The sequence below is a fragment of the Dendrobates tinctorius genome, unplaced genomic scaffold (genome assembly GCF_039654945.1).
Source record: "Dendrobates tinctorius isolate UK_male_01 unplaced genomic scaffold, ASM3965494v1 ptg000086l, whole genome shotgun sequence".
Classification (NCBI taxonomy): Eukaryota; Metazoa; Chordata; class Amphibia; order Anura; family Dendrobatidae; genus Dendrobates; species Dendrobates tinctorius.
The window spans coordinates 72,641,744-72,713,832 of NW_027361754.1; positions in this window are offsets into that span (position 1 = coordinate 72,641,744).

Consider the following 72,089-nt stretch of genomic DNA (forward strand, 5'->3'; position numbering starts at 1 on the left):
GAAGAAGCAAAAGCAGAAGAACAGAAAGCAGAAGAACATTATGCATAAGACAAAAAATCAGCATAGAAGAAATCAAAATTATAAGCAGAAGAAGACTAAGCAGTAAATGGGGGTGAGTCCGTTCCTCCTCGTGGTGCCCCTGGAAAATGCCTGCTGCTGCAGGCCAAACTGAACGCGGACAAATCCTGTTGTAAATCTTTAGTGACAGGCAGAACGTAAGGTGTAATGTTATAACTTTTATAGATAAGTACTACAGGAATGCCTGTTACCATAAGAAAATGAAGAAAAAGAAGAATAGGAAGAAGATGAAGAAATAGCATATGAAAATTAATAATAGCTGAATAAGAAGAATATGAAGAATGGAAAAAAAAATTAATGGGAAGAAGGTGAAGAAGAAGAAGATGAATAAGGTGAAGAAAAAGTTGATGAAAAAAATGCTACTGCTGCGGATCATGAAGGAGAAAGTGTGGGAGAAGTACAAAAGAAGGTGAAGAGCATGGAAGTTGTGAAACATACATATCTGACTAAATATAAAAAAGTTAACATAGTCAATATCTTTTTAACTCCGAACGTCTTGAAAAAAAAAATTGGAATTAATGCTATGCCATGTGATTTGAATAAACCACTATGCTTTTAATGTCTCCTCCACCTCCCACAATACATTCTACATGATTCTTATTTGTTTTCAATTATGTAGAATTAGCCAACAAGGAAATAAAGGCCTTTTTTTAATGCCGATACCGGAAGTCCCATTGACTTGAATGGGACTTCCGGTATCGGAATCGGCGATACCCGATATTTTTTTCGTATCGGGCGATACCATCCGATACGATATTTTTGGGTATCGAACGGTATCGCTCAACACTAGTCAATTGTCATTGTCGGTGCAGTTTTTTTTCCTTTTATTCAAATTGCTAACTTTGATGCATGTTAATCGGTACTTTCCAATGATAGAACAGAGCAGATCAATTGGTCAGTTGTTACACGATAATGGACAATTTTTTAACAAATTCTGACCTTTTTATGCTTATTTAAACTAGTTGCAACATAAGTATATTTGTTCTATACTTTTGTAAGAGAGCTATGACCGGTCTAGAATATGCGCCTATTAGTGACTTTATGTAGAAATACAATCACAAACATGTCATGCTTCATGCCAAAAGTGAATTTCAGGCAATATTTAGTACAAATGCAAAGATAAATGTCCCCCCCAAAGCTCATTGCAAAGTCGGAGACCTTTCCGTTATGTGGTAATTAAACTTTATTATGCACCGGTAAACCTCTTTATTATGGGTAGCTCCGTCCACACTTGCTAGGAGCTCTGTTCTGGGCGACTTACATGGTACCAGCTTAGCAATAATGGTATAATAATAATAATGGATTTTGCACATTCCTATCCTTGACTGAGCTAGCAGTAATTCATCTTTTTCATTTTCCTTGTATTGTGTAAATAGTGAGTCATTCCCGAGTAAGTGCACAGCATGGAAGAAGAGCCGCACGGCACAGTTTGGATTGAGGATGTAGGAGCTTCGTTACTTATTCAAGCTCTAACTGCAGCTGTCCCTCTCACCTACAGGGACACAAGGAATGAATCTTCCTGGTCTATTTTTCTCTGCCTATAGAATGTGTTTTTGGGCCATGGTGGTATATATCATTTCTGCAACCACAAGTTCAGAGTTGGCTATGTCTCAAAATCTAATTTTTGGCACTTTGTCCAATGACTGATGCAATCCATTTCTTAATATATGACTTCATGGCATCAGTAGGACAGGTGCCTCATGTTTGTGTTCTATGATAATCTAAAGGGCTTTATCTAGAATCCAGAGGCATAGCTGGAGGGAAAATGTGCCTCAGGTGCTACGTACCAGGTAGGGTATTAACAAGCCCCACTACTTTAGTATTTAGATACACAACTTTGTTTACCAACACAAAGAAGAAGAATGCTACTGGAACTGTTGAGTTTTCTTTCCACTGCTGGGATCCTTATCAGCCGCTATTGCTGCTCTCTTTATGGTTATGCCCATGAGGATCCTGCTTTTTGCATACTCTTCCGATCTGTGAGTCTTTAGTCCCTCTTTATAGTATACCAGTATATGGAATAATACATTTTCCTTTAAAGTAGCAATAGTAAATTATCAAGTGCAGAACAAAGATCTGATCTCATTAATAAATTAGATATTTTAAATTGTCCAAAGAAAACTACTACCGACTACTAACTAGAACAGCTCCCTTAATACTTAGAGGGAACCTATCATGAGGATTTTATGCCTAAAGTTAATGCCATGTATGTACATGTTCTTTCACGCTGATTAAATCAAAAGCTTAATTGTAAAAATTCGCTGAGCATTAAAAGTATGCAAATTGGATGCAAGTGCTTCGAGGTGGAGCAATGCACTTGCAGCATTCCTACTGTCCCTCCATATTCCCTACTTTCATGCAGGCTCAGACTGGCCCATAGGGTAACAGGGGAATCCCCCGGTGGGCCCCTGTGCAGATCTGGACCCCCAACCCCACCGTGTGGGCAGTACTTGGTATAATTCACTTGATTCACTGTGTTCAAAAAAGCAGCATCTCATCATTCATTAACCAAACTACCCAGTTTATTATTTTATAGAAATATAGGAAAATTTGTGAACGAGAGTAGAGCAATATTTGTATACAGATGAAAAGTGGGCCACCCAAAGTCAATCTTACTGGTGGGCCCTTGTCAGCCCAGTCTGACACTGCTTTCTTGACTGAGATATCTTGCAAGCCCCATTGGATCTTGTAATGTCATGTGTACATTGCCTCGCATGCAGGCACTGACTACGCTTGCAATAGATCACAGTAGGGACAAGAGTGGCCTGCCACACAGACAGTAAGCACACACTGGGCAGAGAATAGAGGAGGACAGGAGCACTGCAAGTGTGGAGCGCCCGCCAGGGGCTAGCAGGGTACTCGGCAGCTGGCCCGTTGATCTCAATGGGAGTTGTCACGGAAGCTGTGACCCGGTCCGTGGCGCTGGGGCTCCATGGCAAAAGGGGGGTGAAAGAACAATGAAATAGAATTGATGAATAGTTCGTGACGCCACCTGTGGTGTTCGGCAAGGGAGATGTTAAGCCGATGCTGCATGCAGATCCTCTGGGACTGGTGGTGTGTTGCAGCCAAGATGGTGAAGCTCCTCACAGGTGGAGCTGTAGTCCCAGGGCAGTGTAGATGTAGCGGTAGCTGAGAGGCGCAGGCAGTGTAGAAGCTGGTACCCAGATGTAGCGGTACCCGGTGTGTTGGCGCAGGAATGAATGGAGGACACCAGGGCTTGTAGTTTCAAATCTTTGCTCACAGTCTGTAGTACACACAGATGCCTGCCTCCGTGCTGTGTCCTCCAGGTCAGGGACTCAGTCGACCTCCAGGCAAGATAGGACGCTCCCTTCCAACATTCCGCCAACATGTGCCTTTCTGAACGTCTCCTCTATAGCGCCTTTAAGTGTGAAGATCTCCTAGTACACTGGAGTTCCTCCTGACAGATGTTCCCAAGAACTCTACTTGTACGGCAGACAGCTGTAGCCTGCTTTGGGGTCTCCTTACTCCTGAGTCCCGGCTCACTATCAATGTTGCTGTTGTGCCCCCAAGTCTTAGATGGGAGTAGTGCATTTACAGCCCACTACTCCACCGGTGTCTGCTGCAGAACCATTAGTGTCCATACAACCTCGGGGACCGGGCCCCGGCCTTGCGCTTAGAACTTCTAGGCAGGGTTCTTCCTCTAACCCACATCCTCTGTTCATTTTACTCATACGTTCCGTACTATTCTTTCCTTCTTATGGAAGATCAGGTTTCTGTTCAATGTCTTTCTCTTTCTTTCCTTTCCCGTGCCAGCAGACCCAGGTCACTGAGATCTGCTGCAGCACCTCCTTCCTCCATCCCTCTCCCAGGGATCTTCTTTCCTCACTCCTCTCTGAGTGACTCTCTCTGACTGACTGACTGACTGACTGAAATTCTAAACCTTCCCACTCTTTTATGTATTCTAAACTCCACCCGCCTCCCAGCACGTTTCGTGTTGCAAGCAGGGAGCCACCAAAGGTGCTCTGCTACACTCTAAGCAGGGAGCCGCAATGTGGCTTTGCTGAACTACTGTGTTGTGTGGGATGCGAGTGTTGGAGCGTGGTCAGGAGTTCCCACTCACCTGGATGGTGGGGTACCACACCTCAGGAGGAGGTGCAGTACCTCTGTGGCAACTGAACCCTCAGGAGCGCCACAAGTGCATTGTCCCATCCTGAATAGCTTGCAGCTTATTTGCATATGGATTTCTCAGAAAGTGAAGAACAAATTTTTACATTCAAGAAAAGGATCTAAAAGTTTCATCCGTTCTGAATTGATACATCAGCAGCTACTCTGTGTGACTGCAGACTTATGAATCCTCCAGCACGCACTTGTATTGAACGACGTTGCGCCCCGTCTAGCGATGCGGCCATCCAGTGGGCATGGTCATCCACTGGGAGTGGCCTTGTTCATGTGCATATGGATCGGAGCCACTCCTACTAGACAAACTCTACCCGGGAGTATGCATAACACATACGTACACACTGGTCCAAGCTCAGAAGCCGGCGAGTCCTTGCAGCGCACAGTGGTTGCCTGGGGGTATTCATAACTCAGCAGTCAAACACAATGAGACTTATCAATTTAGTCTGGACAACCCCTTTAGGCTAAGTTCTCACTGGGCATTATTGCTTCACTTTTTTTTCTGCAACAAAACCTGAGCACTTGGCAGGTAAAAAGCTGTGGCAAAAACTCAGGTTTTGCAGCATTTTTTGCCGCATTTTTGGTGCATTTTTTTTCATTCAATTCAATGGGTGAAAAACGCTGAAAAAATGCTGAAAGAAGCGACATACTCTATGCCCAAAAAAACAAAATACTGATGACCAAAAAAATGCGTGTGCTTGAGATTTCTGAAATCTCAGAGACATAGCTGTTACTGTCAAATGCAGCTGAAAATTAGCATACAAAATACATTAAAAAGCAGCAAAAATGCCCAGTGTGAACTTAGCCTTAATCAACATGCAGGGTCAGCGTTAGTGCTTGTGCACACGCTGCGGATTGCTCTGCGGTTTTGTCCTGCAGTTTTTCATCTCCACAATGGAGGAGATGGCAAACCGCAGCGGAATCTGCAGAACGAAGTGACATGTCAATTCTTTCTGCGGTTTAGGAACCGCAGGAAAACCGTGCGGAAAAATCTGCACCGTCTGCACTGCGGTTTTTAATATCCATAGGATATTATATACTGTACACCGCAGCAGAATCCACAGCAGAATCCGCAGCGTGTGCACACAGCCTTAGGGGCAGGCAGACCAGGCACCTGGCTAAGGCCCACACTCCTCCAGAGACCCCAGCCAGTGGCCACTATGAGCCTCTGAGAAAGAGGGGCCTGGCACCACCACCTGCCAACATTGCTCATTCAACTTATCGGCATCACAGATGAAAGCAGTGATGGAGGAGAGAGCGTCATGTGACGCTCCCTTTCCCATCACTCCATCTCTGCTTGTGACTCAGCGTTTTCCAGCAGTGGAGCTGATGAGATGCTGAGACGCTCTGCAGAGACCAGAACAGTGAGGGAAATTGGACGAGAGGTAAGTATTGTGTGTGTGTCTCTGCACTATACTGTGTGTGGAGGGGACTGCACTACACTGTGTTGTGTCTGTCTGTGTGTGTGTCTCCACTATACTGTGTGTGGAGGGACTTCACTATACTGTGTTGTGTCTGTCTGTGTGTGTGTCTCCACTATACTGTGTGTGGAGGGACTGCACTATACCGTGTTGTGTCTGTGTGTGTCTGCTGAACTATACTGTGTGTGGAGAGACTGTACTTGACAATTGGGTATTCATGATACCTTTGGGATTCCCTCCTCACCACCAGGGCTAACCAACCAATTTACCCACCGGTTACCAATCCCCGGCGCAGATTAACAAGCTGACTCCTTTTTGGATAAATTGGCCACAGCAGCCTTTTATTAATAATTAACATAACAAATTAAACATTTTTAACGTTTATCAAGGAAGGGACGGTCCTCGAAGCCCCACAATTATAACAACCTCATGTTAAGACCCAAATCTGGTCCAATACCGAGTCTTGCCTCCAGCTGTTAAGCTCCAGCTCGAAGACATGAAACTAGACTCGATTGGCCAGTATCCGCCACAAACCCACTGGTTCCAATTTAACAACTCGACTTGTGACCAACACGTTTCCTTCCACTTGATCCACCTGAGGTGTAGTCCAGGACCTACTGAGATCCCTCTCCGAGCCGCCATTTACTGATATCACCAACTTCGAGGACCTCCCTCCCACGCCAAGCTGATGCGACAAAATGACAAAAATACAGAAATGTAAACACGCCCTCGCTTATAAACTAAAAGGTAAACCTCATACTCTCCTCAACTGTATTGCCTGCTCACTATAAAAACCTCCTCATCATTAATAACGGGGACGGGGGTGTGGGAGCTTTTGTACTGAAGTAGGGGCGCCTAAAATGGTTGCCCCTTGTAAGATGATCCCCTTATTTATAGTACCCTGCTCCGGCTCCACCTATCCCCCCCACCTATACCACTCGGCTCTGACCCCCACCCCACCCAGTCCTTCACATCCATTAACCCCATCCATGCCACCCTATTCCCATACAGTTCCCTATAGGTCCCCTCAACCCTGTCATGCTGGCCTCCTTTTTAGAGGCCTGCGGCCCAGTCCGGCCTTACTATACTGTGTTGTGTCTGTGTGTGTGCCTGTTGCACTATACTGTGTGTGGAGTGACTGGACTATACTGTGTTGTGTCTGTGTGTTTGTCTGCTGCACTATGCTTTGTGTGTGGAGGCTGCATTATACTGTATGTGGGGACTGCACTATACTGTGTGTGTGGGACTGCACTATATTGTGTGTGTGGGGATTGCATCATACTGTGTTTGGGGGGACTGCACTTTACTGTGTGGGGGGACTGCACTATACTGTGTATATGTGGGTCTGCACTATACTGTGTGTTTGTGGGGGAGCTGAATTATACTGTGTGAGGGGGTGCTGCATTATACTCTGAGGGTGCTGCATTATACTCTGAGTGGGCTGTATTATACTCAATAGGGGGCTGCATTATACTCTGAAGGGGCTACATTATACTCTGAGGGGTCTGCATTATACTTTGAAGGGGCTTCATTATACTGTGTGTGTGTGAGCTGCATTATACTCTGAGGGGGCTGTATTATATTCTGAGGCGGGCTGTATTATGTTCTATGAGGGGACTACAGGAGAGGGGGGCTGCAGTATACTCTATGAGGGAGGCTGCAGTATACTCTGAGGGGGGGCTGCATTATACTCTGAGGGTGCTGCATTATACTCTGAGGGGGCTGTATTATACTCAGAAAGGGAGCTGCAATATACTCTGAGAGGGGCTTCAGTATACTCTATGAGGGGGGCTGCATTATACTCCGAGGGGATCTGCAGAATATACTGAAGCCCCTCTCAGAGTATAATGCAGCCCCCCACAGTATAATGCAGCCCCCTCTGCATTATGTTCTATGTAGGAACTATGTTATACTCTATGAGGGGACTATATTATACTCTATGAGGGGGGCTGCAGTATACTCTATGTGGGAACTACATGAAACTCTATGAGGGGGGCTGCAGTATACTCTGAGAGGGGCTGCAGTATACTATATGAGGGTGGCTACATTATACTCTGAGGGGGCTGCATTATGTTCTATGAGGGGACTACATTATACTCTATGAGGGGACTACATTATACACTATGGGGGGGCTGCAGTTTACCCTGAGGGGGCTACAGTATACTCTGATGGGGCTGCATTATACTGCATCGAGGACTACCTGCACCAATCATTCTTCCTCAGCCGGAGTAAGGGTAGGTGCACATGGCGGTCAGTAAACGATGTGTGTTGGACGCTGTGTAAATGTGCAGCATAGTGGATGGGATTTTAAGTAATCCCATGCCCACTATACGAGCACAGACACCCAGATGGACATGCGGTGCGTCTCTGCAGACCGCAGCATGTGTATTTATCTTGCGGAGAAACGAGTCTCCACAAGATAAATGTCACTTGTACAATGTATTGGCGTGGTGATACTGTACGGTTCAATGAACACATGTGAATCCCCTGCAGTGGCGTAACTACAAAGTTATGGGCCCCGGTGCAAACTTTCAAATGGGGCCCCCCCATGCCAAAATACACGCACATCTTTGCTCCGTACACCTCGTACCCACGCGGCTCCGCTCCGTACACCTCGTACCCACGCTGCTCCACTCTGTACATCTCGTTCTCACGCGGCTCCGCTCTGTACACTTCGTACTCACGCAGCTCCACTCTGTACACCTAGTACTCACGCGGCTCCGCTCCGCACACCTCGTACACACACAGCTCCGCTCTGCACACCCCATACACACACGGCTCCGCTCCGTACACACACAGCTCCGCTCTGCACATCCCATACACACACATCTTCGCTCCGTACACCTCGTACACACACGGCTCTGCTCTGTACACCTCGTACCCACACAGCTCTGCTCTGTTCACCTCGTACCCACACATGGCTCTGCTCCGTACACCTCGTACCCACATGGCTCTGCTCTGTACACCTCGTACCCACACGGCTCTGCTCTGTTCACCTCGTACCCACACATGGCTCGGCTCCGTACAACTCGTACCCACGCGGCTCCGCTCCGTACACCTCGTACCCACGCTGCTCCACTCTGTACATCTCGTTCTCACGCGGCTCCGCTCTGTACACTTCGTACTCACGCAGCTCCACTCTGTACACCTAGTACTCACGCGGCTCCGCTCCGCACACCTCGTACACACACAGCTCCGCTCTGCACACCCCATACACACACGGCTCCGCTCCGTACACACACAGCTCCGCTCTGCACATCCCATACACACACATCTTCGCTCCGTACACCTCGTACACACACGGCTCTGCTCTGTACACCTCGTACCCACACAGCTCTGCTCTGTTCACCTCGTACCCACACATGGCTCTGCTCCGTACACCTCGTACCCACATGGCTCTGCTCTGTACACCTCGTACCCACACGGCTCTGCTCTGTTCACCTCGTACCCACACATGGCTCGGCTCCGTACAACTCGTACCCACGCGGCTCCGCTCCGTACACCTCGTACCCACGCTGCTCCACTCTGTACATCTCGTTCTCACGCGGCTCCGCTCTGTACACTTCGTACTCACGCAGCTCCACTCTGTACACCTAGTACTCACGCGGCTCCGCTCCGCACACCTCGTACACACACAGCTCCGCTCTGCACACCCCATACACACACGGCTCCGCTTCGTACACACACAGCTCCGCTCTGCACATCCCATACACACACATCTTCGCTCCGTACACCTCATACACACATGGCTCTGCTCTGTACACCTCGTACCCACACGGCTCTGCTCTGTTCACCTCGTACCCACACATGGCTCTGCTCCATACACCTCGTACCCACATGGCTCTGCTCTGTACACCTCGTACCCACATAGCTCCACACACCTCGTACACACACAGCTCTGTTCCGTACACCTCGTACACACACGGCTCTGCTCTGTACACCTCCTACCCACACGGCTCCAAAAACCTCGTACACACACGGCTCCGCTCCGTACACCTCGTACCCGCACGGCTCTGCCCTGTATACCTCCTACCCACACGGCTCCACACTAGTGTTGAGCGATACCATCCGATATCGTGAAATATCGGATAGGATTGGATCGGACCGATACCACAAAAGTATCCGGTATCGCCGATTCCGATACCGGAAACCAATGCAAGTCAATGGGACAGAAATATCGGAATTAAAATAAACCCTTTCTTTCCTTGTATGTTAATTCTATATGAAGAAAAACAACTAAGAATAATGTAGAATGTATTGGGGGAGGTGGAGGAGACATTAAAGGCATAGAGGTTTAGCCCAATCAAATGGAATAGCAGGAATAAATTTTTTTTTTTAAAGACGTTCGTAGTTACAAAGATATTGACTATGTTAACCTTTTTTATATTTTGTCAGATATGTATGTTTCACTACTTCCATGCTCTTCACCTTCTTTTTTACTTCTCCCACACTTTCTCCTTCATGATCCTCAGCAGCAGCATCTTTTTCATCAACTTCTTCTTCACCTTATTCATCTTCTTCTTCTTCACCTTCTTCCTATTATTCTTTTTTTTTTTACATTCTTCATCTTCTTCCTATTATTCTTTTTTTGTACATTCTTCATATTCTACTTCTTCATCTTCTTCCTATTCTTCTTCTTCATCATATTCTTATTTGTGACAGGCATTCCTTTAGTTGTTATCTATAAAAGTTTGAAGATTACACCTTCCGTTCTGCCTGTCACAAAAGATTTACAACAGGATTTGTCCGCGTTCAGTTTGGCCTGCAGCAGCAGGCATTTTCCAGGGGCACCACGAGGAGGAGCGGACTCACCCCCATACACTGCTTAGTCTTCTTCTGCTTATAATTATGGGAACTTCCGATTCCGGTATTCGATATGCAAAAAGTATCGGAACTCAGTATCGGAATTCCGATACCGCGAATATCGGCCGATACCCGATATTTGCGGTATCGTAATGCTCAACACTACTCCACACACCTCGTACACACACACCTCCGCTCCATACACCTCGTACCCACACGGCTCTGCTCTGTACACCTCCTCACCTCCTACCCACATGGCTCCACACACCTCGCACACCCCATACATGCACAGCTAAGATCTGCACACCCCATACACACACATCTTCGCTCCGTAAAACTTGTGCACACACAGCTCTGCTATATCCACCCTGTAAACCCCCCCTGACCCCACACAGAAACTTTACCACATCCAGCATCATGACAACCAGCACAGCAGAGTCCTGCAGACAACGAGGCTCCTGATCATGTGACCCCCTGACTGCTCCACTCCTGTGACTTCATCACAGGTCCTGTGCGCATAGAAAAGGACTTCATTGCAGGCAGGAGGGCGAGGATGGGGTGCATGGGGGGGTGGCGGCTCAGTGTGGGACGCGGGGGGGGTCAAAAACGGGACTATCCCGCGAGAATCGGCACGGTTGGGAGATATCACGGTCTGACCTGCCGGGCCCCTTACTCCCCCCCCGGGCCCAGTCGCAGTGATGGCCACTGCGACCCTGGTAGTTACGCCCCTGATCCCCTGCTTTTAATGTACGGTAATTGGCAGTGGACATGTGGTGCGTTCAAAGCGCTGCTAATTACTGAACGTCTTCACATATCCTAAAGAGGCTCGTTTAGCGGCCTGAACTCAGCGCATGTTAATACAGCCAAAATGTTTCTGTATGATGGTGCAATATGTGAGCATTTCGGACCCCACTTTAAACTTTTGCCCAGGGCCTCACTTTGTCTAAAAATGGCCCTGTCAACATTAAAGTCTCTGTACATACTTGCCGTTAGATTGCGATATTAAATCCTCATAACAGGTTTCTTTTAAGTAAAACTAAGTGTCAGGATCGTCCGTATTGATTAATTGCTGCATGAGATTTGTATTTCTTCCCATACAGATAAAGAAGAACTCTCGTAAGTTCTTTCACACGACAATGAAAATTATACAGGACACTGTAGCAACAGCGAAAATACAAAGAAAAAAAAATGTTTGCCGCAATTATCCAAGGTCTCCATGTTATGTATGATAAGGCGGGTGCGGAATACAAGGTCGGGGTCCTGTTTGTTCATCTTGTTGCCGTGAGTTCGGTCGTGGTCCAGGTCATTGTATATGAAGGCGCACGTCACATCTCCATAGTGTGTAGTTGTGGAGTGATTCACTTTCACAAGGAAGCAGAAAACATCAGCGGAGGCTGATTCATAAGATCGTTTGGCTGCAGATACATTTCTGGGTGATGAATGATAATCCGGGCAGTGAGTCCTGGTGAATGCCTCCTACTTCTGGGAACAGTTTATTGTAGTGAGGTATCAGCCAACTTGGCAAGTATAGAAAATCCATGTTTTGTGTAGAAAATATGTTCAGAGACGGCTTTACTGTGCTGTTTACTTTACACATACAAAACAGGATATGGAGGAGACTTCTACACAGAAGGCTTTGTGCAGACTTAGAAAAAGCTTGACTGATTTATTCTTTCCCAAAACAGCACCACACCTGTGAATAGATATCTGTGCTAATACAGCTCATGCCCATTTATTTCTAGCTGGGTTACAATACCGGACACAACCCAGTACTGTTACCATATTTCTGCAGAACTTATCTTGAACAACCCATCTAATCCATGATTCAGCCCTGTTCTCTTCTGGACAACTTCTGTAACATCTTCCCAACATCCACTGCAGGTGTGCTTGTATGTAGCAGGCTCAATAACTGAGCCTGCACCACACACGGTGGGTGATGGCTATGTTACATAGCCGGAACATGCCTCTAACAGCAGCTATCAGAGCTAGCTCTGCTTGCTACGGTTTAACCACTTAAATGTCACTGTCAATATCTATATTGCAAAGTGGGACAGGTGTCTCTTCTGATGCCCACTTTACATTACTTACTACGGCATGATTGTCAGGTGCAGAAAGGTTGCTAGGTCAGCATTCCAGAGACTTCCATCATGAACATCTTTGTAATCATATGAAGCATTTCACAGGAGATTAATACCCATGTAAAACAATTAAAAACACAACTAGTAGTTATACAGAGGGGAGAATAAGTATTTGAAACACTGACGATGTTGCAAGTTTTCCCACCTACAAAGAATGAAGAGGTCTGTAATTTTTTCATAGGTAAGCTTCAACTGTGAGACACAATCTAAAAATAAAAAAACAGAAAATAACATTGTATCATTTTTACATAATAAATTTGCATTTTATTGCATGAAATAGGTACCATATTTTTCGGATTATGACGTACTTTTTTGGGAGGAAAATGGGGGTGCGTCTTATAGTGCGGATATACCTTATCTGTGCGTCACTGTGGGTGTCCGGTGCTGCCACTGCTGCACTGTGTCCGGTGCTGCCGCTGCTGCGCTGTGTCTGGAGCTGCCGTGCTGTGTCTGGCGGTGCTGCGGGGGGCTCTGCCGACATTTTGTTAAAAGCCAGAGCCCCCTGCAGATCCGTGGTTTCAACGCTGTGATCTCATCTCCCAAGATCTTGGTGCCGAGATCTCCATCTGCGCATGTGTCGACCCCCGGCAGCCATTTTCCCGGAGTCCACCGCACAGGAAACCACGGAACTACGGGGAGCTCTGGCCTTTCACAAAATGTCGGCAGAGCCCCCACAGCACCGCCAGACACAGCGCGGGAGCACTGGACACATACAGATCTTCTCCAGATCTTTCAGGTTTCAGGGCTGTCGTTGGGCATCATTGAGTTTCATCTCCCTCCAAAGATTTTCTATTGGATTCAGGTCTGGAGACTGGCTAGGCCACTCCAGGACCTTGAAATGCTTCTTACGGAGCCACTTCTTAGTTGCCATGGTTGTGTGTTTCGGCTCACTATCATGTAGGAAGACCCAGCCATGACCCATCTTCAATACCCTTACTGAGGGAAGTAGGTTGTTGGCCAAAATCTTTTGAAATATGACCCCATCCATCCTTCCTTCAATACGGTGCAGTCATCCTGTCCCCTTTGCAGAAAAGCCCCCTCAAAGTATGATGTTTCCTCCACCATGCTTCATAGTTGGGATGGTGTTCTTGGAGTTGTACTCATCCTTCTTCTTCCTCCAAACACAGCGAGTGAAGTTGATACCAAAAAGTACAAGAATATAACTACTATAATACTGCTCCTATGTACAAGAATATAACTTCTATAATTCTGGCCCTATGTACAAGAATATAACTGCGATAATTCTACCCCCTATGTTCAAGAATATAACTAATATAATACTACGCCTATGTACAAAAATATAGCTACTAAATTACTGCCCCTATGTACAAGAATATAAATGTTATAATACTGCCTCCTATATATAAGAATATAACTTTTATAATACAGCCAACAATTTACAATAATATAACTACTATAATACTGCCCACTATATACAAGAATATACCTACTATAATACTGTCCCTATGTACAAAAATATAACTACTATAATACTGCTCCCTATATACAATAATATAACTACTATAATACTGCCCCTATGTACAAGAATATAACTACTATAATACTGCTCCTTATATACCATAATATAACTGCTATAATACTGCCCCTATGTACAAGATTATAACTACTATAATACTGTCCCTATGTTCAAAAATATAACTACTGTAATACTGCTTGTATGTACAAGAATATAACTACTATAATATTATCCCTATGTACAAAAATATAACTACTGTAATACTGCTCCCTATATACAATAATGTAACTACTATAATACTGCACCCTATATACAAGATTATAGCTACTATAATACTGATCCTATGTACAAGAATATAACTACTATAATACTGCTCTTATGTACAATAATATAACTACTATAATACTCTCCCTATGTACAAAAATATAACTACTATAATACTGCTCCCTATATACAATAATATAACTACTATAATACTGCCCCTATGTACTAGAATATAACTACTATAATACTGTCCCAATGTTCAAAAATATAACTACTATAATACTGCTCCCTATATACAATAATATAACTACTATAATACTGCTCCAATGTACAAGAATATAACTAATATAATACTGCTCCTATGTACAAGAATATAACTACTATAATACTGCTCCCTATATACAATAATGTAACAACTATAATACTGCCACTTATGTGCAAGAATATAACTACTATAATATTGCCCCTATGTACAAGTATATATTTACTATAATACTGCTCCTATGTACAAGAATATAACTACTATAATACTGCTCCTATGTACAAGAATATAACTACTATAATACTGTCCCTATGTACAAAAATATAACTACTATAATACTGCTCCCTATATACGATAATATAACTACTATAATACTGCTCCTATGTACAAGAATATAACTACTATAATACTGTCCCTATGTACAAAAATATAACTACTATAATAATGCTCCTATATGCAAAAATATAACTACTATAATACTGCTCCCTATATGCAATAATATAACTACTATAATACTGCTCCTATGTACAAGAATAAAACTACTATAATACTGCCCCTATGTACAGGAATATAACTACTATAATACTGCTCCTATGTACAAGAATATAACTACTATAATACTGCCACCTATGTGCAAGAATATAACTACTATAATACTGCCACCTATGTGCAAGAATATAACTACTATAATACTGTCTCCTATGTACAAGAATATAACTACTATAATACTGCCCCTATGTACAAGAATATAACTACAATAATACTGTCCCTATGTACAAAAATATAACTACTATAATACTGCTCCTTATATACAATAATATAGCTACTATAATACTGCTCCTATATACAAGAATATAACTACTATAATACTGCCACCTATGTACAAGAATATAACTACTATAATACTGCTCCTATGTACAAGAATATAACTACTATAATACTGTCCCTATGTACAAAAATATAACTACTATAATACTGCTCCTTATATACGATAATATAACTAGTATAATACTGCTCCTATGTACAAGAATATAACTACTATAATACTGCTCCTATGTACAAGAATATAACTACTATAATACTGCTCCCTATATACAATAATGTAACTACTATAATACTGCCACTTATGTGCAAGAATATAACTACTATAATACTGCCCCTATGTACTAGTATATATTTACTATAATACTGCTCCTATGTACAAGAATATAACTACTATAATACTGCTCCTATATACAATAATATAACTACTATAATACTGCACCTATGTACAAGAATATAACTACTATAATACTGCCCCTATGTACAAGAATATAGCTACTATAATACTGCTCCTATGTACAAGAATATAACTACTATAATACTGCCCCTATGTACAAGAATATAACTACTATAATACTGCTCCTATATGCAAAAATATAACTACTATAATACTGCTACCTATAAACAATAATATAACTACTATAATACTGCTCCTATGTACAAGAATATAACTACTATAATACTGCCCCTATGTACAGGAATATAACTACTATAATACTGCTATGTACAAGAATATAACTACTATAATACTGCCACCTATGTGCAAGAATATAACTACTATAATACTGTCTCCTATGTACAAGAATATAACTACTATAATACTGCCCCTATGTACAAGAATATAACTACAATAATACTGTCCCTATGTACAAAAATATAACTACTATAATACTGCTCCCTATATACAATAACATAACTACTATAATACTGTCCCTATGTACAGGAATATAACTATTATAATACTGCCCCTATGTACAAGAATATAACTAATATAATACTGCCACCTATGTGCAAGAATATAACTACTATAATACTGCTCCTATGTACAAGAATATAACTACTATAATACTGCCACCTATGTGCAAGAATATAACTACTATAATAGTGGTTCCTATGTATAAGAATATAACTACTATAATACTGCTCCCTATATACAATAATATAGCGACTATAATGCTGCCCCTATGTACAAGAATATAACTACTATAATACTGTCCCTATGTACAAAAATATAACTACTATAATACTGCTCCCTATATACAATAATATAACTACTATAATACTGCTCCTATGTACAAGAATATAACTACTATAATACTGTCCCTATGTACAGGAATATAACTACTATAATACTGCCCCTATGTACAAGAATATAACTACTATAATACTGCCCCTATGTACAAGAATATAACTACTATAATACTGTCCCTATGTACAAAAATATAGCTACTATAATACTGCTCCCTATATACAATAATATAACTACTATAATACTGCTCCTATATGCAAAAATATAACTACTATAATACTGCTCCCTATATGCAATAATATAACTACTATAATACTGCTCCAATGTACAAGAATATAACTACTATAATACTGCCCCTATGTACAGGAATATAACTACTATAAAACTGCTCCTATGTACAAGAATATAACTACTATAATACTGCCACCTATGTGCAAGAATATAACTACTATAATACTGCTCCTATGTACAAGAATATAACTACTATAATACTGTCCCTATGTACAGGAATATAACTACTATAATACTGCCCCTATGTACAAGAATATAACTACTATAATACTGCCCCTATGTACAAGAATATAACTACTATAATACTGTCCCTATGTACAAAAATATAGCTACTATAATACTGCTCCCTATAAACAATAATATAACTACTATAATACTGCTCCTATATGCAAAAATATAACTACTATAATACTGCTCCCTATATACAATAATATAACTACTATAATACTGCTCCTATGTACAAGAATATAGCTACTATAATACTGCCACCTATATGCAAGAATATAACTACTATAATACTGTCTCCTATGTACAAGAATATAACTACTATAATACTGCCCCTATGTACAAGAATATAACTACAATAATACTGTCCCTATGTACAAAAATATAACTACTTTAATACTGCTCCCTATATACAATAATATAACTACTATAATACTGCTCCTATGTACAAGAATATAACTACTATAATACTGCTCCTATGTACAAGAATATAACTACTATAATACTGCTCCTATGTACAAGAATATAACTACTATAATACTGCCACCTATGTGCAAGAATATAACTACTATAATACTGTCCCTATGTACAAAAATATAACTACTATAATACTGCTCCCTATATACAATAATATAGCTACTATAATACTGCTCCTATGTACAAGAATATAACTACTATAATACTGCTCCTATGTACAAGAATATAACTACTATAATACTGTCCCTATGTACAAAAATATAACTACTATAATACTGCTCCTATGTACAAGAATATAACTACTATAATACTGCTCCTATGTACAAGAATATAACTACTATAATACTGCCACTTATGTGCAAGAATATAACTACTATGATACTGCCCCTATGTACAAGTATATATTTACTATAATACTGCTCCTATGTACAAGAATATAACTACTATAATACTGCTCCTATGTGCAAGAATATAACTACTATAATACTGCTCCTATGTACAAGAATATAACTACTATAATACTGCCACCTATGTGCAAGAATATAACTACTATAATAGTGGTTCCTATGTATAAGAATATAACTACTATAATACTGCTCCCTATATACAATAATATAGCTACTATAATGCTGCCCCTATGTACAAGAATATAACTACTATAATACTGTCCCTATGAACAAAAATATAACTACTATAATACTGCTCCCTATATACAATAATATAACTACTATAATACTGCTCCTATGTACAAGAATATAACTACTATAATACTGCCCCTATGTACAGGAATATAACTACTATAATACTGCTCCTATGTACAAGAATATAACTACTATAATACTGCCACCTATGTGCAAGAATATAACTACTATAATACTGCCCCTATGTTCAAGAATATAACTACTATAATATTGCCCCTATGTACAAAAATATAACTACTATAATACTGCCTCCTAGCTGTGAGGTTGTGTGTTTGTAGCTCTCCTGATGTCTGGAGCAAGCCCAGGGGGAGGCCACCCTGGGCGGGGTAACTCCCCAAGCAAGGCCCAGGCTTCCAGGCCTACACTCGGAAGTAACGCTCAAGTTGTGTCTAAGGCGGATGCAAGTCCCAAAGTTGTTTCTGAGGGAAAGAAAGCTCAGAATGGAAGTAGCAGCAGCAAGAAAGATGAAGCTGTGAAAGTAAGTAAAGTAACGGAACAAGGAAAAGCCATGGCTGTGGGTAAGAAAGTTCCAGTTAAGCAGACGGCCAGCCAAGGCAAGCAGAGTGAAGGACAACTAGGAGAAATCCAAAGGAAATCTACTGGTGAGAAGCTGAATGGAGGAAAGCAGCCTGCAGCTCTGGAGGTGCCATCACCAACTTCAGGTGTGCAGCTGACTCCCAGCAGACAGAGGAGAACCTCACTGGAGAGACAGACGCTCCAGGAGAACCTGCAGCAGCAGCATGTGGTGGCCAGCATGGCGAGCTCTGGGCGCACATGGTCGCTGTCAGGTGGCAGCAGTAAAAGTGCTGTGGAGCCTGGAGCCACGAAACCAGCGGTGGTGAAAGTTAAGGAGACGTCTGGTTTCAAGCATCCAGGGACATTGCTGAAAGCAGGATCCCAGGAGGAGACGCCATGTGCACCTGAGCTTCATGTCGCAGAGGAGATCCCAGGACTGGTCAAGAGGCTCGGTGAGTTACAGCAGCACAAGGACTTGCTGCAGAAACAGATAGACATGGGCTATAATGTAAAGGCTGCTAATCCTGGTGGGGATCACACCTTTTGTGATCAGACTCTGAATATGCTTGGCATACAGCTGGCAAAAGTGGTGACGGACATGGACTGTATCCTAGAGAAGATGGGGCCCCTGGCAGAGACTTATAGGAACCAGGAACTGTTTATGGCACACAAGCAGGACTCTGCAGGTTCCAGCTCAGACATTGTCCCAGGTGAGCCCCAGAAGCCGGTGCGGCCAGTGCTGCAGCCTGCAAGTTTTTGCTTCCAAAAGGGTCAGATACTGCAGCCGCAGCAGCCTGCGGCAGATCCCAAGCAGCAGCATGTTATGCAGATTCCAGCAGGTGTACCACAAGTCTCAGAATGCCCAGCACAGCAGCCTGCAGCAGATTCCAAGCAGCAGCATGGACTGCACTTTCCAGCAGAGGGACTACAAGTCTCAGAATGCCAAGCACAACAGTTGGGCGGTGGACATGTGCCGGTCATTACTGATGGTGCCCAGCAGGGCTCTGATGCTGGGGATAACCGCACTGTATCTGGGGGGTCGGGGGCTTGGGGGAGCACAGTATCTTTGGTGGACGCTGCACAGTCTGATAATGACATTGATGCTGATGATAACAATGTGCATGATAATGTCTGTGATTTTCCCCCTTTAATTTCGAGCACACAAGGTGTGGCTGCCCCTCCTGCTGCAGACCTTCACCCCGTCAGTCAACCCAATGTGACCCCACACGGTCCCCCCAGTAATGCCTGGAGTCGTGGTGCTCCGTCTTTTACCTCTGGTACCAATTATACAGGCCAGGCGTTTAAACGGAGAAACGTTGTGCGTTTCCGGCACAGAGGTGCCAAGGAGGACCTGCCAGACAGGAGGTTTGTCATCAGGGAGCTCTTGTGCCACCAGATGGGGTTTGTGCCAGTCAGCATCCGAGCAATGATTAATCTTCCAGACAGGCAGGGCTATGATGTCAGCTTTAAGCTCATGTCTGACCTGGACAGATTCTGGTCTAGTTTCCCCAAGTTTAGAGACACGGAGGGCTGGTGTAAGTTCAGCTTTATTCCTATCTCTAAGCCAGATACCGTTACTGTCAGTGTCATCTTCTGGAATGAGTCTGTTCCCCCGCAGGACATTGTGGTGTGGCTCCGGAGGCATTGTGACCTGGTCTCTGACCTCACCAAAAGCAGAGACAGTGATGGGATCTGGACGGGAGGGTGGCGGGTTTTGGTGAAACTGCGCCAATGCAATAACATCACTGCCCATTTACCCAACTCCTTCTTTATTGGGAGGGAGAGGGGTGTGTGTTTCTATCCTGGGCAGCCTCGTAAGTGCTTTAAATGTGGCAAGGCAGGTCACCTGGCAAATACCTGTACTGTGGTGAAGTGCAGCCTGTGTGGGGAGGTCGGCCATCTAGCTGCAGACTGCCAGAACATCAGGTGCAACCTCTGTGGGAAGATCGGTCACCCTCACAGGGACTGTCCAGACGCCTGGCACAATATCTGTAAGGACTTTCCTGACGAGGACTTGGTGGCAGGGGCAGAGATTCTGGAGGAGGCAGCTTTACTGTCAGGGGAAATACTGACCAGACCAGAGGTCCACCAGGGGTCTACACAGCTAACACCAGAGCAGCAGGGTTCAGAGAGAGAACAGGGGAGTATGGAGGTTGTACCTCAGGGGCAGCGTTCACAGGAAGGCATTACTTCAGTGCTATCATCCGTGTCTGACGAGTATAGCAATAATCAGAAAAGGAAGAAAAAGGACAAGGCCTCCCGTAAACCTGAGGGGTATGACACTGGCCAAGGAGCCGGGAAGAAATTCCACAGTTCTGCAGGTGTAAAGGTCGTATCTAACAGGTTTGATGTTCTGTCTGAGTCTGACGGCGATTTTGAAAATGACCTTAAAAGAATTGACGCAGAGTGTGATAGGGACGTAGAGGACTGTCCTCCGCCAAAGTGGAAGCCCTTACCTGAGGGCACTCGGGTAGAGTCTGAGATGGAGACCGGTGGTGAACAGAATAACTCTGACTCAGATCTGTGACGCTGTCAACCAGATAATGTCTGAACTCAGATAGGGAAAATCATTAGGAGAAATTAGGAAATGTTAAGATATGGAAAGATGAGTCACTGGGTAGGAATATGATGAGCTCTGTTTGCAAAGTGTGTTTTTTTTTTTTTTTCCCTCCTCAAACTAGGAGTATGGACTCTAAGTTAATTTGATATGTATAACCTGGATATGTAATGAATGTATGTACAATCCTAGTGAATTCGGGTTTGCATTATTGGAGGAATGTTATTTGTATTTGTTTGGTTTTTACAATAAAAATTGCCCCTATGTACAAGAATATAACTAATATAATACTGCCCCTATGTACAAGAATATAACTACTATAATACTGTCCCTATGTACAAAAATATAGCTACTATAATACTGCTCCCTATATACAAAAATATAACTACTATAATACTGCTCCTATGTACAGGAATATAACTACTATAAAACTGCTCCTATGTACAAGAATATAACTACTATAATACTGCCACCTATGTACAAGAATATAACTACTATAATACTGCTCCTATGTACAAGAATATAACTACTATAATACTGTCCCTATGTACAGGAATATAACTACTATAATACTGCCCCTATGTACAAGAATATAACTACTATAATACTGCCCCTATGTGCAAGAATATAACTACTATAATACTGTCCCTATGTACAAAAATATAGCTACTATAATACTGCTCCCTATATACAATAATATAACTACTATAATACTGCTCCTATATGCAAAAATATAACTACTATAATACTGCTCCCTATATACAATAATATAACTACTATAATACTGCTCCTATGTACAAGAATATAACTACTATAATACTGCCCCTATGTACAGGAATATAACTACTATAAAGCTGCTCTTATGTACAAGAATATAACTACTATAATACTGCCACCTATGTGCAAGAATATAACTACTATAATACTGTCTCCTATGTACAAGAATATAACTACTATAATACTGCCCCTATGTACAAGAATATAACTACAATAATACTGTCCCTATGTACAAAAATATAACTACTATAATACTGCTCCCTATATACAATAATATAACTACTATAATACTGCTCCTATGTACAAGAATATAACTACTATAATACTGCTCCTATGTACAAGAATATAACTACTATAATACTGCTCCTATGTACAAGAATATAACTACTATAATACTGCCACCTAAGTGCAAGAATATAACTACTATAATAGTGGTTCCTATGTATAAGAATATAACTACTATAATACTGCTCCCTATATAAAATAATATAGCTACTATAATGCTGCCCCTATGTACAAGAATATAACTACTATAATACTGTCCCTATGTACAAAAATATAACTACTATAATACTGCTACCTATATACAATAATATAACTACTATAATACTGCTCCTATGTACAAGAATATAACTACTATAATACTGTCCCTATGTACAGGAATATAACTACTATAATACTGCTCCTATGTACAAGAATATAACTACTATAATACTGCCACCTATGTGCAAGAATATAACTACTATAATACTGCCCCTATGTACAAGAATATAACTACTATAATACTGCCCCTATGTACAAGAATATAACTACTATAATACTGTCCCTATGTACAAAAATATAACTACTATAATACTGCTCCCTATATACAATAATATAACTACTATAATACTGCTCCTATATGCAAAAATATAACTACTATAATACTGCTCCCTATATACAATAATATAACTACTATAATACTGCTCCTATGTACAAGAATATAACTACTATAATACTGCCCCTATGTACAGGAATATAACTACTATAATACTGCTCCTATGTACAAAAATATAACTACTATAATACTGCCACCTATGTGCATGAATATAACTACTATAATACTGTCTCCTATGTACAAGAATATAACTACTATAATACTGCCCCTATGTACAAGAATATAACTACAATAATACTGTCCCTATGTACAAAAATATAACTACTATAATACTGCTCCCTATATACAATAATATAGCTACTATAATACTGCTCCTATGTACAAGAATATAACTACTATAATACTGCTCCTATGTACAAGAATATAACTACTATAATACTGTCCCTATGTACAAAAATATAACTACTATAATACTGCTCCTATGTACAAGAATATAACTACTATAATACTGCTCCTATGTACAAGAATATAACTACTATAATACTGCCACTTATGTGCAAGAATATAACTACTATGATACTGCCCCTATGTACAAGTATATATTTACTATAATACTGCTCCTATGTACAAGAATATAACTACTATAATACTGCTCCTATGTGCAAGAATATAACTACTATAATACTGCTCCTATGTACAAGAATATAACTACTATAATACTGCCACCTATGTGCAAGAATATAACTACTATAATAGTGGTTCCTATGTATAAGAATATAACTACTATAATACTGCTCCCTATATACAATAATATAGCTACTATAATGATGCCCCTATGTACAAGAATATAACTACTATAATACTGTCCCTATGAACAAAAATATAACTACTATAATACTGCTCCCTATATACAATAATATAACTACTATAATACTGCTCCTATGTACAAGAATATAACTACTATAATACTGCCCCTATGTACAGGAATATAACTACTATAAAACTGCTCCTATGTACAAGAATATAACTACTATAATACTGCCACCTATGTGCAAGAATATAACTACTATAATACTGCTCCTATGTACAAGAATATAACTACTATAATACTGTCCCTATGTACAGGAATATAACTACTATAATACTGCCCCTATGTACAAGAATATAACTACTATAATACTGCCCCTATGTACAAGAATATAACTACAATAATACTGTCCCTATGTACAAAAATATAACTACTATAATACTGCTCCCTATATACAATAATATAACTACTATAATACTGCTCCTATGTACAAGAATATAACTACTATAATACTGCTCCTATGTACAAGAATATAACTACTATAATACTGCTCCTATGTACAAGAATATAACTACTATAATACTGCCACCTATGTGCAAGAATATAACTACTATAATAGTGGTTCCTATGTATAAGAATATAACTACTATAATACTGCTCCCTATATACAATAATATAGCTACTATAATGCTGCCCCTATGTACAAGAATATAACTACTATAATACTGTCCCTATGTACAAAAATATAACTACTATAATACTGCTCCCTATATACAATAATATAACTACTATAATACTGCTCCTATGTACAAGAATATAACTACTATAATACTGTCCCTATGTACAGGAATATAACTACTATAATACTGCTCCTATGTACAAGAATATAACTACTATAATACTGCCACCTATGTGCAAGAATATAACTACTATAATACTGCCCCTATGTACAAGAATATAACTACTATAATACTGCCCCTATGTACAAGAATATAACTACTATAATACTGTCCCTATGTACAAAAATATAACTACTATAATACTGCTCCCTATATACAATAATATAACTACTATAATACTGCTCCTATATGCAAAAATATAACTACTATAATACTGCTCCCTATATACAATAATATAGCTACTATAATACTGCTCCTATGTACAAGAATATAACTACTATAATACTGCCCCTATGTACAGGAATATAACTACTATAATACTGCTCCTATGTACAAGAATATAACTACTATAATACTGCCACCTATGTGCATGAATATAACTACTATAATACTGTCTCCTATGTACAAGAATATAACTACTATAATACTGCCCCTATGTACAAGAATATAACTACAATAATACTGTCCCTATGTACAAAAATATAACTACTATAATACTGCTCCCTATATACAATAATATAGCTACTATAATACTGCTCCTATGTACAAGAATATAACTACTATAATACTGCTCCTATGTACAAGAATATAACTACTATAATACTGTCCCTATGTACAAAAATATAACTACTATAATACTGCTCCTATGTACAAGAATATAACTACTATAATACTGCTCCTATGTACAAGAATATAACTACTATAATACTGCCACTTATGTGCAAGAATATAACTACTATGATACTGCCCCTATGTACAAGTATATATTTACTATAATACTGCTCCTATGTACAAGAATATAACTACTATAATACTGCTCCTATGTGCAAGAATATAACTACTATAATACTGCTCCTATGTACAAGAATATAACTACTATAATACTGCCACCTATGTGCAAGAATATAACTACTATAATAGTGGTTCCTATGTATAAGAATATAACTACTATAATACTGCTCCCTATATACAATAATATAGCTACTATAATGATGCCCCTATGTACAAGAATATAACTACTATAATACTGTCCCTATGAACAAAAATATAACTACTATAATACTGCTCCCTATATACAATAATATAACTACTATAATACTGCTCCTATGTACAAGAATATAACTACTATAATACTGTCCCTATGTACAGGAATATAACTACTATAAAACTGCTCCTATGTACAAGAATATAACTACTATAATACTGCCACCTATGTGCAAGAATATAACTACTATAATACTGCTCCTATGTACAAGAATATAACTACTATAATACTGTCCCTATGTACAGGAATATAACTACTATAATACTGCCCCTATGTACAAGAATATAACTACTATAATACTGCCCCTATGTACAAGAATATAACTACTATAATACTGTCCCTATGTACAAAAATATAGCTACTATAATACTGCTCCCTATATACAATAATATAACTACTATAATACTGCTCCTATATGCAAAAATATAACTACTATAATACTGCTCCCTATATACAATAATATAACTACTATAATACTGCTCCTATTTACAAGAATATAACTACTATAATACTGCCCCTATGTACAGGAATATAACTACTATAAAACTGCTCCTATGTACAAGAATATAACTACTATAATACTGCCACCTATGTGCAAGAATATAACTACTATAATACTGTCTCCTATGTACAAGAATATAACTACTATAATACTGCCCCTATGTACAAGAATATAACTACAATAATACTGTCCCTATGTACAAAAATATAACTACTATAATACTGCTCCTATATGCAAAAATATAACTACTATAATACTGCTCCCTATATACAATAATATAACTACTATAATACTGCTCCTATGTACAAGAATATAACTACTATAATACTGCCCCTATGTACAGGAATATAACTACTATAATACTGCTCCTATGTACAAGAATATAACTACTATAATACTGCCACCTATGTGCATGAATATAACTACTATAATACTGTCTCCTATGTACAAGAATATAACTACTATAATACTGCCCCTATGTACAAGAATATAACTACAATAATACTGTCCCTATGTACAAAAATATAACTACTATAATACTGCTCCCTATATACAATAATATAGCTACTATAATACTGCTCCTATGTACAAGAATATAACTACTATAATACTGCTCCTATGTACAAGAATATAACTACTATAATACTGTCCCTATGTACAAAAATATAACTACTATAATACTGCTCCTATGTACAAGAATATAACTACTATAATACTGCTCCTATGTACAAGAATATAACTACTATAATACTGCCACTTATGTGCAAGAATATAACTACTATGATACTGCCCCTATGTACAAGTATATATTTACTATAATACTGCTCCTATGTACAAGAATATAACTACTATAATACTGCTCCTATGTGCAAGAATATAACTACTATAATACTGCTCCTATGTACAAGAATATAACTACTATAATACTGCCACCTATGTGCAAGAATATAACTACTATAATAGTGGTTCCTATGTATAAGAATATAACTACTATAATACTGCTCCCTATATACAATAATATAGCTACTATAATGATGCCCCTATGTACAAGAATATAACTACTATAATACTGTCCCTATGAACAAAAATATAACTACTATAATACTGCTCCCTATATACAATAATATAACTACTATAATACTGCTCCTATGTACAAGAATATAACTACTATAATACTGTCCCTATGTACAGGAATATAACTACTATAAAACTGCTCCTATGTACAAGAATATAACTACTATAATACTGCCACCTATGTGCAAGAATATAACTACTATAATACTGCTCCTATGTACAAGAATATAACTACTATAATACTGTCCCTATGTACAGGAATATAACTACTATAATACTGCCCCTATGTACAAGAATATAACTACTATAATACTGCCCCTATGTACAAGAATATAACTACTATAATACTGTCCCTATGTACAAAAATATAGCTACTATAATACTGCTCCCTATATACAATAATATAACTACTATAATACTGCTCCTATATGCAAAAATATAACTACTATAATACTGCTCCCTATATACAATAATATAACTACTATAATACTGCTCCTATTTACAAGAATATAACTACTATAATACTGCCCCTATGTACAGGAATATAACTACTATAAAACTGCTCCTATGTACAAGAATATAACTACTATAATACTGCCACCTATGTGCAAGAATATAACTACTATAATACTGTCTCCTATGTACAAGAATATAACTACTATAATACTGCCCCTATGTACAAGAATATAACTACAATAATACTGTCCCTATGTACAAAAATATAACTACTATAATACTGCTCCCTATATACAATAATATAACTACTATAATACTTCTCCTATGTACAAGAATAAAACTACTATAATACTGCTCCTATGTACAAGAATATAACTACTATAATACTGCTCCTATGTACAAGAATATAACTACTATAATAGTGGTTCCTATGTGCAAGAATATAACTACTATAATAGTGGTTCCTATGTATAAGAATATAACTACTATAATACTACTCCCTATATACAATAATATAGCTACTATAATGCTGCCCCTATGTACAAGAATATAACTACTATAATACTGTCCCTATGTACAAAAATATAACTACTATAATACTGCTCCCTATATACAATAATATAACTACTATAATACTTCTCCTATGTACAAGAATATAACTACTATAATACTGCCACCTATGTGCAAGAATATAACTACTATAATACTGCCCCTATGTACAAGAATATAACTACTATAATACTGTCCCTATGTACAGGAATATAACTACTATAATACTGCTCCTATGTACAAGAATATAACTACTATAATACTGCCACCTATGTGCAAGAATATAACTACTATAATACTGCCCCTATGTACAAGAATATAACTACTATAATACTGCCCCTATGTACAAGAATATAACTACTATAATACTGTCCCTATGTACAAAAATATAACTACTATAATACTGCTCCCTATATACAATAATATAACTACTATAATACTGCTCCTATATGCAAAAATATAACTACTATAATACTGCTCCCTATATACAATAATATAACTACTATAATACTGCTCCTATGTGCAAGAATATAACTACTATAATACTGCTCCTATGTACAAGAATATAACTACTATAATACTGCCACTTATGTCCAAGAATATAACTACTATGATACTGCCCCTATGTACAAGTATATATTTACTATAATTCTGCTCCTATGTACAAGAATATAACTACTATAATACTGCTCCTATGTGCAAGAATATAACTACTATAATACTGCTCCTATGTACAAGAATATAACTACTATAATACTGACACCTATGTGCAAGAATATAACTACTATAATAGTGGTTCCTATGTATAAGAATATAACTACTATAATACTGCCACCTATGTGCAAGAATATAACTACTATAATAGTGGTTCCTATGTATAAGAATATAACTACTATAATACTGCTCCCTATATACAATAATATAGCTACTATAATGCTGCCCCTATGTACAAGAATATAACTACTATAATACTGTCCCTATGTGCAAAAATATAACTACTATAATACTGCTCCTATGTACAAGAATATAACTACTATAATACTGCTCCTATGTACAAGAATATAACTACTATAATACTGCCACATATGTGCAAGAATATAACTACTATGATACTGCCCCTATGTACAAGTATATATTTACTATAATTCTGCTCCTATGTACAAGAATATAACTACTATAATACTGTTCCTATGTGCAAGAATATAACTACTATAATACTGCCCCTATGTACAGGAATATAACTACTATAATACTGCTCCTATGTACAAGAATATAACTACTATAATACTGCCACCTATGTGCAAGAATATAACTACTATAATGCTGTCTCCTATGTACAAGAATATAACTACTATAATACTGCCCCTATGTACAAGAATATAACTACAATAATACTGTCCCTATGTACAAAAATATAACTACTATAATACTGCTCCCTATATACAATAATGTAGCTACTATAATACTGCTCCTATGTACAAGAGTATAACTTCTATAATACTGCTCCTATGTACAAGAATATAACTACTATAATACTGTCCCTATGTACAAAAATATAACTACTATAATACTCCTCCTATGTACAAGAATATAACTACTATAATACTGCTCCTATGTACAAGAATATAACTACTATAATACTGCCACTTATGTGCAAGAATATAACTACTATGATACTGCCCCTATGTACAAGTATATATTTACTATAATACTGCTCCTATGTACAAGAATATAACTACTATAATACTGCTCCTATGTGCAAGAATATAACTACTATAATACTGCTCCTATGTACAAGAATATAACTACTATAATACTGCCACCTATGTGCAAGAATATAACTACTATAATAGTGGTTCCTATGTATAAGAATATAACTACTATAATACTGCACCCTATATACAATAATATAGCTACTATAATGCTGCCCCTATGTACAAGAATATAACTACTATAATACTGTCCCTATGAACAAAAATATAACTACTATAATACTGCTCCCTATATACAATAATATAACTACTATAATACTGCTCCTATGTACAAGAATATAACTACTATAATACTGCCCCTATGTACAGGAATATAACTACTATAAAACTGCTCCTATGTACAAGAATATAACTACTATAATACTGCCACCTATGTGCAAGAATATAACTTCTATAATACTGCTCCTATGTACAAGAATATAACTACTATAATACTGTCCCTATGTACAGGAATATAACTACTATAATACTGCCCCTATGTACAAGAATATAACTACTATAATACTGCCCCTATTTACAAGAATATAACTACTATAATACTGTCCCTATGTACAAAAATATAGCTACTATAATACTGCTCCCTATATACAATAATATAACTACTATAATACTGCTCCTATATGCAAACATATAACTACTATAATACTGCTCCCTATATACAATAATATAACTACTATAATACTGCTCCTATGTACAAGAATATAACTACTATAATACTGCCCCTATGTACAGGAATATAACTACTATAAAACTGCTCCTATGTACAAGAATATAACTACTATAATACTGCCACCTATGTGCAAGAATATAACTACTATAATACTGTCTCCTATGTACAAGAATATAACTACTATAATACTGCCCCTATGTGCAAGAATATAACTACAATAATACTGTCCCTATGTACAAAAATATAACTACTATAATACTGCTCCCTATATACAATAATATAACTACTATAATACTGCTCCTATGTACAAGAATATAACTACTATAATACTGCTCCTATGTACAAGAATATAACTACTATAATACTGCCACCTATGTGCAAGAATATAATTACTATAATAGTGGTTCCTATGTATAAGAATATAACTACTATAATACTGCTCCCTATATACAATAATATAGCTACTATAATGCTGCCCCTATGTACAAAAATATAACTACTATAATACTGTCCCTATGTACAAAAATATAACTACTATAATACTGCTCCCTATATACAATAATATAACTACTATAATACTGCTCCTATGTACAAGAATATAACTACTATAATACTGTCCCTATGTACAGGAATATAACTACTATAATACTGCTCCTATGTACAAGAATATAACTACTATAATACTGCCACCTATGTGCAAGAATATAACTACTATAATACTGCCCCTATGTACAAGAATATAACTACTATAATACTGCCCCTATGTACAAGAATATAACTACTATAATACTGTCCCTATGTACAAAAATATAACTACTATAATACTGCTCCCTATATACAATAATATAACTACTATAATACTGCTCCTATATGCAAAAATATAACTACTATAATACTGCTCCCTATATACAATAATATAACTACTATAATACTGCTCCTATGTACAAGAATATAACTACTATAATACTGCCCCTATGTACAGGAATATAACTACTATAATACTGCTCCTATGTACAAGAATATAACTACTATAATACTGCCACCTATGTGCAAGAATATAACTACTATAATACTGTCTCCTATGTACAAGAATATAACTACTATAATACTGCCCCTATGTACAAGAATATAACTACAATAATACTGTCCCTATGTACAAAAATATAACTACTATAATACTGCTCCCTATATACAATAATATAGCTACTATAATACTGCTCCTATGTACAAGAATATAACTACTATAATACTGCTCCTATGTACAAGAATATAACTACTATAATACTGCCACCTATGTGCAAGAATATAATTACTATAATAGTGGTTCCTATGTATAAGAATATAACTACTATAATACTGCTCCCTATATACAATAATATAGCTACTATAATGCTGCCCCTATGTACAAAAATATAACTACTATAATACTGTCCCTATGTACAAAAATATAACTACTATAATACTGCTCCCTATATACAATAATATAACTACTATAATACTGCTCCTATGTACAAGAATATAACTACTATAATACTGTCCCTATGTACAGGAATATAACTACTATAATACTGCTCCTATGTACAAGAATATAACTACTATAATACTGCCACCTATGTGCAAGAATATAACTACTATAATACTGCCCCTATGTACAAGAATATAACTACTATAATACTGCCCCTATGCCCCTATGTATATGCAAACATATAACTACTATAATACTGCTCCCTATATACAATAATATAACTACTATAATACTGCTCCTATGTACAAGAATATAACTACTATAATACTGTCCCTATGTACAAAAATATAACTACTATAATACTGCTCCCTATATACAATAATATAACTACTATAATACTGCTCCTATATGCAAAAATATAACTACTATAATACTGCTCCCTATATACAATAATATAACTACTATAATACTGCTCCTATGTACAAGAATATAACTACTATAATACTGCCCCTATGTACAGGAATATAACTACTATAAAACTGCTCCTATGTACAAGAATATAACTACTATAATACTGCCACTTATGTGCAAGAATATAACTACTATGATACTGCCCCTATGTACAAGTATATATTTACTATAATACTGCTCCTATGTACAAGAATATAACTACTATAATACTGCTCCTATGTGCAAGAATATAACTACTATAATACTGCTCCTATGTACAAGAATATAACTACTATAATACTGCCACCTATGTGCAAGAATATAACTACTATAATAGTGGTTCCTATGTATAAGAATATAACTACTATAATACTGCTCCCTATATACAATAATATAGCTACTATAATGCTGCCCCTATGTACAAGAATATAACTACTATAATACTGTCCCTATGAACAAAAATATAACTACTATAATACTGCTCCCTATATACAATAATATAACTACTATAATACTGCTCCTATGTACAAGAATATAACTACTATAATACTGCCCCTATGTACAGGAATATAACTACTATAAAACTGCTCCTATGTACAAGAATATAACTACTATAATACTGCCACCTATGTGCAAGAATATAACTTCTATAATACTGCTCCTATGTACAAGAATATAACTACTATAATACTGTCCCTATGTACAGGAATATAACTACTATAATACTGCCCCTATGTACAAGAATATAACTACTATAATACTGCCCCTATTTACAAGAATATAACTACTATAATACTGTCCCTATGTACAAAAATATAGCTACTATAATACTACTCCCTATATACAATAATATAACTACTATAATACTGCTCCTATATGCAAACATATAACTACTATAATACTGCTCCCTATATACAATAATATAACTACTATAATACTGCTCCTATGTACAAGAATATAACTACTATAATACTGCCCCTATGTACAGGAATATAACTACTATAAAACTGCTCCTATGTACAAGAATATAACTACTATAATACTGCCACCTATGTGCAAGAATATAACTACTATAATACTGTCTCCTATGTACAAGAATATAACTACTATAATACTGCCCCTATGTACAAGAATATAACTACAATAATACTGTCCCTATGTACAAAAATATAACTACTATAATACTGCTCCCTATATACAATAATATAACTACTATAATACTGCTCCTATGTACAAGAATATAACTACTATAATACTGCTCCTATGTACAAGAATATAACTACTATAATACTGCCACCTATGTGCAAGAATATAATTACTATAATAGTGGTTCCTATGTATAAGAATATAACTACTATAATACTGCTCCCTATATACAATAATATAGCTACTATAATGCTGCTCCTATGTACAAGAATATAACTACTATAATACTGCCCCTATGCCCCTATGTATATGCAAACATATAACTACTATAATACTGCTCCCTATATACAATAATATAACTACTATAATACTGCTCCTATGTACAAGAATATAACTACTATAATACTGCCACCTATGTGCAAGAATATAACTACTATAATACTGCCCCTATGTACAAGAATATAACTACTATAATACTGCCCCTATGCCCCTATGTATAAGCAAACATATAACTACTATAATGCTGCTCCCTATATACAATAATATAACTACTATAATACTGCTCCTATGTACAAGAATATAACTACTATAATACTGTCCCTATGTACAAAAATATAACTACTATAATACTGCTCCTATGTACAAGAATATAACTACTATAATACTGCCACCTATGTGCAAGAATATAACTACTATAATACTGCCCCTATGTACAAGAATATAACTACTATAATACTGCCCCTATGTACAAGAATATAACTACTATAATACTGTCCCTATGTACAAAAATATAGCTACTATAATACTGCTCCCTATATACAATAATATAACTACTATAATACTGCTCCTATATGCAAACATATAACTACTATAATACTGCTCCCTATATACAATAATATAACTACTATAATACTGCTCCTATGTACAAGAATATAACTACTATAATACTGCCCCTATGTACAGGAATATAACTACTATAAAACTGCTCCTATGTACAAGAATATAACTACTATAATACTGCCACCTATGTGCAAGAATATAACTACTATAATACTGTCTCCTATGTACAAGAATATAACTACTATAATACTGCCCCTATGTACAAGAATATAACTACAATAATACTGTCCCTATGTACAAAAATATAACTACTATAATACTGCTCCCTATATACAATAATATAACTACTATAATACTGCTCCTATGTACAAGAATATAACTACTATAATACTGCTCCTATGTACAAGAATATAACTACTATAATACTGCCACCTATGTGCAAGAATATAATTACTATAATAGTGGTTCCTATGTATAAGAATATAACTACTATAATACTGCTCCCTATATACAATAATATAGCTACTATAATGCTGCCCCTATGTACAAAAATATAACTACTATAATACTGTCCCTATGTACAAAAATATAACTACTATAATACTGCTCCCTATATACAATAATATAACTACTATAATACTGCTCCTATGTACAAGAATATAACTACTATAATACTGTCCCTATGTACAGGAATATAACTACTATAATACTGCTCCTATGTACAAGAATATAACTACTATAATACTGCCACCTATGTGCAAGAATATAACTACTATAATACTGCCCCTATGTACAAGAATATAACTACTATAATACTGCCCCTATGTACAAGAATATAACTACTATAATACTGTCCCTATGTACAAAAATATAACTACTATAATACTGCTCCCTATATACAATAATATAACTACTATAATACTGCTCCTATATGCAAAAATATAACTACTATAATACTGCTCCCTATATACAATAATATAACTACTATAATACTGCTCCTATGTACAAGAATATAACTACTATAATACTGCCCCTATGTACAGGAATATAACTACTATAATACTGCTCCTATGTACAAGAATATAACTACTATAATACTGCCACCTATGTGCAAGAATATAACTACTATAATACTGTCTCCTATGTACAAGAATATAACTACTATAATACTGCCCCTATGTACAAGAATATAACTACAATAATACTGTCCCTATGTACAAAAATATAACTACTATAATACTGCTCCCTATATACAATAATATAGCTACTATAATACTGCTCCTATGTACAAGAATATAACTACTATAATACTGCTCCTATGTACAAGAATATAACTACTATAATACTGCCACCTATGTGCAAGAATATAATTACTATAATAGTGGTTCCTATGTATAAGAATATAACTACTATAATACTGCTCCCTATATACAATAATATAGCTACTATAATGCTGCCCCTATGTACAAAAATATAACTACTATAATACTGTCCCTATGTACAAAAATATAACTACTATAATACTGCTCCCTATATACAATAATATAACTACTATAATACTGCTCCTATGTACAAGAATATAACTACTATAATACTGTCCCTATGTACAGGAATATAACTACTATAATACTGCTCCTATGTACAAGAATATAACTACTATAATACTGCCACCTATGTGCAAGAATATAACTACTATAATACTGCCCCTATGTACAAGAATATAACTACTATAATACTGCCCCTATGCCCCTATGTATATGCAAACATATAACTACTATAATACTGCTCCCTATATACAATAATATAACTACTATAATACTGCTCCTATGTACAAGAATATAACTACTATAATACTGTCCCTATGTACAAAAATATAACTACTATAATACTGCTCCCTATATACAATAATATAACTACTATAATACTGCTCCTATATGCAAAAATATAACTACTATAATACTGCTCCCTATATACAATAATATAACTACTATAATACTGCTCCTATGTACAAGAATATAACTACTATAATACTGCCCCTATGTACAGGAATATAACTACTATAAAACTGCTCCTATGTACAAGAATATAACTACTATAATACTGCCACTTATGTGCAAGAATATAACTACTATGATACTGCCCCTATGTACAAGTATATATTTACTATAATACTGCTCCTATGTACAAGAATATAACTACTATAATACTGCTCCTATGTGCAAGAATATAACTACTATAATACTGCTCCTATGTACAAGAATATAACTACTATAATACTGCCACCTATGTGCAAGAATATAACTACTATAATAGTGGTTCCTATGTATAAGAATATAACTACTATAATACTGCTCCCTATATACAATAATATAGCTACTATAATGCTGCCCCTATGTACAAGAATATAACTACTATAATACTGTCCCTATGAACAAAAATATAACTACTATAATACTGCTCCCTATATACAATAATATAACTACTATAATACTGCTCCTATGTACAAGAATATAACTACTATAATACTGCCCCTATGTACAGGAATATAACTACTATAAAACTGCTCCTATGTACAAGAATATAACTACTATAATACTGCCACCTATGTGCAAGAATATAACTTCTATAATACTGCTCCTATGTACAAGAATATAACTACTATAATACTGTCCCTATGTACAGGAATATAACTACTATAATACTGCCCCTATGTACAAGAATATAACTACTATAATACTGCCCCTATTTACAAGAATATAACTACTATAATACTGTCCCTATGTACAAAAATATAGCTACTATAATACTACTCCCTATATACAATAATATAACTACTATAATACTGCTCCTATATGCAAACATATAACTACTATAATACTGCTCCCTATATACAATAATATAACTACTATAATACTGCTCCTATGTACAAGAATATAACTACTATAATACTGCCCCTATGTACAGGAATATAACTACTATAAAACTGCTCCTATGTACAAGAATATAACTACTATAATACTGCCACCTATGTGCAAGAATATAACTACTATAATACTGTCTCCTATGTACAAGAATATAACTACTATAATACTGCCCCTATGTACAAGAATATAACTACAATAATACTGTCCCTATGTACAAAAATATAACTACTATAATACTGCTCCCTATATACAATAATATAACTACTATAATACTGCTCCTATGTACAAGAATATAACTACTATAATACTGCTCCTATGTACAAGAATATAACTACTATAATACTGCCACCTATGTGCAAGAATATAATTACTATAATAGTGGTTCCTATGTATAAGAATATAACTACTATAATACTGCTCCCTATATACAATAATATAGCTACTATAATGCTGCTCCTATGTACAAGAATATAACTACTATAATACTGCCCCTATGCCCCTATGTATATGCAAACATATAACTACTATAATACTGCTCCCTATATACAATAATATAACTACTATAATACTGCTCCTATGTACAAGAATATAACTACTATAATACTGCCACCTATGTGCAAGAATATAACTACTATAATACTGCCCCTATGTACAAGAATATAACTACTATAATACTGCCCCTATGCCCCTATGTATAAGCAAACATATAACTACTATAATGCTGCTCCCTATATACAATAATATAACTACTATAATACTGCTCCTATGTACAAGAATATAACTACTATAATACTGTCCCTATGTACAAAAATATAACTACTATAATACTGCTCCTATGTACAAGAATATAACTACTATAATACTGCCACCTATGTGCAAGAATATAACTACTATAATACTGCCCCTATGTACAAGAATATAACTACTATAATACTGCCCCTATGTACAAGAATATAACTACTATAATACTGTCCCTATGTACAAAAATATAACTACTATAATACTGCTCCCTATATACAATAATATAACTACTATAATACTGCTCCTATGTACAAGAATATAACTACTATAATACTGCCCCTATGTACAGGAATATAACTACTATAATACTGCTCCTATGTACAAGAATATAACTACTATAATACTGCCACCTATGTGCAAGAATATAACTACTATAATACTGTCTCCTATGTACAAGAATATAACTACTATAATACTGCCCCTATGTACAAGAATATAACTACAATAATACTGTCCCTATGTACAAAAATATAACTACTATAATACTGCTCCCTATATACAATAATATAGCTACTATAATACTGCTCCTATGTACAAGAATATAACTACTATAATACTGCTCCTATGTACAAGAATATAACTACTATAATACTGCCACCTATGTGCAAGAATATAATTACTATAATAGTGGTTCCTATGTATAAGAATATAACTACTATAATACTGCTCCCTATATACAATAATATAGCTACTATAATGCTGCCCCTATGTACAAAAATATAACTACTATAATACTGTCCCTATGTACAAAAATATAACTACTATAATACTGCTCCCTATATACAATAATATAACTACTATAATACTGCTCCTATGTACAAGAATATAACTACTATAATACTGTTCCTATGTACAGGAATATAACTACTATAATACTGCTCCTATGTACAAGAATATAACTACTATAATACTGCCACCTATGTGCAAGAATATAACTACTATAATACTGCCCCTATGTACAAGAATATAACTACTATAATACTGCCCCTATGCCCCTATGTATATGCAAACATATAACTACTATAATACTGCTCCCTATATACAATAATATAACTACTATAATACTGCTCCTATGTACAAGAATATAACTACTATAATACTGTCCCTATGTACAAAAATATAACTACTATAATACTGCTCCCTATATACAATAATATAACTACTATAATACTGCTCCTATATGCAAAAATATAACTACTATAATACTGCTCCCTATATACAATAATATAACTACTATAATACTGCTCCTATGTACAAGAATATAACTACTATAATACTGCCCCTATGTACAGGAATATAACTACTATAATACTGCTCCTATGTACAAGAATATAACTACTATAATACTGCCACCTATGTGCAAGAATATAACTACTATAATACTGTCTCCTATGTACAAGAATATAACTACTATAATACTGCCCCTATGTACAAGAATATAACTACAATAATACTGTCCCTATGTACAAAAATATAACTACTATAATACTGCTCCCTATATACAATAATATAGCTACTATAATGCTGCCCCTATGTACAAGAATATAACTACTATAATACTGTCCCTATGAACAAAAATATAACTACTATAATACTGCTCCCTATATACAATAATATAACTACTATAATACTGCTCCTATGTACAAGAATATAACTACTATAATACTGCCCCTATGTACAGGAATATAACTACTATAAAACTGCTCCTATGTACAAGAATATAACTACTATAATACTGCCACCTATGTGCAAGAATATAACTACTATAATACTGCCCCTATGTACAAGAATATAACTACTATAATACTGCCCCTATTTACAAGAATATAATTACTATAATACTGTCCCTATGTACAAAAATATAGCTACTATAATACTGCTCCTATGTACAAGAATATAACTACTATAATACTGCTCCTATGTGCAAGAATATAACTACTATAATACTGCTCCTATGTACAAGAATATAACTACTATAATACTGCCACCTATGTGCAAGAATATAACTACTATAATAGTGGTTCCTATGTATAAGAATATAACTACTATAATACTGCTCCCTATATACAATAATATAGCTACTATAATGCTGCCCCTATGTACAAGAATATAACTACTATAATACTGTCCCTATGAACAAAAATATAACTACTATAATACTGCTCCCTATATACAATAATATAACTACTATAATACTGCTCCTATGTACAAGAATATAACTACTATAATACTGCCCCTATGTACAGGAATATAACTACTATAATACTGCTCCTATGTACAAGAATATAACTACTATAATACTGCCACCTATGTGCAAGAATATAACTACTATAATACTGCCCCTATGTTCAAGAATATAACTACTATAATATTGCCCCTATGTACAAGAATATAACTACTATAATACTGCCTCCTAGCTGTGAGGTTGTGTGTTTGTAGCTCTCCTGATGTCTGGAGCAAGCCCAGGGGGAGGCCACCCTGGGCGGGGTAACTCCCCAAGCAAGGCCCAGGCTTCCAGGCCTACACTCGGAAGTAACGCTCAAGTTGTGTCTAAGGCGGATGCAAGTCCCAAAGTTGTTTCTGAGGGAAAGAAAGCTCAGAATGGAAGTAGCAGCAGCAGCAAGAAAGATGAAGCTGTGAAAGTGCAAAAAGTAACGGAACAAGGAAAAGCCATGGCTGTGGGTAAGAAAGTTCCAATTAAGCAGTCGGCCAGCCAAGGCAAGCAGAGTGAAGGACAACTAGGAGAAATCCAAAAGAAATCTACTGGTGAGAAGCTGAATGGAGGAAAGCAGCCTGCAGCTCAGGAGGTGCCATCACCATCTTCAGGTGTGCAGCTGACTCCCATCAGACAGAGGAGAACCTCACTGGAGAGACAGATGCTCCAGGAGAACCTGCAGCAGAAGCATGTGGTGGCCAGCATGGCGAGCTCTGGGCGCACAAGGTCGCAGTCAGGTGGCAGCAGTAAAAGTGCTGTGGAGCCTGGAACCATGAAACCAGCGGTGGTGAAAGTTAAGGAAATGTCTGGTTTCAAGCATCCAGGGACATTGCTGAAAGCAGGATCCCAGGAGGAGACGTCACGTGCACCTGAGATTCAGGTCGCAGAGGAGATCCCAGGACTAGTCAAGAGGCTCGGTGAGTTACAGCAGCACAAAGACTTGCTGCAGAAGCAAATAGAAATGGGCTATAATGTAAAGGCTGCTAATCCTGGTGGAGATCACACCTTTTGTGATCAGACTCTGAACATGCTTGGCATACAGCTGGCAAAAGTGGTGACGGACATGGACTGTGTCCTAGAGAGGATGGGGCCCCTGGCAGAGACTTATAGGAACCAGGAACTGTTTATGTCACACAAGCAGGACTCTGCAGGTTCCAGCTCAGACATTGTCCCAGGTGAGCCCCAGAAGCCGGTGCGGCCAGTGCTGCAGCCTGCAAGTTTCTGCTTCCAAAAGGGTCAAATACTGCAGCCGCAGCAGCATGTTATGCAGATTCCAGCAGGTGTACCACAAGTCTCAGAATGCCCAGCACAGCAGCCTGCAGCAGATTCCAAGCAGCAGCATGGCCTGCACTTTCCAGCAGAGGGACTACAAGTCTCAGAATGCCAAGCACAACAGTTGGGCAGTGGATATGTGCCGGTCATTACTGATGGTGCCCAGCAGAGCTCTGATGCTGGGGATAACTGCACTATATCTGGGGGGTCGGGGGCTTGGGGGAGCACAGTATCTTTGGTGGACGCTGCACAGTCTGATAATGGCATTGATGCTGATGATAACAATGTGCATGATAATGTCTGTGATTTCCCCCCTTTAATTTCAAGCACACAAGGTGTAGCTGCCCCTCCTGCTGCAGACCTTCACCCCGTCAGGCAACCCAATGTGACCCCGCACGGTCCCCCCAATAATGCCTGGAGTTGTGGTGCTCCGTCCTTTACCTCTGGTACCAATTATACAGGCCAGGCGTTTAAACGGAGAAACGTCGTGCGTTTCCGGCACAGAGGTGCCAAGGAGGATCTGCCAGACAGGAGGTTTGTCGTCAGGGAGCTCTTGTGCCACCAGATGGGGTTTGTGCCAGTCAGCATCCTGGCAGTGATTAATCTTCCAGACAGGCAGGACTATGATGTCAGCTTTAAGCTCATGTCTGACCTGGACAGATTCTGGTCCAGTTTCCCCAAGTTTAGAGACACGGAGGGCTGGAGTAAGTTCAGCTTTATTCCTATCTCTAAGCCAGATACTGTCACTGTAAATGTCATCTTCTGGAATGAGTCTGTTCCCCCGCAGGACATTGTGGTGTGGCTCCGGAGGCATTGTGACCTGGTCTGTGACCTCACCAAAAGCAGAGACAGTGATGGTATCTGGACGGGAGGGTGGCGGGTTTTGGTGAAACTGCGCCAATGCAATAACATCACTGCCCATTTACCCAACTCCTTCTTTATTGGGAGGGAGAGGGGTGTGTGTTTCTATCCTGGGCAGCCTCGTAAGTGCTTTAAATGTGGCAAGGCAGGTCACCTGGCAAATACCTGTACTGTGGTGAAGTGCAACCTGTGTGGGGAGGTCGGACATCTAGCTGCAGACTGCCAGAACATCAGGTGCAACCTCTGTGGGAAGATGGGTCACCCTCACAGGGACTGTCCAGACGCCTGGCACAATATCTGTAAGGACTTTCCTGACGAGTAGAGTTGAGCGACTTTTGTTTTTTTAGGGTCGCGTTTCGTTTCGTGAAACCCGACTTTTCCAAAAGTCGGGTCGAGCAAGATCGTCCGATTATAGGGAAAAGTCGGGGTCGTCCAGAAACACGAAACCCAATGTAAGTCAATGGGGAATAAAAGTCGGCAGTGAGAGGACAGGAAACACACCAACAGTGCCCATTTGAATGCCAAAAGCATCAATTCTTCTTACTTAAGCTTGTCAACCTTAATTAACTTCATAATACAAGTTACGCACTGAAAAATGGGGGTTATTTGGCTACAGACTGTGGGGGGGGAGGGCTGGCTCCAGGTTTTCATGTGCCCTGGGCGAAAGAGCACCCCTTTAACACATACCACAACTCATCATGCTCCGATACGGCAGAGAAATAGCGGTATAGTACAATGAAAAATACCTCACTTTTTACATCTCATGACGAGGCCCATCTATTTCTCCATACAGAATCATTGGTCCCATATAATGTTTGAAACAGTATATGATGAGCTCCACATAATGCTACAGTATATGTTGGTCCCCATGGATGAAGCTCTACTGTCTTATGGGCCCAAATAATGCTCCAAACATAATGGGCCCCATTTCTAATGCTCTAGTGTATAATGGGCCCTGTAAATGCTGCTCCAGTGTCTGATGTCCACCTTTGGAATGTTCCAGTGTATGGTGGGCCCCATCTATCATTCTCAGACGGTGTTAGGCCAGTATGGATTGCACGTGATTGCACAAAGGTGAGAAAGGGTACCGTATCCCCAGATAACATGTATGGATAGTGTACACATTCAAAATATATGTCTATACATCAGGAGGCAGGCTCAGACGGTGTTAGGCCCAGTATGGATTGCACGTGATTGCACAAAGGTTAGAAAGGGTACCGTATCCCCAGATAACATGTATGGATAGCGTACACATTCAAAATATATGTCTCAGGAGGCAGGCTCAGACGGTGTTAGGCCCAGTATGGATTGCACGTGATTGCACAAAGGTTAGAAAGGGTACCGTATCCCCAGATAACATGTATGGATAGCGTACACATTCAAAATATATGTCTCAGGAGGCAGGCTCAGACGGTGTTAGGCCCAGTATGGATTGCACATGATTGCACAAAGGTTAGAAAGGGTACCGTATCCCCAGATAACATGTATGGATAGCGTACACATTCAAAATATATGTCTTAGGAGGCAGGCTCAGACGGTGTTAGGCCCAGTATGGATTGCACGTGATTGCACAAAGGTTAGAAAGGGTACCGTATCCCCAGATAACATGTATGGATAGCGAACACATTCAAAATATATGTCTCAGGAGGCAGGCTCAGACGGTGTTAGGCCCAGTATGGATTGCACGTGATTGCACAAAGGTTAGAAAGGGTACCGTATCCCCAGATAACATGTATGGATAGCGTACACATTCAAAATATATGTCTCAGGAGGCAGGCTCAGACGGTGTTAGGCCCAGTATGGATTGCACGTGATTGCACAAAGGTTAGAAAGGGTACCGTATCCCCAGATAACATGTATGGATAGCGTACACATTCAAAATATATGTCTCAGGAGGCAGGCTCAGACGGTGTTAGGCCCAGTATGGATTGCACGTGATTGCACAAAGGTTAGAAAGGGTCCCTTTTCCCCGGATAACATGTATGGATAGCGTACACATTCAAAATATATGTCTATACATCAGGAGGCAGGCTCAGACGGTGTCAGGCACAGTATGGATTTGACGGCCCAGATTACACAGCGGAGGAGCAGGGAGAGGTAAAGATTGCAAATGCTGGGACCCTGCCCAAGCAAGGGGGGCCCACTCGTGGGCGTCGGTACTGGCACTGGGCCCCTCATAGTACAGCGGTGTGTCTGACGGCGGGTGTGCACCACCACCGTCAGAGACACTTGATTGCACTATGAGGGACCCTGTGCCAGTGCCCGCACCCAAGAGTCGGCCTACCGACCTGTCCAGGGCAACGGCACTCGCACGGTGTCGTGCGCTAGGTGGTGACCCCGGCCATGGGGGGGGAGGCAGCACAGTTAGGGAGTTTTAGAAAGTGGCATATGTTGATGTTGGACATTCAGCTGATGCAAAAGGCGAAATAGGTGAAGTACCAGGAAGAGGTGGACCAAAGCAAGCCATTTTTCTGTCACCCTATGTGTCATCAGGGGAAGGTGGGACAAAATCCTTGGAAACCCATGCGTGGTTCATTTTAATGAAGGTTAGATCATCCACATTTTGGGTTGACAGACGGGTCCTTTTTTCTGTCAGGATTGATCCAGCTGCACTGAAGACTCTTTCCGATAGCACACTTGCAGCTGGGCAAGCGAGCTCCTGTAAGGCATATTGGGCCAATTCAGGCCAGGTGTCCAGTTTAGCGGCCCAATAGTCAAAGGGGAATGACCTGTGTGGGAGAACATCGATATGGGAGGAAAAGTAGTTTGTAACCATAGTTGACAACTGCTGTCTCCTGTCACTTTCCATCGATGCAGTATTACCAGTTGTGTGAGCGGTATTTGAAAAATCAGTCCACAACATTGTCATGAAACCCCTGTCTCCAACACCACTTCTGCTGTGTGCACCACGAACACCTCTGCCAAGCTGCCCCCGGCCCGTACGGCTCGTGTGAGAACCATCACCGCTGCTGTGTGCTGGGAATGCCTCAAGCAACCGATTTACCAGAGTTGCTTGTTTATTAGCCAATATTAGGTCAAGGTTCTCCTGTGGCAAGATGTTTTGTAATTTGCCTTTATAGCGTGGATCCAGGATGCTGGCCAACCAGTAGTGGTCATCGTTCATCATTTTGGCAATGCGGGGGTCCCTTTTTAGGATCCGCAAGGCATAATCTGACATGTGGGCCAATGTTCCCGGTGTCAATGATGCACTGCGAGTGCTGGGTGGAGGAGCACTTTCTGGCAAATCCACATCCCTCCAGTCACGCACAAACCCTGTACCAGACCTTGCCACGCCAACATTTTCACTTGCCCCACGAGATGCATCCTCCTCCCCTAAGTAATCATCCCCATCATCATCCTCCTCCTCCTCCTCTTCTTCCTCCACCTCGTCCAGGAGAGGTCCCTGAGCAGACAATGGCTGAATGTCATCAAGGATTCCCTCCTCCTCTTCCTCCTCATCAACATTGGCTGCAGACGCCTGCTCCTTAAGGTGCGTCAAAGTTTGCATGAGCAGACGCGTAAGTGGGATGCTCATGCTTAGGATGGCGTCGTCTGCGCTTACCAGCCGTGTGCATTCCTCAAAACACTGAAGGACTTTACAAAGGTCTTTCAGCTTCGACCACTGCACACCTGTCAACTCCATGTCTGCTCTCAAAGTGCCTGGCCATGTATCCTCCCACAAATGCATTATGGCCTGCCTCTGCTCGCACAGCCGCTCCACCATGTGCAGGGTGGAGTTCCACCTTGTTGCAATGTCGATAATGAGGCGGTGGTTGGGAAGGTGGAGCAATCGCTGCAGCTTCTGCATACGAACGGATTGTACATGCGACCGGCGGATGTGCGCGCACAGTCTTCGCACCTTCTGGAGCAGGGCTGTTAACTCCGGATAATTTTTGAGGAAGCACTGCACCACCAGGTTCAAGGTGTGAGCCAAGCAAGGTATGTGGCTGAGTTTTGAAAGGGCTATGGCTGCCACAAAATTACGGCCGTTATCACTAACTACCTTGCCTGCCTCAAGATGTACACTGCCCAGCCATGACTCAGTTTGTCGCTTCAAGTACTCGGCCAGCACCTCGGCGGTGTGTCTGTCGCCCAAACACATCATCTGCAACACAGCCTGCTGACGCTTTCCACTAGCTGCTCGATAGGGGGACACATCGTGTGCAACAGTGGCAGCTGCAGATGGAGTGCTCGTACGACTGCGCTCTGTGGACGAGCTTTCGCTTCTGGAGGAGGAGGAGGAGGAGGAGGGTCGAACGCCTACAGCCAACTGTTTCCTATACCGTGGGCTAGGCAGCACTGTCCCACCACCGCTGTCCCCTATGGACCCTGCATCCACCACATTAACCCAGTGCGCAGTGATGGACACGTAACGGCCCTGGCCATGCCGACTGGACCATGCATCAGTTGTGAGGTGCACCTTTCCGCTCACTGACTGCTTGAGTGCATGGACATTGCGGTCTTTCACATGATGGTGGAGGGCTGGGATGGCTTTGCAAGAGAAGAAGTGGCGACTGGGTAGGTCATAGCGTGGTACTGCATAGGCCATGAGTTCGCGGAAAGCTGTGCTTTCCACCAACCGAAAGGGCATCATCTCAAACGAGATTAGTTTGGCAATGTGGGCGTTCAAACCCAGTGTACGCGGATGAGAGACTGAGTACTTTCTTGACCTACTCATAGTGTCTGGGAGGGTGAGCTGGACTTGAGAGCTGCATATGGTGGAAGTAGCGGTGGACAGGGCGGACTGAGAGAGGGTTGATGATGGTGATGGAGTTGGTGTTCTTTCTGATGGCCTAGAATCAGTCTTTCGTTGATATAACAGTGGGATTCCCTGACTGCTGTGGTCTTGCAACGACACCTCAACATTTGCTGCTGTGCTAACCGGTGGGCTTACAGTGGGGGAAACAATATAGCGTTGCTGACTACCTTCGTTGTGATCAGTTGCACATGTGGCACTTGAGGTTTGGTGTTGTGTCCACGCTTGCAAGTGCATGCTGGTTAAATGTCTAAGCATGCAACTGGTATTCAAATTTTTCAGATTTTTCCCTCGGCTAAAGGTCTTTGCGCACTTCTTACAGATAACCTTGGCCTGATCATGAGGATTTTGGTCAAAAAAGTGCCACACTGCACTCTTCCTACTTTGGCAGACATTTTGCGGCCTAGCACGCTGTGATCTTTTGACCCTCTGGACAAGCTGTCCAGCAACTCTTTTGATGTTTGGAACCTGTCTTTGGAGTGCTCCGGGCCTGCCAGATAACAGCTGTTGCGATGTCGATGTCTGCTGTGGATGCTCCTCATCTGAGCTATTGGAAGCAGCACCCTCTTCCCCCAATGGATGCCAATCTGGGTCAACAACTGGGTCATCCATCACCTCCTCTTCTATGTCATGTGCACCTTCCTCTGTGTCACCGTGTATGGTGGTATAGTGTGCGGGAAGGGGCACCTGAGTCTCATCAGGGTCAGAATCTGGCTCTGTACACTGCGAGGACAATGTAGTGCTCTGAGTGAATGTACCAGCAGAATCATCCATCAGCGGCTGTGCATCAGTGCACTCCATGTCAGATTCATCTTGGCCTGGGTAATTCACCATTTCACTTGATAATCCAGGCATGGTATGTGAAAACAGCTCCATGGAGTAATCAGTAGTATGGCCTGCGTCATCCTTCAATCTTGGTTGGGGTGAAGGACACAAGGAAAGGTGTGGTTCATGAACATGAGCCTCCAATGACGACTCAGTGCTTTTACTTTTTACAACTGAAGAAGAGGAGGCGATAGAGCTGGAGGCTGAGTCAGCAATGTAAGACAAAACTTTTTCCTGATGCTCTGGCTTTAAAAGCGGTCTGCCAACTCCTAGAAAACTAAGCGTTCGAGGCCTTATGTAGCCAGACGATGACGCAGGGTCAGCACCTCCTGCATTCGGTCCTATTTTGCTCTTGCCACTACCATCAGATCCACCACCAACACCATCATTACCAGCTGCCAACCCCCCGCCCAATTCCACGGCCTCTTCCACCAGCCTTCCTCATTTTTGGTAGAAATGTAGACAAAATCCAACAAACTATATAGTAATGTAAAACAAGGTACAAGGTGTCTATAGGACAGGGGAGATTTTGAATTTCTGCAGACACTTGTGGACACTGGACACTTTTGGATTGTGTGAGGCCCACTGATATCTGAGCGCTATGTGACAGGCTTGATGGCACAGCTGTGACCAAAGTGACTAGAGGATAAGGGAGATTTTGAATCTCTGCACACACTTTTGGACACTGGACACTTTTGGATTGTGTGAGGCCCACTGATATCTGAGCGCTATGTCACAGGCTCGATGGCACAGCTGTGACCAAAGTGACTAGAGGATAAGGGAGATTTTGAATCTCTGCACACACTTTTGGACACTGGACACTTTTGGATTGTGTGAGGCCCACTGATATCTGAGCGCTATGTCACAGGCTCGATGGCACAGCTGTGACCAAAGTGACTAGAGGATAAGGGAGATTTTGAATCTCTGCACACACTTTTGGACACTGGACACTTTTGGATTGTGTGAGGCCCACTGATATCTGAGCGCTATGTGACAGGCTCGATGGCACAGCTGTGACCAAGGTGACTAGAGGATAAGGGAGATTTTGAATCTCTGCACACACTTTTGGACACTGGACACTTTTGGATTGTGTGATGCCCACTGATATCTGAGCGCTATGTGACAGGCTCGATGGCACAGCTGTGACCAAAGTGACTAGAGGATAAGGGAGATTTTGAATCTCTGCACACACTTTTGGACACTGGATGGACACTTTTAGATTGTGTGAGGCCCACTGATATCTGAGCGCTATGTGACAGGCTCGATGGCACAGCTGTGACCAAAGTGACTAGAGGATAAGGGAGATTTTGAATCTCTGCACACACTTTTGGACACTGGACACTTTTGGATTGTGTGAGGCCCACTGATATCTGAGCGCTATGTGACAGGCTCGATGGCACAGCTGTGACCAAAGTGACTAGAGGATAAGGGAGATTTTGAATCTCTGCACACACTTTTGGACACTGGATGGACACTTTTGGATTGTGTGAGGCCCACTGATATCTGAGCGCTATGTGACAGGCTCGATGGCACAGCTGTGACCAAAGTGACTAGAGGATAAGGGAGATTTTGAATCTCTGCACACACTTTTGGACACTGGACACTTTTGGATTGTGTGAGGCCCACTGATATCTGAGCGCTATGTGACAGGCTCGATGGCACAGCTGTGACCAAAGTGACTAGAGGATAAGGGAGATTTTGAATCTCTGCACACACTTTTGGACACTGGATGGACACTTTTGGATTGTGTGAGGCCCACTGATATCTGAGCGCTATGTGACAGGCTCGATGGCACAGCTGTGACCAAAGTGACTAGAGGATAAGGGAGATTTTGAATCTCTGCACACACTTTTGGACACTGGACACTTTTGGATTGTGTGAGGCCCACTGATATCTGAGCGCTATGTGACAGGCTCGATGGCACAGCTGTGACCAAAGTGACTAGAGGATAAGGGAGATCTTGAATCTCTGCACACACTTTTGGACACTGGACACTTTTGGATTGTGTGAGGCCCAATGAATATCTGAGCGCTATGTGACAGGCTCGATGGCACAGCTGTGACAAAAGTGACTAGAGGATAAGGGAGATTGGATTGCTTTTAAAAAAGCAGTTTGCGGAGCAGTGGGTAAACAGCAATGCAGGAATGTCAGGAAGCCTTAGAAGGCAGCCCAACAACCAACACCACTGATACACCACTATATAGCCTCCCCTTGCACTGCACACACAGTGACTGGTGTGTTGTGCAGGCCAAATCGCTAGCAGCAGAAGCAGTTTTTTTGTCTTCTTCCCTGCCTAACGCTCTCCCTACAGAATCAGCAGCAACCTCTCCCTATACTAAGATCGGCAGAAGTAAGATGGCGGTCGGCGTGCACGCCCTTTTATACCCCCTGTGACACCCACCAAAGCAAGCCAATCACTTGCATGCCCTTCTGAAAGATGGTGGTGACCCGTGCCTATGTCATCACGTTGCCCACAGTGTCCGTGGATCCTGATTGGCTGAAAAAGAGCGCAAAACAAACTTTTGAAACGCGACTTTGGCGCGTAAGTCGCCGACCTCGTGGCTGACCTCATCCTAGGGTCGGGTTTCGTTTCATGAAACCCGACTTTGCCAAAAGTCGGCGACTTTTGAATTTTTTCGACCCGTTTCGCTCAACTCTACTGACGAGGACTTGGTGGCAATGGCAGAGATTCTGGAGGAGGCAGCTTTACTGTCAGGGGAAATACTGACCAGATCAGAGGTCCACCAGGGGTCTACTCAGCTAACTCCAGAGCAGCAGGGTTCAGAGAGAGAACAGGGGACTATGGAGGTTGTACCTCAGGGGCAGCGGTCACAGGAAGGCATTACTTCAGTGCTACCATCTGTGTCTGAAGAGTATAGTAATAATCAGAAAAGGAAGAAAAAGGACAAGGCCTCCTGTAAACCTGAGGGGTATGACACTGGCCAAGGAGCCGGGAAGAAATTCCAGAGTTCTGCAGGTGTAATGGTCGTATCTAACAGGTTTGATGTTCTGTCTGAGTCTGACGGCGATTTTGAAGATGACCTTAAGAGAATTGACGCAGAGTGTGATAGGGACGTAGAGGATTGTCCTCCGCCAAAGCGGAAGCCCTTACCTGAGGGCACTCGGGTAGAGTCTGAGATGGTGACCGGTGGTGAACAGAATAACTCCGACTCAGATCTGTGACGCTGTCAACCAGATAATGTCCAAACTCAGATAGGGAAAATCATTAGGAGAAATTAGGAAATGTTAAGATATGGAAAGATGAGTCACTGGGTAGGAACATGATGAGCTCTGTTTGCAAAGTGTTTTTTTTTTTTTCTCTCCTCAAACTAGGAGTATGGACTCTAAGTTAATTTGATATGTATAAACTGGATATGTAATGAATGTATGTACAATCCTAGTGAATTCAGTTTTGTATTATTGGAGAAATGTTATTTGTATTTGTTTGGATTTTACAATAAAAATTGCCCCTATGTACAAGAATATAACTACTATCATACTGCCCCCTATGTACAAGAATGTAACTATTATAATACTGTCCCTATGTACAAAAATATAACTACTATAATACTGCTCCCTATATACAATAATATAACTACTATAATACTGTCCCTATGTACAAAAATATAACTACTATAATACTGTCCCTATGTACAAAAATATAACTACTATAATACTGCTCCCTATATACAATAATATAACTACTATAATACTGCTCCTATGTACAAGAATATAACTACTATAATACTGCTCCTATGTACAAGAATATAACTACTATAATACTGTCCCTATGTACAAGAATATAACTACTATAATACTGCTCCCTATATACAATAATATAACTACTATAATACTGCTCCTATGTACAAGAATATAACAACTATAATACTGCCCCTATGTACAAGAATATAACTACTATAATACTGCCACTTATGTGCAAGAATATAACTACTATAATACTGCCCCTATGTACAAGTACAGTCATGGCCAAAAGTTTTGAGAATGACACAAATATTAATTTTTACAAAGTCTACTGCTTCATTTTTTCTAATGGCAGTTTGCATATACTCCAGAATGTTATAAAGAGTGATCAGCTTAACAGCAATTACTTGCAAAGTCAATATTTGCCTAGAAAATTAACTTTATCCCCCAAAACACATTTCAACATCATTGCAGCCCTGCCTTAAAAGGACCAGCTAACATCGTTTCAGTGATTGCTCCATTAACACAGGTGTGGGTGTTGATGAGGACAGGGCTGGAGATCAATCTGCCATGATTAAGTAAGAATGACACCACTGGACACTTTTAAAGGAGGCTGGTGCTTGGCATCATTGTTTCTCTTCTGTTAACCATGGTTATCTCTAAAGAAACACGTGCAGTCATCATTGCACTGCACAAAAATGGCCTAAAAGGGAAGAGTATCGCAGCTAGAAAGATTGCATCTCAGTCAAGAATCTATAGCATCATCAAGAACTTCAAGGTGAGAGGTTCCCTTGTTGCCAAAAAGGCTCCAGGGCGCCCAAGAAAGACCAGCAAACGCCAGGACTGTCTCTTAAAAGTGTTTCAGCTGCGGGATCGGGCTACCAGCAGTGCAGAGCTTGCTCAGGAATGGCAGCAGGCAGGTGTGAGTGCATCTGCACGCACTGTGAGGTGGAGACTCTTGGAGCAAGGCCTGGTCTCAAGGAGGGCAGCAAAGAAGCCACTTCTCTCCAGAAAAAACATCATGGACAGACTGATATTCTGCAAGAGGTACAGGGAGTGGACTGCTGAGGCCTGGGGTAAAGTCATTTTCTCTGATGAATCCCCTTTTTGATTGTTTGGGACATCTGGAAAACGGCTTATTCGGAGAAGACGAGGTGAGCGCTACCACCAGTCTTGTCTCATGCCAACTGTCAAGCATCCTGAAACCATTCATGTGTGGGGTTGCTTCTCAGCCAAGGGAATGGGCTCTCTCTCAGTCTTGCCTAAAAACACAGCCATGAATAAAGAATGGTACCAGAATGTCCTCCGAGAGCAACTTCTCCCAACCGTCCAAGAGCAGTTTGGCGATCAACAATGCCTTTTTCAACATGATGGAGCACCTTGCCATAAAGCAAAGGTGATAACTAAATGGCTCAGGGAACAAAACATAGAGATTTTGGGACCATGGCCTGGAAACTCCCCAGATCTTAATCCCATTGATAACTTGTGGTCAATCATCAAGAGACGGGTGGACAAACAAAAACCTTCAAATTCAGACAAAATAAAAGCATTGATTTTGCAAGAATGGACTATCAGTCAGGACTTGATCCAGAAGTTGATTGAGAGCTTGCCAGGGAGAATTGCAGAGGTCCTGAAGAAGAAGGGTCAACACTGCAAATATTGACTTGCTGCATTAACTCATTCTAACTGTCAATATAACCTTTTGTTACTCATAATATGATTGCAATTATATTTCTGTATGTGATAAAAACATCTGACAAACACACATAAAAACCAGAGGCCAGCAGATCATGTGAAAATATAATATTTGTGTCATTCTCTAAACTTTTGGCCATGACTGTATATATTTACTATAATACTGCTCCTATGTACAAGAATATAGCTAATATAATACTGCTCCTATGTACAAGAATATAACTACTATAATACTGCCACCTATGTGCAAGAATATAACTACTATAATACTGCTCCTATGTACAAGAATATAGCTAATATAATACTGCTCCTATGTACAAGAATATAACTACTATAATACTGCCACCTATGTGCAAGAATATAACTACTATAATAGTGGTTCCTATGTATGAGAATATAACTACTATAATACTGCCACCTATGTGCAAGAATATAACTACTATAATAGTGGTTCCTATGTATGAGAATATAACTACTATAATACTGCTCCCTATATACAATAATATAACTACTATAATGCTGCCCCTATGTACAAGAATATAACTACTATAATACTGTCCCTATGTACAAAAATATAACTACTATAAAACTGCTCCCTATATACAATAATATAACTACTATAATACTGCATCTATATGCAAGAATATAACTACTATAATACTGCTCCTATGTACAAGAATATAACTACTATAATACTGTCCCCTATGTACAAGAATATAACTACTATAATACTGCTCCCTATATACAATAATATAACTACTATAATACTGCTCCTATGTACAAGAATATACTATAATACTGTCCCCTATGTACAAGAATATAACTACTATAATATTTTCCCCTATGTACGAGAATATTAACTACTATAATACTGCCTCTATGTACAAAAATCAATAGGTTGCAAAAAAAAATGCTTCAGGAAAAAACTCTAAAAACGCTTGAAAAAATCTACAAAACGGCTCTAGGAAATGCTTCAGGAAATGACAAACTCCTCCAAAAACTCGCTAAAGAAAGAATGTTTCCTGAAGTTGTTTCTCCTAGAAAACTGAGACATGTCTTACTTTGCTCCATTGTTGGTCACAAAAGTTAACAGTTTTTTTCTTCATCAGAGAAGAAGAGATAAAACCTGGATTGTAAAAACTGACACATGGACCAAAAGTGGGTCCAGCACACTGAAAAAAAACCAGTCTGGATTTTCACATATGGCTTTAAGTGCATATGATGGGTTTATGGATGAAGGGCAGGAAAACGTTGCATAAAGACAATTGCAGCACTGATGAGAGCAATGTTGGAGACTTCCATAAAAAGCAGCATATTTTGGGTAATTATACAATTGTATGCAATAATATATCTGTGGAAATATGGAATTATGGCTGAACTAATATATATAAGAAACAAAAGCACTGCAGCCTTGCAGCGCTGGAGTCCTGGGTTCGAATCCCACCAAGGACAACATCTGCAAGGAGGTTGTACAGTCATGGCCAAAAGTTTAGAGAATGACACAAATGTTATATTTTCACATGATCTGCTGCCCTCTGGTTTTTATGTGTGTTTGTCAGATGTTTTTATCACATACAGAAATATAATTGCAATCATATTATGAGTAACAAAATTTTATATTGACAGTTAGAATGAGATAATGCAGCAAGTGTCAGTATCTAGTCCTGGAATCTGTTTCTCTTGCCCTTAGACTTGCCCTTAGTTAACATGGATCTTGATGTTTCCACGTCGGCCATCTTGCTTCCTGCCAAAGCTGTATATAAAGCCAGCACCTGCTCTGATTCATTGCTTGTGTATTATGTATTGGACTTTGTGCCTCTGCAGTCCCAAGCCTGGACTTACTATCCCTGTTGGTCCTCTCTTAACGGCGGAGTCCTCTGCCAACTTGCAAGTCTGGATCCCTGCCTGCTGACCGAGTGATTGCTGAACACTTGACTTCAGGAACCTCTGCCTGACTACACCTGCGGTGAAGTAAGAACTCCAGCCAGCTAGTGTGTTCCTCCGCCCTGCAAGAGTCTGTGTCTTGTGCCCTCATTGCTCAGTGACTTTGCATGCTGTGTCGCAGAGTATCAGCTCTACTATTACCATTTATCAGATTGACTGAACATTTATCTGGACTTATATGCTATATTGCATTCAGATCATTAATACAATATTGCTTGCGCTACCCATTGTGTCTGCAGTCTCTTTGACCTAGCCACTGGTGTCCAGTTGTATCCACTAGTATCGTGACAGGATACACAAGCCCTAAAAAAATGGATGCCGCTGGGTCAGAGACTTTAGAAGTGCGTGTTAAGAAGCTAAATAATATCACTGCCACTGTACACGCTGAAGTGCAGACATGGAAGAGCAGAATAGAAGGCCTAGAGGGGCAGACTAAATATGATATGCAAGTGCTCAGTCAGACCCTTCAGGAATTGCGTGGCCGAGTTGCGGCTCTGGAGGCACAATCTCAGGCTTCTGTTCCTACCATCCCGAAACTACCGCCATTTAGGTTTGGTGGCGACCGAGACAAGTACCGTGGGTTTCTGAACCAGTGTCGTTTATACTTTGCTGCACATGTCACACTGTTTCCTACAGACCGATCCAAAGTATTGACTATCATCATGTTGCTGACTAATAAGGCCCTTGCCTGGGCAAACCCTCTGATAGAATCACAGGATGCATGTCTGAATGACTTCAATATGTTTATCGCCGCCATGGGGCAGATGTTTGACGATCCGAACCGTGGCCTTACAGCTGAGACGGCCCTGTTGAATTTGCGTCAAGGTAAACGCTCAGTGACTGAGTATGCTATGGATTTTAGAAGGTGGGCTCAGGACACCACCTGGAATAGTGCAGCGAAGTACTCTATATTTAAGAAGGGGTTGTCCAGTTCTATCAAGGACGAGCTTGCACGTGCGGAGGCTCCCACTGCTCTAGGTGATTTCATCAATCACTGTATTCGCCTAGACGCTCGCATCTCCGAACGAAAACTAGAAAGGTGGTCTGAGATGAACCGCAGCAATAAATCGCTTCTTCCTTTCCTTCCTAAGGAGATTCCGGACCCAAGTCCTCAGGAGTCCGCACCTGTGCCGATGCAGGTAAATTCCCTACGAAGTCGAGTAAGTGACGAACGGAAGGAATTTCGCTTCAAGGAGAATTTATGTTTTTACTGTGGGAAGTCAGGACATTTTATTATCAACTGCCCCAATCGTTCTCGCAGAACAACCGCAGCCGTGGTAGAACGTGACTTCTCTGAATCATACTCCATGACTTCCGAATCAGGGCCACCCGAAATTGCAGCAACCGCTCCTGATTATGACTTTTCAGATATGAACTCTGTTACATCCGAAACGATACTACCCATTAATGCTGTTATTCTATCTTCTGCAGTTTCTTACCCTTGCAATAAGAAAAAAGATTCACATTGTTACCTTCCTATCAAGATCTGGATTGACTCCCGTTGGGTGAACAGTTCTGCCATGATAGACTCTGGGGCTAGCGGTAACTTCATGGACACTTCTTTTGCTAAGGAATATGGAATCCGATCACAGAGAAGAGTGTCTTCAATTCTGATGGAGACTGTGGATGGGTCCCCTTTGACCTCGGGGCCCGTAGACCAGCAGACTGAACCACTGAAGGTCCTCATGGGAGATGATCACCAGGAGAAATTGCCCTTCCTTCTGATTTCCTCTCCACATTTCCCTATTATCTTGGGTTTACCCTGGTTGCAGGCTCAAAATCCCCTCATTGACTGGGAGACTAAGAGATTGCGCTTCCCAGCTAAAGAGGTAACTTCTGAGAAATCGACTGATTCATCTCCGGCCAACCCACCATCGGACCTAGAGTTACCGGCAGTTTATAAAGAATTTTCGGACGTGTGCGATAAAAAGAATGCAGATAAATTACCACCACACCGCTCTTATGACTGCCCAATCGAGCTTCTGCCTGCTGCTACCATTCCTTTTGGTAATATTTATCCATTGTCTGGTCCTGAGCTCAAGACTCTCAAAGAATATATCGACGAGAACCTGTCCAAGGGGTTTATACGCCCCTCATCCTCTCCAGCCGGTGCACCCATCTTTTTCGTTAAAAAGAAGGATGGATCCCTCAGACCCTTTGTTGATTACCGGGAAATTAACAAGGTAACCATCAAGAACCGCTACCCCCTGCCATTAATTCCGGAGCTTCTCGAGAGAGTTCATCAGGCCAAGGTCTTTTCAAAATTGGACCTACGCGGGGCATACAATCTAGTCCGTATACGACCTGGAGACGAATGGAAAACAGCATTTAGGTCTCGATATGGACACTTTGAGTATTTGGTCATGCCATTTGGACTTTGCAATGCCCCAGCAACGTTCCAACATCTCGTAAATGATATTTTCAGAGACATTCTTGATATTTTTGTCGTAATCTATTTGGATGACATTCTGATTTTTTCTAGCTCCATGGAGGAACATCAGCAACACGTCAAGACTGTCTTGCAGCGGTTGAGGGAACACCAGCTGTACATCAAGCTGGGGAAATGCGAATTTCACAAGTCAGAGATCCAATTCTTAGGTTATGTAATTTCTCCACAGGGTCTGAGTATGGATAACAGCAAGATCAAGGCGATTCAGGAGTGGCCAATCCCCAAGAACGTCAAAGAGGTCCAACGTTTCATCGGGTTTGCTAACTTCTACAGACGTTTCATCAAGAACTTCTCTGACATCGTCTCGCCCATCACCCGGTTGACACAGAAGAAGACAGCATTTATTTGGTCACTTCAAGCCCAAGAAGCATTCTCTCGGCTCAAGACCGAGTTCACGTCAGCACCAGTACTGATCCACCCTGACCCGGAACTCGCCTTCATTATTGAAGTGGATGCCTCAAACTGTGCCACCGGGGCTATACTGTCCCAAAGAACAGGTGAGAAGAATTTACTTCATCCTTGTGCTTTTCTTTCCAAGCGACTGTCTCCTGCCGAAAAGAACTACGATGTAGGAAATAAAGAATTACTGGCTATCATCGCCGCCTTCAAGGAGTGGAGACATCTTCTGCAAGGAGCCTCACAGCCGATCGTGGTCCTCACGGATCACCGCAACCTTGAGTTCATCAGGTCAGCAAGATGCCTGACCCCACGGCAGGCCCGCTGGAGTCTTTTCCTTAATCAATTCAATTTTACAATCTCTTATAGACCAGGTTCTCGCAATGGAAAAGCAGATGCTCTATCCCGGATGTTCTCCACTGACGCTGTTCCAGATGCTCCACCTAAGACCATACTTTCTGATTGCAATTTTGTAGGAGTCATTCAGAATCAAGATTTGCTGCAGGTCATCAAAGAAGCTTACAACTCTGATCTTTTCCTGTCTCAGCCATCTGATGAGGTAAGCCTTCTTTTTAGGAATGGAGTTTGGACCCGGGAACGGCGCCTCTACATTCCTGAAGCCGTGAGGTTAAGAGTGTTGAGATTGGTTCATGATTCCAAGGTTGCAGGGCACAGAGGAATTCAGAAGACTCAAGAATTCTTATCTCGCTTCTTCTGGTGGCCAGGTTTTCGGAAGGATGTCCAGAAGTACGTTTCATCTTGTGAGGTATGTGCCAAATTCAAGGTTCCACGTGCCTCCCCTACTGGTCTGTTACAGCCTTTGCCGGTGCCGTCTCGCCCGTGGGGATCCATTTCTATGGACTTTATTGTAGAACTGCCCCTTTCTGAGGGAAAGAGTACGATTTTGGTGGTGGTCGATCGCCTGACCAAGGCAGCCCATTTCATCCCTTGTTCCGGTTTACCCTCTGCGAAGGACACTGCTGACCTTATTATCCAGAACATCTTTCGCCTGCACGGGGTTCCGGATGAAGTTGTTTCTGACCGTGGAGTTCAATTTACTTCAAAGTTTTGGCAAAGCTTTTGTTCAGCATTAGGCATAGAAGTTAACTTATCTTCTGCTTTCCACCCACAGTCCAACGGGCAGACAGAACGTACCAACCAAACACTAGAGCAATACCTTCGCTGCTACGTTTGCCATTTGCAAGATGATTGGGTAAGGCTACTCCCCTTGGCCGAATTCTCTTATAACAACTCCCAGAGTGCCTCCACCAAACAATCTCCATTCTACGCTAACCTGGGATATCACCCTAGCATTCTTCCCAGATTACCGGTAGATACATCTTTACCAGCAGTTGCCAACAGGATCTCTTCACTTCAACAGAACCTTGAACTTCTGAAAGAGACTTTGGGTTCCGCACAAGAGAGGTACAAGAGTGCAGCTGACAGATTTCGCAAACCAACACCAACATTTAAGGTAGGAGATTTAGTCTGGTTATCTATGAAGAATTTAAAGATGAAGATCCCTTCCCCTAAGTTGGGACAGAAGTACATTGGTCCTTATAGGATCAGTGGTCTGGTAGGTGCTGTTGCATGTCGCTTAAAACTCCCAAGAACACTGAAGATACATCCTGTCTTTCATACTTCCCTACTAAAGACTGTAGTACCAAATCCTTTTCCAGGACGTTCATCTCCTCCTCCCAATCCCGTTCTTGTTGATGGTCAAGAGCAGTTCATCGTTGAGAGGATTCTGGATTCAAGAATCTACAGAAATCGACTGCAGTATTTGATTAAATGGCAAGGCTATTCCTCAGAGGAGAATTCCTGGGAACCCGTGGATAATATTAACGCCTCCTGACTGATTGAGCAGTTCCATCAAAGGTACCCTGGCAAGCCTGGTCTAGGGTCGTCCGGAGGCCGTTCTTGAGGTGGGAGTAATGTCAGTATCTAGTCCTGGAATCTGTTTCTCTTGCCCTTAGACTTGCCCTTAGTTAACATGGATCTTGATGTTTCCACGTCGGCCATCTTGCTTCCTGCCAAAGCTGTATATAAAGCCAGCACCTGCTCTGATTCATTGCTTGTGTATTATGTATTGGACTTTGTGCCTCTGCAGTCCCAAGCCTGGACTTACTATCCCTGTTGGTCCTCTCTTAATGGCGGAGTCCTCTGCCAACTTGCACGTCTAGATCCCTGCCTGCTGACCGAGTGATTGCTGAACACTTGACTTCAGGAACCTCTGCCTGACTACACCTGCGGTGAAGTAAGAACTCCAGCCAGCTAGTGTGTTCCTCCGCCCTGCAAGAGTCTGTGTCTTGTGCCCTCATTGCTCAGTGACTTTGAATGCTGTGTCGCAGAGTATCAACTCTGCTATTACCGTTTATCAGATTGACTGAACATTTATCTGGACTTATATGCTATATTGCATTCAGATCACAAATACAATATTGCTTGTGCTACCCATTGTGTCTGCAGTCTCTTTGACCTAGCCACTGGTGTCCAGTTGTATCCACTAGTATCGTGACAGCAAGTCAATATTTGCAGTGTTGACCCTTCTTCTTCAGGACCTCAGCAATTCTCCCTGGCATGCTCTCAATCAACTTCTGGATCAAATCCTGACTGATAGCAGTCCATTCTTGCACAATCAATGCTTTTATTTTGTCTGAATTTGAAGATTTTTGTTTGTCCACCCGTCTCTTGATGATTGACCACAAGTTCTCAATGGGATTAAGATCTGGGGAGTTTCCAGGCCATGGTCCCAAAATCTCTATGTTTTGTTCCCTGAGCCATTTAGTTATCACCTTTGCTTTATGGCAAGGTGCTCCATCATGTTGAAAAAGGCATTGTTGATCGCCAAACTGCTCTTGAACGGTTGGGAGAAGTTGCTATTGGAGGACATTCTGGTACCATTCTTTATTCATGGCTGTGTTTTTAGGCAAGACTGAGAGAGAGCCCATTCCCTTGGCTGAGAAGCAACCCCACACATGAATGGTTTCAAGATGCTTGACAGTTGGCATGAGACAAGACTGGTGGTAGCGCTCACCTGGTCTTCTCCGAATAAGCCGTTTTCCAGATGTCCCAAACAATCGAAAAGGGGATTCATCAGAGAAAATGACTTTACCCCAGTCCTCAGCAGTCCACTCCCTGTACCTCTTGCAGAATATCAGTCTGTCCATGATGTTTTTCCTGGAGAGAAGTGGCTTCTTTGCTGCCCTCCTTGAGACCAGGCCTTGCTCTAAGAGTCTCCGCCTCACAGTGCGTGCAGATGCACTCACACCTGCCTGCTGCCATTCCTGAGCAAGCTCTGCACTGCTGGTAGCCCGATCCCGCAGCTGAAACACTTTTAAGAGACTGTCCTGGCGCTTGCTGGTCTTTCTTGGGCGCCCTGGAGCCTTTTTGGCAACAAGGGAACCTCTCTCCTTGAAGTTCTTGATGATACGATAGATTGTTGACTGAGGTGCAATCTTTCTAGCTGCGATACTCTTCCCTGTTAGGCCATTTTTGTGCAGTGCAATGATGACTGCACGTGTTTCTTTAGAGATAACCATGGTTAACAGAAGAGAAACAATGATGCCAAGCACCAGCCTCCTTTTAAAGTGTCCAGTGGTGTCATTCTTACTTAATCATGACAGATTGATCTCCAGCCCTGTCCTCATCAACACCCACACCTGTGTTAATGGAGCAATCACTGAAACGATGTTAGCTGGTCCTTTTAAGGCAGGGCTGCAATGATGTTGAAATGTGTTTTGGGGGATAAAGTTCATTTTCTAGGCAAATATTGACTTTGCAAGAAATTTCTGTTAAGCTGATCACTCTTTATAACATTCTGGAGTATATGCAAATTGCCATTAGAAAAAGTGAAGCAGTAGACTTTGTAAAAATTAATATTTGTGTCATTCTCTAAACTTTTGGCCATGACTGTATGTTCTCCCCGTGTTTGCGTGGGTTTCCTGCTGGTACTCCAGTTTCCTCCCACATTCCAAAGACATACGGATAGGGAATTTAGATTGTGAGCCCCATCGGAGAGTGATGAAAATGTGTGCAGTAAAGCGCTGCGGAATATGTTAGCGCTATATAAAAATAAAGATTATTATTATTTTTATTACAATGTGTCTCCATATGAAAACCAGGTGCTTTCCTTTATTTTATCTGTTTAACATGTGACTATTTGCTAAGGACTTGGCCTGAAATATCAAATCTCCATACCATTAGCAAGTTTGGCCTGGCCCCTTTAATAGCTCCGATTGAAGACTGTACATTGAAGAGTCTTATACAAAGCAAATATTTATCAAATCAGCTGTCTGGGCGATTCTTAGAAGTTTCCACATAAATCTTTAACTTCGTATCAAAAGTCTGCATTCCTGACGAGTTGACAAAGGAATGTAATTATTGACCTGTTAATTCAAACACATTCACAGAACCTATCGTAAGTTCGCTTGCCAAAAAAATCTACACAAAATAATAACTTGGCAGCCAAGTCAAACAGCTTATCATCAAATATAAGATTATTCTTCAAGTGGACCGGGCAAGGAAAATTTGGGGAGTTTGTTTTCAGCGATATCTTTAGTTAGATATTTTTTTTTTTAGAATAAGTATTATTACATTTATTTTATTATAATACCGTTATTTCTCACATAACAGTCACTGCCCCCTAGAAAATCAGTGCACTCATCTGCTGTCGTGATCCTCTTTATGACCCATGTGTTACATACCTGTCTTGTGTTAGGCCCGGCTCTGCTTCCTTCACCTCAGTCCGCTGCCCTCTGTTGTGCTCCACATCGAGTTTTGTAGGTTGCCCAGCGTGGATCAATGATGTCATCTCCCTAATCCTATCTAAGGCCACTAGGACGCACATCTGTGTTTTAGGAGTGAGACTGCTCCATTACCTGTACTTGCTGTTTCTTCAACTAGCATCTATCCCTTCTGGGTTACGCTCCATCTGTTTGTCTGATCCTGACATTCCAGATAGTCCAAGTCCTTGATTCCATGCGTCCTCTGGGAATCTTCTCCAATGCCTTGAGTACCCCGCCAGAGAACCAGAGGCTTAGCCAATCCACCTCACCAAATGAGCCTTACATCATCTGTCTAGAGGAGTGTTCGCCAAACTCCAGCCCTCAAGATTCCCAACAGGTCACGTTTTCAGGATTTCCATAGTACTGCACAGGTGGTGGAAGTATAATCAAGGCATCAGGAATTCTCTCACTTGTGGAACACTATGGAAATCCTGCCTGAAAGCATGATCTGTAGGTGGCCATGAGGACTGGAGTTTGGGAAACACTAGACTAAAGGAGCATAGTCATGGAGGACTCCTTTAACCCCTTAATGACCGCCGATACGCCTTTTAACTGCGGTAGTTAAGCGTACTAAAACCACAGCGCTGTGGAGAAAGTACATAGCGCCCCCCAGTGTCAGATTTTCTCCGGGGTCTCGGCTGCCAGGGGTAGCCGAGACCCCAGAGAACATGAATCGGTCAGTTTTTACCAACCCCGCTTTTGCAATCACTGTTATTAACCCTATAACGGCGACCGCATTAAAAAAAAGCCGCGATTATGCATTAAATTTCTCTTTCCTCTGATGTGATCGTACATCAGAGGAGAGAGAAATAGGGTCCCTGATTCCCCCCGGTACCTCTCCGTGGTCCTCCGTCCCCTCCCGATGGTCCCACGTCCTGTCAGCATCCTCCAATGGGCGCCGCCATCTTGAAAATGCGCAGTGCCCCCGCCGGGAATCTGCCGGTTAGAATTAGGATTAGGGATTTGGGTTGGGGTTAGGGTTGGGATTAGGGTTAGGGGTGTGTTGGGGTTAGGGTTGGAGCAAGAATTGAGGGTTTTCCACTATTTACCAACTTTGGGGGTCTAAAAATTGGGGTCTAAAAAATCACTTTTGTGGAAATAAGAAAGACTTTTTATTTTCACGGCTCTGCGTTTACAAACTTCTGTGAACCGCTTGGGGGTTCAAAGTGCTCACCACACATCTAGATAAATTCCTTAGGGGGTCTAATTTCCAAAATGGGGTCACTTGTGGGGGGTTTCCACTGTTTAGGCCCATCAGGGGCTCTGCAAACGCAACATGATGCCTGCAGACCATTCCATCAAAGTCTGCATTTCAAAATGGCACTCCTTCCCTTCCGAGCTCTCCCATGCGCCCAAACAGTGGTTTCCCCCCACATATGGGGTATCGGCATACTCAGAACGAATCGCACAACAACTGTGGGGGTATGATTTCTCCTGTTACCCTTGAAAAAATAAAAATTTGGGGGCGAAAAGATCATTTTTGTGGAAAAAAATGGATTTTTTATTTTCACGACTCTACGCTATAAATTTCTGTGAAGCACTTGAAGGTTCAAAGTGCTCAGCACACATCTAGATAAGTTCCTTAATGGGTCTAGTTTCCAAAATGGGGTCACTTGTTGGGGGTTTCCACTGTTTAGGCCCATCAGGGGCTCTGAAAACGCAACATGATGCCCGCAGACCATTCCATCAAAGTCTGCATTCCAAAATGGCACTCCTTCCCTTCCAAGCTCTCCCATGCGCCCAAACAGTGGTTCCCCCCCACATATGGGGTATCGGCATACTCAGGACAAATCGCACAACAACTGTGGGGGGATGATTTCTCGTGTTACCCTTGTAAAAATAAAAATTTGGGGGCGAAAAGATCATTTTTGTGGAAAAAAAAATGGATTTCTTATTTTCACGGCTCTACACTATAAACTTCTGTGAAGCACTTTAAGGTTCAATGTGCTCACCACACATCTAGATAAGTTCCTTAATGGATCTAGTTTCCAAAATGGGGTCACTTGTTGGAGTTTTCCACTGTTTAGGCACATTAAGGGCTCTCCGAACGGAACATGGCATCCGATCTTAATTCCAGCCAATTCTGCGTTGAAAAAGTCAAACGGCGCTCCATCCCTTGCGAGCTCTGCCGTGTGCTGAAAAAGTGGTTTACCCCCACATATGGGGTATCGGTGTATTCAGGAGAAATTGTACAACAAATTTTGTGGTTGATTTTCTCTTTTAACACTTGTGAAAATAAAAAAAATTGGTTCTGAAGTAAATTTTTTGCAAAGAAAAGTTAAATGTTAATTTTTTCCTTCCACATTGCTTTAGTTCCTGTGAAGCACTTAAAGGGTTAATAAACTTCTTGAATGTGGTTTTGAGCACCTTGAGGGGTCTAGTTTTTAGAATGGTGCCACTTTTGGGTATTTTCTGTCATGTACACCCCTCAAAATGACTTTAAATATGATGTGGTCCCTAAAAAAAATGGTTTTGTAAATTTTGTTGTAAAAATGAGAAATCGCTGGTCTACTTTTAACCCTTATAACTTCCTAAGAAAAAAAAAATTTGCTTCCAAAATTGTGCTGATGTAAAGTAGACATGTGGGAAATGTTATTTATTAAGAAATTTGTGTGACACATCTCTCTGATTTAAGGGCATAAAAATTTAAAGTTTTAAAATTGCAAAATTTTCAAAATTTTTGCCATATTTCTGTTTTTTTCATAAATAAACACAAGACTTATCGAAGAAATTTTACCACTAACATGAAGTACAATATGTCACGAAAAAACATTCTCAGAATCAGCGGGATCCATTAAAGCGTTCCAGAGTTATAACCTCATAAAGGGACAGTGGTCAGAATTGTAAAAATTGGCCTGGTCATTAAGCTGCAAACTGGCTCTGTCGCTAAGGGGTTAAAGGGAACCTGTCCCATTGAACATGATGTCTGATCTACAGCATGATATGGAGCAGAGTAATATATAGTTTTGCAGGAAAATATTTATTATAACTTGTATTTCATTTATTTAAATAAGTTCTCTTTGTCTGTTCAAGAGTCCAGTGGGCGGTCCTACTCAGTGACAGCTACAGGGAAGGCTGTGCTGTCAATCACTGATTGGGACGGCCCACTGGACCCTTAAGCAGAGAAAGAGCAAATATGCTAATTTGTTTCCTACATACCTGTATACAAAGTCTTTTCAGCTCATGTTCGATATTTTGGTGCCCACAGACAGAATCACACCCACAACATGACAGATTACCTTTAATTTATTGACAGTTCTATATCTATAATGGAATATTACATCACATCCACTAATTGGGCCAAGTTTGAAATTAGAAATATAATCACTACCAAGTGGTAGAGTAGGGCGGGTTGGGTGACTAATCGTGCCATTTCAGACCTTACTCAGAAGTCTTAAATCACATGATGCAACTTTAGGAAGAACTGACACAACTTTACTGGTTTCTGCACTTTTCAGTTAAAATCACATTGAACAGTAAAACCCATGAAGAAGCTGTTTTATGATGTCTGAGGGGCATCTGAGGCTGGCACTTATCTGTGGCATCTAAGAACATCCATTCCTGGCATTTCGAGAAGCATCTCTGCGGAGAGAGCTGCAGTAGTATCTTAAGGGCCTGTCACACTAAGAGATATCGCTAGCAATATCGCTATAACTTGTGACGTTATAGCGATATTGCTAGCGATATCGCTGTGTCTGATACTTACCTACAACCCGCTCCCCCGCTGGTTATCGCTGATCGCGCGAGAACGTCCTGGGCCGCTTCTCGTCGTCAGCTTCCTGCGGCGCTTCCTGTGGAGAGACGAGCGACGCGTGGAGCCGGGCGGGAGGACGTCAGGATCACCTAGTGTGACAGGTAAGTAGCGACCCCCGTCCCCAGCGATGTCGCTGGTGAGATCTGCCTGTGTGGCAGCTCACTAGTGACCACCTAGCGATGCACCAGCGATCCTGACCGCGTCATATCGTTGTGTGACAGTACCTTTAGACATTGGGTAGAATGATCTGTTGCTTGCACTGTGTTGGGGGCATCTTTAATGGTGTTGTCTGGCCTTGGCCTTATACTTCAAGTCTGCAGTCACTCCATAGGACTTCAGTCATGTGAAACCTCACATCGCGCGCACTGTGAGGATTCTCCAGGGTCTGCACCAGCAGCGGTGGGCGCGTGACTGCAAGTATGTGATTTGCATACTTGCGGTCACATGCTAACTAGACATGTTTGATGTAAGAGTATTGAGCAAGGTCAAGTACAGTCAAGTCGGAATGTGGCCAGAAGTATACAAATTGCATACTTGTGGCCACATGACTGGTGAAACTTCACAGCACATTAATGCCCATGAATGATGTGAGGATTGACATAGAGTGACTACAGACTTGTAGCCTAATGCCGGACAACCCCTTTTAGATACTAACTATAAGGTTGGGATTCACGTCCTGCGGCCGGGGAGCCATATGTAGCTGCAATATCCTGACTGTGTTGACATAGGGCTATAACCCCTTGGCGCATTTCCTCAGCCCCTCTTAACCATAACAGATCAAACTCAGAGACCAAATGATGGGTGAAGGTCGGTCACAGCTTTATTAAATGTTTTCTTACCAACCATTTGAAAAGGCGCTTAGCTTTCTTAAAAACACGCTCGCCGCCTAATGCCCTGCTCCATATTCGCAGGCAAGTCAGCCAGCAAGCCGTAACTTTGTGCCATTACTTCTCCACCGCTGTGACTTGAAACTACAATAAAAACAAGACATAATAACATTAGTAAACTTATAACAAAAGGGGAGGGAGGGTGGGACAAGCACCTCCAGGACCGCAAAATCCGGGGGAAGAGGGAGGGCTGCCTATAATCCGGGGATCTATACACACAGGAAGGGGCTGTGCTATCCCCTTCCTGATCCCATTGGCCCCATAAATGAAAACCCCACCCCACCAACACGTGGGTGGGCAGACAAAATGCCACAACCAAAAAAAGGGAAAAGGAGAGGGTAGGAAAGGTCCCACAGTCAGTGGCACTTTCCTTAATCAGTACAGTGCCCATCATTCATGTGGCCTTTAGCCAACCTATAGTGTCTGGGCACATATATTTTCCATACCATGGAGATGACCAGTGGTGCATTGCACCGTAGTCACGGGTAATTGTGAACGGTGTGCTGTGTGGTCACTTCTGGGCCAGACAAATTTTGGTAGACTGAGCAAGTCCTGACTCCTGTAGCACAGAAATGAGCAGACGAGGTGAAAAAGTGGTGACTGTTTCGATGTCTGGCATAGACTACAATGTAGAGTGCGGAATTCATAGTCTCTTCCTGTCTGGACTGCAAACCCATGAGAAGGTAGAAGCCCTATAAATGGAACCAGCACCTATTGGATATATATGGTAATATGCAGTAAATGTCTCAGAAGGTAAAATGATGGTAATATTACGGCCCATGGGGTTGGTTTGATCTGATAATGTGGCCCTCGGATGCAAAAACATTGCGCACTCCTGCTATATGGAAGCCTTCAACAGGCAATGTATGGGAGCATGACTGACAACAGTTTATTAAAGGTACAGCTGAGGCTACAGCACTTACGCGGTATGTGGGGCTTAATTTTATTGGCCACAGTATTGTTACTGTTGTGAGGGGTATGAGTGCCCAGTTATAACATCGTTGTACGGGACCATCGATGCACAAGGACCACCAATGTGTCAACATGGCCCGGTTTGTGCAGTGCCGCTCTACATTGTTTTTGGGTATTACGTTCTGCATCCAGTCATTTGCCTGCTCTCACTTATATAACAGAAGACATATTTTCTCATATCACCGTCATCTCTTTCTATGGTCTCCAGATTTTTTTGTTGTTGCAAATTTCCTTGTTTCCCCTGTGCTTTATTATGTGCGTGTATCAGGTTACAGCCGGCTGTTACTGTTGTCAATGAGAAGGTTTAGTCTGAGATTAGATGTTCCAAAAGATAAGAACAGTCAAGAGAAGTCGCTCCTTTCCGCCAAACACAATTTAACGTGAAGCGCCATCTTTAACAACGGCTAGACGGTGATTAAACTTTTCGTCTTTAGTGCAGCAGATCAAAAACACATCAAGCTTCCTTTCCTTTGAAATTAGATGTCCAGCAGTGCCATCAGCTCAGAACTGTCAGCAACCAGTGGGACCCAGATACACCCAACTACTCTACGGAGAAGCCTGGCCAAAAGTGGTCTTCATGGAAGAATTAAGGTCAAAAAGCCAAATCCTTGACATAGAAACAAGACCAATCAAGTCAACCAGGCATGAAAACATAGGAACTCGGATTTAGAAAAATGGCGGCAGGTGCTCTGGACTGAGGAGTCAATATATGAAATGCTTGATTGTAACAGAAGGACAGTTTGTTTGCAAGAGCTAAAGAGTGGTACAATAATCAGCATCTACAGGTGACACTGCAGTAAGGGTGGAGGGTCCTTTGAAACTTGTGGTCACATTTCAGTCAATACAGTTGTAGATGTTGTCCAGATTAGTAGTGTCCTCAACGCAGAGAAATACAGGTAGATATACTTATCTATCATGCAATACCATCAGGGAGGTGTCTGATTGGCTACAAATGTATTCTGCAGCAGGAAAAAGACCCCAAACATCCAACCAATGTCATTAAGGGCTATCTTCAGGGTAAAGAAGAACATGGAGTCCTGACAGTGATGATACAGCCCTGATCTCAGCATAATCCAGGCTGTCTAGGATTATATGGAGAGACAGAAGGATCTGCACAAGTGACATCCACAAAAGATCTGTGGTTAGTCCTCCAAGATGTTTGGAACAACCTCCTGCCAAGTTCCTTCATAAACTTTGTGCAAGTACAAGGACCTAGAAGCATTGATGCTGATTTGAAGGCAAAGTAACACTTCTATCTTTGAAATCATCCTTACTTGTCTAAAACTTTTGCACAGTATACAGTGTATATATGTGTGTCTATGCGCACTGTACATATATAGTGTGTATATATATATATATACATAGTATATTTTGACCTCCATAAGCCAACCAGATGAGATGAGATGCGATGTGTGCGTGAAATCCGTGTGCTGTCGGCTGAGCTGAATATTGGCACACGGCTCTTGTTTTACAGCCCGAAGCAGTAGGAGTTTTCTCAAAATGTGGATAAACCTGCTGCACTGAGAAGACTCAGAAATCACTTCTACACACGAGTCATTTTAGACGAGGTTTAGAAGAATAAAACGTCTGGTGACAGAACCACATTCTTGTGCGGTGTACTGTCTGTGAAGTGAGGGGTCCGCACGCAGAGCGCACACTCTGTACGTCTGACCGCTCGCTCTCACCCATTCGCTTTTGTGATCCGGGATATTTTTTGGAGGGTTTGATCCCATAATCACATATTAATTAAATTAAATTAGTAATATGATACAAGTGGGATTGTACTACGAGGGGCACGGCTCAAGGATTTGCTACGGATTTGTGCAGTTTACATATGCTTGCTAGTGTCCCTGTGTTGTAAACTGCTCTGCACCTGCAAAAACTGAGCTCAGTGATTGGTTGCAGCAGTCACGTGCTATAGCTGTGGGCTCATGGCTGCAGCGGTGACCTTACAACAACAGCACATGACCACTGCAGGCAGTCTCATGCATTGAGCTCAGTGATTGGTTGCAGCAGTCACGTGCTATAGCTGTGGGCTCATGGCTGCAGCGGTGACCTTACAACAATAGCACATGACCACTGCAGGCAGTCTCATGCATTGAGCTCAGTGATTGGTTGCAGCAGTCACGTGCTATAGCTGTGGGCTCATGGCTGCAGCGGTGACCTTACAACAACAGCACATGACCACTGCAGGCAGTCTCATGCATTGAGCTCAGTGATTGGTTGCAGCAGTCACGTGCTATAGCTGTGGGCTCATGGCTGCAGCGGTGACCTTACAACAATAGCACATGACCACTGCAGGCAGTCTCATGCATTGAGCTCAGTGATTGGTTGCAGCAGTCACGTGCTATAGCTGTGGGCTCATGGCTGCAGCGGTGACCTTACAACAATAGCACATGACCACTGCAGGCAGTCTCATGCATTGAGCTCAGTGATTGGTTGCAGCAGTCACGTGCTATAGCTGTGGGCTCATGGCTGCAGCGGTGACCTTACAACAATAGCACATGACCACTGCAGGCAGTCTCATGCATTGAGCTCAGTGATTGGTTGCAGCAGTCACGTGCTATAGCTGTGGGCTCATGGCTGCAGCGGTGACCTTACAACAATAGCACATGACCACTGCAGGCAGTCTCATGCATTGAGCTCAGTGATTGGTTGCAGCAGTCATGTGCTATAGCTGTGGGCTCATGGCTGCAGCGGTGACCTTACAACAATAGCACATGACCACTGCAGGCAGTCTCATGCATTGAGCTCAGTGATTGGTTGCAGCAGTCATGTGCTATAGCTGTGGGCTCATGGCTGCAGCGGTGACCTTACAACAATAGCACATGACCACTGCAGGCAGTCTCATGCATTGAGCTCAGTGATTGGTTGCAGCAGTCATGTGCTATAGCTGTGGGCTCATGGCTGCAGCGGTGACCTTACAACAATAGCACATGACCACTGCAGGCAGTCTCATGCATTGAGCTCAGTGATTGGTTGCAGCAGTCACGTGCTATAGCTGTGGGCTCATGGCTGCAGCGGTGACCTTACAACAATAGCACATGACCACTGCAGGCAGTCTCATGCATTGAGCTCAGTGATTGGTTGCAGCAGTCATG